Source organism: Capricornis sumatraensis, chromosome 17 (genome assembly GCF_032405125.1).
Source record: "Capricornis sumatraensis isolate serow.1 chromosome 17, serow.2, whole genome shotgun sequence".
NCBI lineage: Eukaryota > Metazoa > Chordata > Mammalia > Artiodactyla > Bovidae > Capricornis > Capricornis sumatraensis.
In genome coordinates this window covers 16,769,948-16,842,036 of record NC_091085.1, presented here as the reverse complement: position 1 = coordinate 16,842,036, position 72,089 = coordinate 16,769,948, and positions in this window count along the sequence as shown.

Genomic DNA, 72,089 nt, shown 5'->3' with positions numbered 1-72,089 from the left:
CTAGAGGTAGGGAGACATTTGGAGGTTAATTGAAAAGTCTAGGTCTTGCAGAGTTGATTAGTATCTGAATTAGGATCATGCTGAAGTGAGAGAGTTCAGAAATAAAAGCAGTGGGACTTGAAGCCTAACTCAAGGTGCTGGGAGACAAGGGGGTAGGATTCTAAACTAAACGATGTTGTTGGTAAAAAGGCAAAGTTATGCTTTTCCTCTGAGACAGAAGCTGTAGTCTCTATGAAGGTTGAAACACGAACGCTCAGCCCCATCCCACACCCACCCCCCGTGCCCCAATCCTTAAGGAACTGGACAGTAGACTTCTTGGTGAAGCTACTGTCTTAAGAATTGATGGCGTGTGACAGTAAGGAAGGAAACCTGTTTCATGAGTTTGGGGAACTGCTGTTGCTTTTTTTTTCTTCTTTGATGCTATCAGAAAAGAACCTGGAGGTTTGTTTTTCACTTCAGTTGGGCAACTGCAACAAAGGCCCACAGATGAAAGAAAGGTGGAATTCAAGAAAGGAAGAGAGAACCAAAACATCCTCTCTTCATTCCTTCTCTAAATAAAAAAGAAAAAATATTGAAGAAGAACTCAGAAGTTTACTTTAGGGCTGGAAAGATGCAAATAGGTCTATATTTATCTACAAGCTGCTTTTAGGGGGGCAACATGATGTGCTGGAGCAAACAACTGAAAAGATTTTCCACCCAGCAGACTTGGGTTCTAATGCTGGTTCTATTGTTAATTAACTCTATGATCTCGGTGTGTACAGCATTGAACTCTCCCAGGTAACAGTTACTCATTAAACTAGATTAGTGTTCAAGTTTATGTTTTTCAATTTTAAAATTCCATTAGTATAAAGACCAAGTTAAAATTATATCTGTGCTAAAGTAAGTCTGGATGTATGAAACTGTGCTAAATTTTATTGATCTGTGTCACAAAATGTCATTCACTGCTTCAATGGACACATTTTAAGTGATTTTAATGGCTGTGTTGGCCCTCCATGTAGGATATCAATGTTAAACTAGATGCTGCTGCTATGCTGTGCTCAGTTGTGTCTGACTCTTGGCAACCCCATGGACTATAGCCCACCAGGTTCCTCTGTCCATGGAATTTTCCAGGCAAGAATACTGTTAAAAATAGATAGTACAGCGATAAAGTGAGTTTTGCAAAGTTAACAAAACATAGAATACATAAGGAGTTATTTTCAAATTAGAAAAAAAAGTAATGAGGTTGTGTTTAGGCTGAGAATATGACATTTCAGTTTAAAAAAATATTGAAGGCTTCTTAATGGTGCCCAGAGGGATGGACAGTGTAGTCAGTTAAAGAATGGAATATTAATACTTTTCACGATTGGTTTCAGTGTTTGTTCAAAAGAAATAAAGAAGGAAAGAGAGAAAGAAGGAAAGACAGAAATGAAGGAGGTAGGGAAGGAGGGGGAGAGAGAGAGAGAAGCAAAAACAAGAAAGAAAGAAAATGAAATTGGTTGCTTATTGTTGCAAGAAAAATTTGTGTGGTAGAATGTAATAGAATTTCAGTCCTTAATTGTCCAGTAGCTGTGTGGCCTTGGACAAGTAATCATATCTCTGGGACCCCAGTTCCTTGTCAGTAGAATGAGAGGCTGGGGCCAGAACCTTTAAAAAGTCCCTTTCAACTCTATGGTGTTACAACATTGACGCTGTAACTCACACGGCCCAGGACTATTGGTTGGTGTTGTTCAGAAAAGAGCAAAGTGTAGTATTAGAACAAAAGTCTTCTATTTTTTCATTTTCATGCGTATATTCAGTTGCAGGAAATTGCAACAGACTGAGGTGGGGAAAAAAAGTTTTACAGTTAATAATCCAATACTCCAGCTAAGCTGGGGGGTAGCGAGAATCACTGAATCTGCTGAGGGAGGGGTCATGAGGATTCATCTGTTCTATTTTCTCTGCTGCCCAGCCCCCACAACATCAGTTCTAGGAAGACGTGCTCATCTTTATGGAAAAAGACAAGTGAAAGCCTCCATTTCAGAGATGAGTGTGGGGGAGAGATCAAAAATGCCTTGAGCCACTGAACCTGTTGACTTCAGGTATTTTCTACGATTGCTAAGTGTTTAACAAAGATTTATTATGAATAATTAGCTTTTTGTATTCATCTAGTTTGATTATGCCTTTGAAGCACAGAGGTGACTCTGCAATAGCAAGAAAAATATCTTGAAATTATCTTATTTTTTGGAGCGGGTTTGGTCAAGAACTTTGCTGTCAGAACCCTTAGGCTTCTCAAGGCACTATTTGAGATTCTGGAATTAGGACTGTCAACCATGTTTGAGATTTCCACAAATCACTTAACTCTGGACTGTCCTTAAAGGCAGAGTGACGGTAACAGGAGTTCACTCTGCTTAGTTTCCCCGGGTGCACATTACTTACTTCTTGGTGTCATGTAAACACAGCTAAAATGATAGAGTGTGATGACTCCTCTTAGAATTGTTGTATTTTTTTCTTTTACTATAGAGATTTGCAAAACCCTTTAAGCGATACAGCCGTCAGGAGAAAAGCAGTGCTTTCTTTTAGTATGAAACCTTGTGGGACCTTAAATATCAGGTTTCAGGAAAAATGGATTGTTGTTTGTATTGCAACGTTCTTGACCAAGCCTAACGGTGTTAGACTTGGTTCACTCATAACTGCTTTTTATTCTTCTTGCATCTTGCGTTGCAGTATAGAACTTTTCCTTTTCTGGCCCAGAAACATTTCAGCATCTTTGACTCTGGCACCATGACTATTCAGTATGGGCATTTCTTTGAAATCAGTGAAACAATCCATATTCCACATTTTCTGACTACTTATTTTCTTCCCGACATTTATTCCTTTACTAAAATGACTTTTCTAAACGTCACTCAAGACAAGGGGTTGCACTTAGTCCTCATCCTCGTGACCACTGTTCCAGTTGGGCTTGGCTGACCAACTCTTCCCTCTTGAAATGTTCCTTCTTTGATACGTCCAACATCATCACTCTGGTTCTTCCTAATTAATTTTTGTTGTTAATTTCCACTTTCTTTCCTCTTCAAACTTGACAATTTTCTCTTGCCTTTTTTTTTTTTCCTAGAATGTGAGCTCTTTCATATGGTCTCACCTACTATTTCTAGTCTAATAACTCGAAAACCTAAATCCCTTGCTCTGATTTGTTCTCAGTTTCACTCTTGAGTTTCCAGCCTTTTTATATGTTTATAATTTGTGTAATTAGTGCCAGGTAAAGTGGAAGTTAACTGTGTTTCCAGTGAATGAACTGCATTCAAAAGTAACTAGTAGCTCTTAGCTGTGGATGCAGAAATTCACTTTGGAGCAGCTCTTTGCTTTCTTAAGTTATATAAATATAAGGCTAATATTTAATCTAATGGTATCTCTGAGTGATAGCCAAGTTATCTAAGTTAGAGATGTCAAGAGTGCTGTTTCATAGAGAAAAATAGTCTCAGGCATCAATATGGATACAACAGAGTTGGTCAAGAAATTAGCAGATTTAGAATAAATAAGTGCCTTTAAAACCACAAAACTTCTTAAAATCGATGCAAGAAAACAAAGCCTGAAGATTCTGTTTTTGAAATTAGCAGATTTAGAATAAATAAGTGCCTTTAAAACCACAAAACTTCTTAAAATCGATGCAAGAAAACAAAGCCTGAAGATTCTGTTTTTTAAAAAATGAAATTCCTCTTTTAAAATTGTCTCAGAAAGAAATATCCAGTCCCAGCAATGCTTCAGATATTTAAAAAGAAATATTACCAATGGCCAATTGCCAGGCCATTGCAAAAAAGGATCAAGACATTGATGTCATTCATGAACACACAAGCAAAAATTCCAAACACAATATTGGTGAAGAGAATCTCAGACTCTGTTGAAAGGATGATATTTCACCAGTGTTGCTGGTGTGGCCTGTGGGAGGGTCAAATTCAATACCTTCAATGTACTCATTTCTCGTCTGAGGGCTTTTCTGAAGCTGTAGAAGACCCTCTTTCTCCATGCATGAAGGCAAAACAACCAGAGAATTAACACTTTCCAAGAATGGTCATTAACACATAATTGATAGGGGGGAGGGTTGGTTTATAAATATTCCAGGTTATCCCTCAGGTAGGATGACTCTATGACATGTGTCCACACCATTTCCCTGAGTCTCTTGGTTAGTGTAAGCTCTTGTCACCCACCACGGCAACAGGCTTGATAATCCACCCTCTGTTGGCTCCCTCTCCTTCCCCGTCTCATTTCTCCACCCTCCTTTCAGTTTCCTTCAATGTCCTAGTTAACTACTTGCAATCAAATCCTTGTCTCAGCACCTGCTTCTCTGGAAACCCAGGCTAAGACAATAACCAAGTTAGACTATGCCAATAATTAAAAGTGATTTTAACACTCAAAAACCATTCCATTTAATCCATTACTTTCACAGAATGGAGAAAAAATACCATAGAATGAAAACACATACAGTAAAATATTTTCTAAAAACTAATACTTGTTTATGGTAATTTTTTTTAATTAACAGACTGGGAATACAAGGGCATTCCTCAATCTGACAAGCAGTAATGTATAGATTCTTAAAGGAAACATGATAATGAGTCATGAAATGTTGAAATTGATTTTCTTACGATAGGAGACAAAGGTGTCTGCTATCACTACTTCTATTCAACATTGCACTAGAGGTCCTAGACAGTTAAATAAAGCCAAAAAGAAAAATCATAAGGCTTGGTAAGAAGTAACAACTGTCACTGCTACTGCTGCTAAGTCGCTTCAGTCGTGTCCAACTCTGTGCGACCCATAGACGGCAGCCCACCAGGCTCCTCTGTCCCTGGGATTCTCCAGGCAAGAATATCGGAGTGGGTTTCCATTTCCTTCTCCAGTGCATGAAAGTGACAAGTGAAAGTGAAGTCATTCAGTCGTGTCTAACTCCTCATGACCCAATGGACTGTAGCCCACCAGGCTAAAGATGTCAATCCCTCCCAAATTTGTCTGTAGATTAATGCAGGTATTAACACAATGCAATCCTTGTTCAAAAGTAAACAAACAAACAAACAAACAAAAAAACAACCCAAAGTTTGTTTTTTCTTTGTTTTTCCAGATAAATGGGTTGAGTTGATTTTCTACTTTTGTGGAAATGTAAAGAGTCAAGAATAACCAGGATAATCTGAAAAGAAGTATGTAGGACTTACACGATCAGGTATCAAGAGGTATTACAAAGCTACAGTAACTGAAATTAGTACTGATGCAAGTATAGATAAAAGGTGCAGAGTAGAATAAAGACTCCAAAGCTTACTACAACATGTGGTAATTTGATTTATATTAAATGTGCTCCTTGTAGGGTTTTGGGGAAGGGAGAGCAGGGCAGAGATGGGGAAGAAAACTGTTTTAACAAATAGTCCAAGACTGATGGATATCCAAATGGAAGAAAAGTAAATATTTATCCTTACTTACTTACTACTGATGCAAGAAAAGTAAGGATGCATAGTTCTATTCAAGGAATAGAATCTAACTTAAGACCTCCCAGACATGCTCCAGATACTTAATAGTGAAGTATTATCTGTGGCCAGTTTCCAGGCCACTATGAAATAAAGAATTAACAGGCTAACCTCACTTATGAACAAAAGGTAAAAATCCTAAAGACCATATTTGCATGAGAACACCATAATACGTCAACCATAGAAAGCATAACATCACATGCAAAAACATCCCAAATAATTTGTAGACCTAAATGAGAAAGTAACCTGATAAAGTTTTTGGAAAGCAACATAGAAAACATTTCAATGGCTAAGATATTCTTGAGTAGGCTCCCCCCACTGCACCCCCCTAGCTTTATGGTGATATAATCAGCATTAAAACACTGAGTAAGCTTAAGGGGTTGAATTGACACACTATATACTGCAATAGGATTACCACTGTAGCATTAGGTAATACCTCCATCATTTCTCATCATTACCATTTCTTCATTGTAGTAACGATACTTAAGATTTACTCTCTTAGCAACCTTCAAGTATATAAGTGTGTTAGTTGCTCAGTCGTGTCCGACTCTCTGCAATCCCACGGACTGTAGCCCCCACCAGGCTCCTGTGTCCATGGAATTCTCCAGGCAAGAATACTGGAGTGGGTTGCCATTCCATTTTCCAGGGGATATTCCCCACCCAGGGATTGAACCGGGGTCTCCTGCACTGTAGGCAGATTCTTTACTATCTGAGCTATAGGGAGGAACCCTTCAAGTATCTAATACAGTAGTATTAACTCTAATCACCATGCTGTTCATTATATCCCCTGAAGTTGTTCATCTTATAAGTTGAGGTTTGTACCCTTTGACTATCTTTCCATTTTCCCCACTCGCCAGTCTCTGGAAACCACCACACTCTGCCTGTATGAGCTTCTGTTTGTAGATAGCTGTCTAATTGTTTTTCTTTGTGAGGACACAGAGGCTAGCATCTCCTATGTTGCCATTTTGGTTGGCAAACTCTTCAGAATGGGAGAAAATATTTGCAAACAGCAACCAACAGGGATTAATCTCTAAAATATACAAAGAGCTCCTATAGCTCAATAAAAAAACAACAACAAAAGAACACAAAAAACCCAATCAAAAAATGGGCAGAAGACCTAAATAGACATTTCTCCAAAGAAGACGTATAGATGACCAACAGGCACTTAAAAAGATGCTCAACATTACTGATTATTAGAGAAATGTAAATAAAAAATACGAGGTATCACCTCACACTGGTCAGAATGGCCATCACCAAGAAAATCTACAAATAATAAATGCTGAAGAGGATGTGAGGAAAAGGGAACGCTCCTACGCTGTTGGAGGGAACGTAACTTGGTACAGCCACTATGGAGAACAGTACGGAGGTTCCTCAAGGAACTGAAAACAGAACTACCATATTATCCAGCAATCCCACTCCAGGGCACACGCCTGGAGAAAAATAGAGTCAAAAACACTACGTACACCCCAGTGTTAATAGTGCAGCACTATTAACCATAGCCAGGAATGGAAGCAACCTAAACGTCCATCAGCTGAGGAATGGATGAAGACGTGGTACATACATACAATGGAACACTACTCCGCCACAAAAGGACTAAAATAGTGTCACTTACGGAGACGTGGACAGACCTAGAGACAGTCATAACAGAGTGAAGTAAGCCAGAAAGAGAAAAACAAAGAGTGTATAATATTGCTTATATGTAGATTCCAGAAAAATTGTATGTGCTGTGCTGTGCTTAGTTGCTCAGTCGTGTCTGACGTTTTGCGACCCTACGGATTGTAGTCCACCTGGGCTCCTCTGTCCACGGGGATCCTCCAGGCAAGAATACTGGAGTGGGTTTCCATGCCCTCCTTCAGGGGATCTTCCCGACCCAGATCTCCTGCATTGCAGGTGGATTCTTTACCGGCTGAGCCACCATGGTATAGATGAACTTATTTATAAAGCAGAAATAGAGACACAGATATAGAGAACAAACTTATGGACACCAAGAGAGCAATGGAGGTAGGATGAACTGAGAGACTGCGATTGATGTATATTCACTACTATGTATAAAATTAGTAACTAATGACAACTTGCTATATAGCACAGGGAACTCTACTCAGTGCTCTCTGGTGACCTAAATGGAAAGGAAATCCAAAAAAGAGGGGATATATGTATACGTATAACTGATTCCCTTTGCTTTACAGCAGAAACTAACATAAGATTATAAAGCAAATATGTTCCAATAAATTTTTTTTAATTTATGAAAGAATAAATTTTATATCATAGACTCTCTGCGATGGCCAGAGAGTCAGGTTCAGTGGCCTTACATTTAGGAACAAGCTCCAGGCTGTAGTGCTGCACAGCTTCACTCAGTACAGGCTCTGAAGTTGGCAGGAGGTGTTAGGACTAGGGCCGCTAGCACCACTGCCGCCTCTGAAGTCTGTCTGTCTCTCTGTCGCCTCCCCAGCCACTGCCTGGCAGCATCAACACACCACCACACTCTTTCATTCACTCTGCCCTTTTTGATCTTCATGCCTTGGTGAGACTCAGGTCATGAGCCCATGACCTTGAGGGAAGCCAGGAAGATAATTTTTAGCTTCTACTTTGTTGTTACTGTTCAGTTGCTAAATCCTGTTTGCCTCTCTGCAACCCCATGAACTGCAGCATGCCAGGCTTCCCTGTCTTCACTATCTCCCGGAGTTTGCTCAAGTTAATGTCCATTGAATCAGTGATGCTATCTAACCATCTCACCCTCTGCCACCCTCTTCTTTTGCCTTCAATCTTTCCCAACATCAGGGTCTTTTCTGATGAGCTTATACTTTGGAGAGGTGAAAATTCTCCAACATGGGAAGAGTGCTCAAAAGTTTCTGGACATCTGTGGAAATGTGACAAGTGTCTACCCATCCCCTACCAGCCATCACTTTCATGCTAACTGCCTGTCTCTGTGCCTCTTATTGATATATGCAACCAAACAGCACCAGGTCTTGCCAGTGAAAGTGAAAGTTGCTCAGTTGTGTCTGACACTTTGTGACCCATGGATTATACAGTCCATGGAATGCTCCAGACCAGAATACTGGAGTGGGTAGCCTTTCCCTTCTCTAGGGCTTCTTCCCAATCCAGGGATCGAACCCAGATCTCCCACATGGCAGGTAGATTCTTTACCAGCTCAGCCACCAGGGAAGCCCAAGAATACTGGAGTGGGTACCCTATCCCTTCTCCAGCGGAGCTTCCCAACTTGGGATCAAAACCAGGTTTCCCACACTTCAGGCAGATTCTTTACCAAGTGAGCCCTCATGCAAGCATATAAATATGGTCCCTCTTCTGAGAGTCCTTGCTCTGCATGAAGCACCTGGACTACTCAGTAACTTCCTGTCTCTGACTTGCTTTAATACTAATTAGTGGGACCATCCAAGGAGACATTCATTTTGCCTTTGAAATGACATTTCTGATTTTGTTGTTGGTAATGTATTTTACTGTTTGGTCTTCTCTCTTTATTAAAATTTTAGGGATCCTTGTGGGAGGAAGATAATCTTTTCCTTTTCATGGGAATTGGCATATTGCTAGGAACACAGGAAATACAGAATAAGCACTTGCTTTTTGATTGTTCTATGGTTTGAGCTTTGAGGGATAGAGAGCATAGGCAAATTATTTTTAACAATATATTCATGTGCATTTGGCTGTCCCAATCCGGATACAAAGTGGTATACAAATCCCCATTCCTAGTTCATCAGTAGTATATTTGCTATTTCAGTTCAGTTCCGTCGCTCAGTCGTGTCCGACTCTTTGCGACCCCGTGAATCGCAGCACACCGGGCCTCCCTGTCCATCACCAACTCTTGGAGTTCACTCAGACTCATGTCCATCGAGTCAGTGATGCCATCCAGCCATCTCATCCTCTGTCGTCCCCTTCTCCTCCTGCCCCCAATCCCTCCCAGCATCAGAGTCTTTTCCAATGAGTCAACTCTTCGCATGAGGTGGCCAAAGTACTGGAGTTTCAGCTTTAGCATCATTCCTTTATTTGTTGCTATGCTTTTGAGTTTTCTTTCTCTCCCATTCAAACTTTGTCTTAGATTGTATAAAAGGTAAAATATGGGAAATAACATTGGTATTTATATAAAAGTCCAAAGGGAAATGAACCTTGGATGATACAACATTTAACGTTTTTTTTTTATGAGTTCTTTCTTATTTCTTTTTTTATATAAATTTATTTAATTGGAGGGTAATTACTTTACAATATTGTATTGGTACCAATTCAGGAATATAACCAACAAGACCTTTTTGTGGGGAGAGAATTTACATTGAGTAAGAAATCGGAAGTTGAATAGGTAGGGTATATCAAAGACTTTTCATAGTAAGAATCTATCAGTAACTCTCTCTTGGATTCCTAAAATACAGTCTTCGGAATAAGTCATCAACTGAACAACAAACCCCTGAGATGCTTGACTAATGGACACAAAAGTAACATAAAGGAAAGATGTGCTTGTGCTGACTTCTCTGTGAGGTGCCTTTCCACCAGCTGACGTGGGTGTGCCAGTGAGCGCTGGCATTTGAAAAACACACAGAGAGAAGATGAGGCAGCATGTCAAGTCCCAGATAAGCCTTCTGAAATCCATGCCATGAACCCATACTTGTACCCTTAGAATACAACTGAGGCACTCAGGAGAAATGCTAATATTAATAAAATGTATGGAAATCTTGGCAGAGTAAATATAGGACTGCAGGCTTGATGTAAGTCTGGGAAAAACAACATCATATCCCAGCTTGCAGAGAGGAAGCGAGTAGCTAGTTAAAATGATTTTGATTGACAAAGGAAATCTAAAAGCCATTGTGCTTTTTCTGTTACTTAGGCAGTATGAAGATCCCGTAGATCCAGTGAGCAGAAGTGGGAAGTGGAATCGATCAGAAGTTCAGGGTTCTCCAAGGCTCATGGCACATAAGATGTGTGTGTGTGTGTGTGTGTGTGTGCAAATACACATACATATACATACACACCACATATATGTAGTCACCCTCTGTATCTGTGGGTTTTGCCCCTGAATCTGCAGATGCTGAAACCATGACGCAGAGGCTTGACTACACTACACCATTTTATTTGAGGGACTTGAGCATCCATGGATCTTGTTATTTGCTGAGACTCTGGAACCAGCCTTGTGAATACTGAATACTGAGGAACGACTGTATGCAATAAGACTTCAGCATAATATGAGATTTTCAATAATTCTGATCTGTCTTGTCAGCATATACTAAGCACTTATTAGGTGTAAAAGAGTGATCTAAGTCAGGAGCCCCCAACCCCTGGTAGAGGTTCGTGGCCTGTTAGGAGCTGGGACACAGCAGGAGGTGAGTGGCGGGGGAGTGGGCGAGGCTTCATCTGTATTTACTGCTGCTCCCCATCACTTGCATTCCTGCCTGATCCCCGCTTGGTGTCAGATCAGCAGTGGCATGATAAACGCAATGCACTTGAAACATCCCAAAACCATCCCCCCATGCCGTCTGTGGAAAAACAGTCTCCCACAAAACTGGTCCCTAATGCCAAAACGGTTGTGGACTGCTGGTGAAAGTGATATTAAGGAAGAGGTGCTATCTCTGCTCTGAAGCTGGAAGGGAACCATGCATCACTGTGATAAAAACTCCACTGTGGCAGTGACTATTTATTGCTGTGTTCCCAGCACCTAGAACAGTGCCTGGTGCTTCAAGAAATAAGCAGTGAGTAAATGAATGTTAGTACTTGAATGAGTTCATCAGTTCCTCTTGTGAGTGGTATTCAACTTAAAATAGGCAAGTCAGACAACAAGAACCTAAATTTCACTAGTGAATGATGATTGTTATGGAAGCATGAGGCTTTGAAACTGGGCAGGCGTGAAGAATGTGTGGTCCCTAGGATGCTCACATGGATGCTCTTTGCTAACCTGGAGGATGGCAAACAGAAAGAGACTGGATAGAAGAGCTATAAAGATCCCAGAAAATAAAATTTCACATTAGTCAGTATAATTCTGGAATTCTAAATGATCATATGAAGAACACCTTTACTTGCATGAATTAGAAATATAGCTATTTACCAATAGTGGTAATGGGCAGAGTATGGTTTTAAGTGGTGGAGTTGCAAATAGCTGTGGGCCCTGCAAATAGGGCTACAGCTGCCAACCATAGAAGAGCCTTTATGAGTGTACAGTGTGGAAAGAACAGTTGGTCAGGCAAAGGTTTTTTCAGCCACACCTGTTCACTCAGATAACAATCGCCACAAATAGTGTTATCTCTAACATAAAGATAAATATGTATTTTGTATATCTATGACTATTGCACCACTTGTAAACTTGGTGAAAGTTAGATTGGCTGATTTTGTTCTGTTAAAAGAAGAATACGACCTACTATAGATACTGGGTAGAAACTGGCAAATCTAACTTATGTAGAAGGATCTTGAAGTTGAGATGATTCTTTGAGTCATTAGCATGGCTTCATTTATGAGTACAATACTAGTAGAACCTTGATATGAAATGACTCATTAATTATATTGAGTCAGTTATATCATGGGTCAAATCACATCTTCTGAAGTACAACCACTACAGACAGTAAAGTCTGAAACAATGTGATTGGCCCATTAATCATTTACTCACTCAATAATTCATTCACTAGCCCATTCAACCAACGCACATCAGGTGCTTCCTAAACCGGAGGGATTATGGGCCAGACAAAGATGAATAATTCATAGCCTTTGTCCATCATTATTCTAAGAAAACTAGTTTTATCTAGTGAGATTGGTACTCTAAAAGAATGCTTTTAGTTAATGGAGACAGCGGGGAGGAGGGGGTGGTCTGAACTAGGAGACTAGCATTGACATACGTACACTGCCGTGTGTGAAATGGTGAGTGGGAAGCTGCTGCGTGGCACAGGGAGCTTGTCTTGGAGCTCTGCGATGACCTAGAGAGGTGGGATGGGAGGGGCTGCATGTTCACTTATGCCTGGTTCATGTTGTGGCACAGCAGAAACTAACACAACATTGTAAACCAACTATACTCCGATAAAAAATATGGATACCTTTTATGAAGTATTTTCATCCTAGTTTCTTCAGAAAACATCTGTGGCATCCTCAAAACAGCTTTTAGAACACCTGTTGGATTTCTAACAAAAATAAAATAAAAGACCAGGAATTAGTGCCCCTGTTACTGTTTCGATAAAAACCTGATTCTGCATCTTCATAATAACTATGACGTTTAAAAATGTGTAGCCACAGGGTGAAAACGTTTAGAGCTGCCTGTCTCTCAACCCAGACTCAATCCAGGCTATTACCTATGATTAAAATTTAATATACTTAACTGTGATGATTTAGAATATGCCTACACCCTACAAAGGATGCTTAAGTGGAGTGTGATTTTCTGGTTAAAGTCACAGATGACATAGAGTTTGCCTGCTGTGAGATTCTCTTCTTATTTAATTATTTTTAAAAATTTGACTGAAGTGTAGTTGATTTACAATGCTGTGGTAGTTTCAGATGTATAGTAAAGTGATTCAATTATACATACATACATATATATAGATACACATTTTTTTTTTCTTTCCAGATTCTCTTCCCTTTTTGTGTTTTAGTCACTAAGTCATATCTGACTCTTTGTGATTCCATGACTGTAGCCTTCCAGGCTCCTCTGTCCTTGGGATTCTCCAGGCAAGAATACTGGAGTGGGTTGCCATTTCCTTCTCCAGGGGATCTTCCTGACCCAGGGATTGAACCCATGTCTCCTGCATTGGCAGGTGGATTCTTTACCGTTGAGCCATCTGGGAAGCCCTTTTCCCTTAAAGGTTGTTACACAATATTGAGCATAGTTCCCTGTGCTATGTAGTAGGTCCTTGTTGGTTATCTACTTTATATATATTAGTCTGCTTATGCTAATCCCAGACTCACAGTTTATCCCTCTTTCTCTCCCCTTTGGTGATCTTAAGTTTGCGTTCTCTGTCTGTGGGTATATTTCATGTTTAGTATTTATGTGCAAATCAAAACTATATGAAGGTATGGCCTCACACTGGTCACAAGGGCCATTATCAATAAGTCTACAAAAAATAAGTGCTGAAAAGGGTGGAGAAAAAACAGAACCTTCCTACACTGTTGGTGGGAATATAAATTGGTACAGTCATTATGGAGACAGAATGGCGGTTCCTTAAAAAACTAAAAATAGTGCTACCATATAATCGTGCAATCCAACTCCTGGGCATATATCTGGAGAAAACAATAATTTGAAAAGTTACATGTACCGCCAGACATGAAAGCAACCTAAATGTCTATCAACAGATGAATGTATAAAGAAGATGTGGAATATATATATATATTCAGTGGAATATTACCCATAAAAGGGTGAAATACTGTCATTTTCAGCAACATGGATGGATCTAGAGATTATGCTAACTGAAGTAAGCCAAAGACAAATATCCTGTATCACTTATATGTGGAATCTAAAAAAAGATACATAGAAATTATTTAAAACAAATAATTTTTCAAATCTAGAAGGTGGGAATGTCAGTTATCCATTGCTGCATAATGGAATCATCCCTAAACTTTGTTACAGAAAATAATAAATCATTGTACTTATTCACAGTTTTCTGGGTTAGCCAGTGACTCTTTTATTCTGAGCCAGCTTTGTTCATCTCTTTTGGCAGCTGTCCTGGGGATGAATGCTCTAGGACAGTTTCCCTGTCAGCTGGAAGGTTGGATAGCCTAGTCTTTCAGTGGGATGGCTTGCTTTTGTGTCTGAAGGTCTCTCTAGTAGACTGTGGTGGTGGAAAGTTCCCCATTAGCAAGAGAAGGCAAGGCCCTAAGAATAACCCTATTTTCAGTCTCTGCTCACATCATATTTGGGCTTTCCTGGTGGCTCTGTGGTAAAGAATCCACCTGCTAATGCAGGAGACATGGGTTCAATCCCTGGGTGGGGAAGAAGCCCTGGAGAAGGAAATGGCAAGCCACTCCAGTATTCTTGCCTGGGAAATACCTGGGACAGAGGAGCCTGGTGGGCTACAGGCCACGGGGTTGTAAAAGAGTTGGACACAACTTAGTGACTAAAGAACACATCATGTTTGCTGGTGGCCTTTTGACCAAACCAAGTAAAAATAAAAACCAAAAACCCAAACCACCCAAGAGTCAAGGAGTGGAGTAAAGATTCTCCTTCTTGTTGGGAGGAATAGAAAAGTCACGAGGTACAGGGGGTTCTTATAAAAATGTGAGAAAATCATATCTATTCATTTGTAACTTAACATAGAGGGTTCTACAGTAAAAATCTTCACTCTCCTCTGCCAGTAAATGTCAATGAATATATGTAAATGTTAAGTAATCTATAGACTGATTCATGTTCTTGAAGAAAAAGTAAGCAAATACTGATTTAGGAGCTGTTTTTTTTAAATGGAATGCCCAATTATAATTAGAGGCTAAGAAACACACTTCATCAAGAAAAACACAATAAAACATTTAAAAATTATCAATAGTTTGAGTAGAACAACCAGGGCAAGTTGATTGGGATAAAGAAAAAGCTCAATCCTAGTAATACAACATTGTAAATCAATTATATTTTAGTCTAAAAAAAATGATGAAAAGGAAAAGTTAAACTCTCCATTAGCTTTAAGGCTAAGCCTTTTCAGCCCCACTAACCAGGACACTCACCATCTTTAGTCAGTGTAATGAGAACAGGTCTCTCTTGTTTTTCCTTTTCTATGTTTATTCTCTTTGTTCCACTCTCTATGGGCTATGCCTTCATCCACACTCATTATATTATGATGAGTCCCAATCTATATCTCCACATTTGATCCTCTTTTGTGTGATGAGACCTATTTAATTGATTGACTCCTTGATTATCTCTATAAGACTATCCCCATAGGCACTGCAAACTTCTCATGTCCAAATCTTCACTCATTGCCTTCTGCTAGAACCTCTTTCTCATACTGCCACCTCTGACCTAGTGAGTGGTCACGCCAAAACTTCATTCCATGTCTGAACCAGAGCCTGGAGAATTAGCACAGGCTCTTCCTCCCCTCCCATCATTGCTGCCTTCTTGTCAATCACCAAGTCAGTGGTTTTTGCTCCTTTAATACTTCTGGATTTCACCTTGTCCAGTTCCCCTGCATCCTTCATTCAGACTCTTCAGCTTCTCTCTCGGCTTCAATCCATCTAGAGCGATTGTCTTCAAACATAAACCTTATCACGTCATTCTAAAGCTTCCATTAAACAAATCCTCATGATCTACAGGATATGAGCCACCACCTTATCCTGGCACACGAATATCTTTGTGATCTGACCCTTCTGCTCCATCCAAGGAAGGCTTTCTTGAACGAATCATGACATCTCTCACTTCTTCATCCAAACCGATCCCCTGTCCTTATCGTTCTTCCTGATCCCTTCCCTTCTCTACCCTGGTTAACTCTTACTCATTTTTAAGAATTCAAAAGCCATGTTACCTGGGAAGTATTCATAAGTGAACACTGGGCTTGAGTGGGTAACAAGTACCATCAGTCATACCTCATAATTTTTAGTAGGGGATTTACTGAGGTCATCTCTGTTGTTGATCTGTGTGATGTTAGCACTTAACCCAGTCCCTGACACACAGAAAGTTCTCAAAACTTGAGTGATTGTTGAGACCGAATGTATTGTTTAAATAAATGAGTAAGCAGATGAAAGATGTGAGAGGAGTATACTTATTACAGATAGGGTTGGCCACCTGTCCTGGCTACATCTCCATCAAATTCACACACATTGTGAAGTCATTTATGTAAGTCTCAGTGCTGGCAGCAATACACTTGGAGTTTAAGCCAAGACTCAGTTCAGGATCACGTGGGATCAGGTTGAGAATGGAAACAGCCCTGATTCTGAAAATTTAGGGATCATTTATCAATTATTTAATAATTATTAAAGATGTGCCTCAATACAGTTGTAGGGATTAATTTTCTTTCTTGTTTGCTGCAAACTGGTAATCTTTGCATTCTCTCTAAACTCCGATCATCTTTGACCCTTGATATCACTGAATATTTTCCTAGAGATTTCAAGCTAGTTTTAAAATTTGCCTAATTGAAGCAAATTTGGAATGTAAATTTAATGTAAATAATTGTTTTTCAGACCCCAATTTAAATCATTTTGCGATATCTGCTGTTTTAGATTATTCAGATCAATGCTTCTAGCATCTAAACATAGATAATGGAATTGAAGATGACTAGTAAATTGAAACTGATTCTCTGAATTTATAAGTAGTTGGGTGGTCAAGCAATTGATTTTCCTGGAGTCTCACTTTGGAATATTCTGATTTGATGGAGAAAGTGTTCTTTCTATAGATGGAGTTCTTTTGATTTGCATCTTTATGATACATCAAAAGTGGTGTTAAGAAGATATTTTATTATTGGTGTACATGTGTGTATAAAAGTGGTCTTATATTAATTTAAGAATACCTACTCAGTGAAAAAAAGAGCCAGACCATTAGCTTTTTGCCCTGGTGTCTTTCTTTGCCAGACACAATGGGCTCCTAGTCAACTTCCTTATTCTTCCAGGCATCCTATCACTCATCTTGAACCACCAACTGCTTCATTTCCCCCTTTATTTTCAGGCAATTATTTTTTCTTCTATTTAATAAGAAAGTGAAGCTATTAGACCAAACACTTTGGACCTACAGCCATGAAACTGATAAGCTTGTCAGCAACTGTACCCTTTCTTGTCTTTCTTTTTCCTCTGACAAATCAGGCAGAGGTTATCCTCTCTGACCTGACCTGGCATCTTTGTCTAGCATCCATCTTTCTACTTCCGCATCAGTACTGAAACGTACTCAAGCCTGGCCCATCTTTCAACCTCACAATCCAGCCCACTCTTTGGACCCTCTCTCTCTCTCCTGCTCCAGAGCCAAATTTCTTGAAAATGTTGTGTATATTCATTGTCTCCGTTTCCTTCCGCTTCACCCACTTCCTACAACTCATTTCCTTCTGGATTCTGACCCAGTTTTCTACATAAACTTGTCAAGTTTACCAGTATCTTTGTCTCTAAATCCAATAGGGTTGTTGAAATCTTTTATTGTCTTGAACACTCAACACTGCTAACCATTCCTGGTCAGCAGAACAGCTAGACCAAGCACATGCTTGAAGTTCTTCCCAAATCAGGGAAATATTGGAGAAATTTAGCCTCAATGAACTTACCTAAATTCTTTCATCAGAGAAATTTAGAAACCATTTTAATTTTGATATATGTGTTGAATCATGCTTTATGAGTGGATAAATATATTGCATATAATGATTTAATTTTAATATGTATATAGAAATACATTTTTAAAATTTCCTATTGGAGAGAAAATACCATAATCTTTGAGTATCTCTAAAAGCCCTGATCCAGCTCCCATGTCTTGGAACTCTCAGTTACTTTTGGGACACCACCAACTCCCAGCTTCTCATGCACATCTCTGATTGCAGTCTCTTCCTCTGCAGGGACTTGAAATGCCGGTGTTCTCTGAGGTTCTATCCTAATCCCCCTTCTCTTACTCTGCCCACATTCTCTGGATGAGCATCTATATCTAAGCTTCAGGTTTTGTTTGTGATGATGTCTCCTATATCTACATCTGGGAGTTAGACCTCTTTCCTAAATTCTTTATCATAATATTATGTATATATATAATATAATATATTACATATAATTATATATTTTATATATATATATAATAATTATATACTCAACCACCCAGTGGAAGCCACTGCTCAGATAGATATTTTGGAGATGATTTGAGTTCAGTGAGCCCTCGAATGATCTCAACTTATCTCTCTACAACTTTCTCCTCTCTCAGTGCTCATTGTTTGGGTGAATGATGCTATAGTCCAGACTGGAAACTCAGGATTCTGACCTAACTCCTCCTCCTCCTTCATTGTCACAACCGATCAGCCATCAAGTCTGAGGACTCTGCTTCCATTTACTCCTTGATTATGCCCATATCTCTCCCTAGCCACTAACAGAGTGTTCTAGGCCACCATTTTTTCCCTTCCAAATTACCACAATAATTATCTTCTTGCTTTTCCTCCAATCTATTTTTTTCCAATTTAGAACCAGGATGTTTTTTTTAAGTAACGTGACTCTGTTTCTCTCTGTTTAAAATCACTACATTTAAGGTGACTTAGAAACCCTCCCATGGGTATCTCCAGACAATTCAACATTATTCAGCTCTTAAAAGAAATGATGTATCAAGCCATGAAAAGACATGGAAAAACCACCTTATTTTTTTAGGACATTAGTAAGTGACTCAGAGGTTAAAGCATCTGCCTCCAATGCAGGAGACCTGGGTTAGATCCCTGGGTTGGGAAGATCCCCTGGAGAAGGAAATGGCAACCCACTCCAGTACTCTTGCCTGGAGAATCCCATTGACGGAGGAGCCTGGTAGGACTACAGTCCATGGGGTCGCAGAGTCGGACACAACTGAGGGACTTCAGTTTCACTTTCAGTAAGTGACTGAAGTGACTTAGCACACAAGGGAAGTCAATATGAGAATGCTGCATACTGGATGTTTCTAAACACATGACATTATAGAAAAGGTGAAGCTATGGAGACAGTAAAAAGATCAGGGTTGGCCAAGGGTTAGGATTGAACAGGCAGAACACAGAGGACTTTTAGGGCAATGAAACTATAATGGTGGATACATGTCTTTACACACTTGTTAAAATCCATAGAAGTATAATACCCAAAGTGAACCTGAATGTAAACTGTGGACTATGGGTGCTAATGTAGGTTCACAGATTGTAACAAATCTCCCTCTTTGGTGCAGGATGTTGACAGAGGGGCAGGCCATGCACGTATGAGGACAGGGGTATACAGGAACTCTGTTTGCTGCTTAATTTTGTTGTGAACTTAAACTGCTTTAAAAAACCACAACCCTCCATGGCATGACTTTTTTATACATTTTCAAAATAATCTCTTCTTCATTCTGCCCTTGGAGACTTTTCTTTTTTATACGGAACTTTGTTTCTTTGAACTAGCCATGTTCTTGTTTGTTTCTGAGTCAGCAGATCTCTTCTAACTTTCCTTCTTTTCTTGAGGTCTTCTTGTCATTCTCCATCATTTATTAAACTTTATTGTTCTTGCATTTTCACTTGTCTGTTTTCTTTGCCAGACTCCAAGTTCTGAGCCCATTTTATTCACTGTAGTGTCTCCAGTGTTGGGCATATAAAACACTAAATGAATGGGGAATATATGGCTGGAACAATTCTATCCCATTCTTACCCAGACCTACCCTGGTTTTGCTTTCAACTGTACTTAGCTCTTCGTAAGAACGCTCTCTAAAAAATAATAATCACAGGCCTAGATTGCCAGATTTAATAAGGACAATGAAAGGTACAAGGCACTCAGATAAATTTGAATTTCAGGCAAATAATGGATAGTGTTTTAACATAAGTATGTCCCCTGATATGTAATATTTTTATAACATTTAATTTAATATTTATATAACATTTGGGGACATTTGTATTAAAAGTCTATTTGTTGTCTGGAATTCAAATTTAACTGAGCTTCCTGTATTTTATCTGAAAATTCTACTCAGGTCCCAAGAACTGTTTCCTGGTAACTGGAAACATTCGTTTAAATGCAGATAATAGCTTTGGATTACTGCCTCCATGTTGAGTTCTCTTCAGTAAATTTCTGCAAAGAATTCCTCTTTTGTCTTTTCATTTTTCAGTGCTTACAGCAGAGCATTTCTATCTCTCATAGAGAAAGTTTTTGCCATTTACTAGCAGGAAAGAGTTTTGCTTTTAAGCTGTGGCCTTGTATTTTGAAATGGTATTATTATACATGTTATTCACATATCATCAGTTCAGTTCAATTGCTCAGTCATGTTCAACTCTTTGTGATCCCATGACTGCAGCATGCCAGGCTTCTCTGTCCATCACCAACTCCCAGAGCTTGCTCAAACTCATGTCCATGGAGTCAGTGATGCTGTCCAACCATCTCGTCCTCTATTGTCCCCTTCTCCTCCTGCCTTCAATCTTTCCCAGCATCAGGGTCTTTTCCAAAGAGTCAGTTCTTCACATCAGGTGCCCAGAGTTTTGGAGCTTCAGCTTCAGCATCAATCCTTCCAATGAATATTCAGGACTGATTTCCTTTAGGATAGACTGGTTTGATCTCTTTGCAGTCCAAGGGACTTTCAAGAGTTTTTTTCCAACACCACAGCTCAAAAGCATCAATTCTTCGACACTCAGCTTTCTTTATAGTTCAACTCTCACATCCATACATGACTACATGAGTGGATGGACCTTTGTTGGCAAATTAATGTCTCTGGTTTTTAATATGCTGTTCATAATTCACATACCATAATTCACTCATTTAAAGAATACCATTTAGTATATTCATAGAGCTGTGCAACTGTCTCCATAATCTAATTTTAAAGAGTGCTTCTTATCTTTGGCTAAGTCCTACTGCATGGGGGATCTTAGTTCCCTGACCATGGATAGAACCCATAACCCCTGTATTAGGAACATGGAGTCTGAACCACCAGGGAAATCCCTGCCATAATCTAATCTTAGAATATTTTCATCACTTCCCAAAAGAAACCTTGTACTTAATAGCAATCATTCCCTTTTGGTCACCTATTCCCAGGCTTAGGCAATAACTACTATGCTTTCTCTCCTTTCAGATTTGGAAATTTTATTTAAATGGGATCATGCCATACGTGGCCTTTTGTGACTGACTTCTTTCCCTTAGTAAAATGCATTCAAGTTTCATCCATGTTATAGCATGTGTCTTATTTCACTCCTTTGTACCACCAAATATTGTTCCATTGTGTGGGTATATCACAATTTATTTATCCTCCGATCAGTTAATGGGCAGTTGGGTTATTTTTACTGTCTTTTGTAAGAATAACATTCTAAAATTGACGTCTGTCAATTTTTTGTTTATTGTCTATAGTCAAGTTTTAGGGAAAAAGCACAGGAAGTATTTTGCTTGTCTTCACAGTTATAGTATTTTACTCTGCTTTTGAAATTTCAGTGGCTTTCTTGGTCTATTTTGTTTTTCATTGACTCTTTTCTTTTACATGGGAATTGGTTAAGTTAATTTAAGAGGTATACTAGATCTGGTGATAAGCAACTGCTAGTTCTGTCACACTGTTCTGAGATGTTACAGCAATTAAACTTGAGAATTTGTTGCGCAACAGGTCTGTCCCGTGTGATATTTTCCATGACTACAGAGAATATTATAGACTATGGCATCTGGAATTGATCATGGGCTTTGACAGGCACAGATGTGTGAAACTGCGGCGTGAGGCTGGAATTTTTATGTTATGTATTGCTTTTATGAAATATATTTTCTCATGTGACCTGTGGATGGCTATACCCAGGATGGTAAGTCAAAATATAAAACCAAAACATATTGAGACAATAAGAATGCTTGAGTCTTCACAGACATAAAAACATTAAAGACAAATAATTTCTTGGTGAAGGTGAGTACATAAGAGTCATTGTGGATCATTGTGCTCTACGAGAATATTAATTCTGCCATGGGGAGTCTTATGGCTTTGCTTACATTAGCTCAAAATGATGGAAGACTAAGAAAATTGTTATTTTTTTTCTTGGCCATGCCATGTGGCATGCAGGATATTAGCTCTCCAATCAGGGATTGAACCTGCGTCCCCTGGAGTGGAAGCAGAGTCGTAACAGCTGGACCATTGGGCAAGTCACAGAGGTTTGTAAAATTAAATACAAACCTCCTGTGCTCATGGCATCAGCGCATAGCTTCCTTTCTTTTTTACTTCCTCTTTCCCTCTCTCCCTTCCTTTTTTTCCTTTTCTTTCCTCTTTCTTAATGATTTCCCAAAAATCACTTGGGTGGAATGAATATTTGGAAATTGCTAAAGGAACCATAATACTTTGCATGTTTTTACATAAATATTGATGAATACAAAGTAGTGATTTTCAAACTACTTAATACACAGCTTCCAATAGATTAAGGCATTGTTCTAGCTTTATGAAGAGTTGACACTCTAGCAGTCTTTTTTTCCCCCACATTTCATCATTTTGAGACAATGATCAAGGTATGCACTTTAAAAAATTAAAGTGAAAATATATTTATCATATTTTGAGATTTGCTCACCTCCCTTGAAATAATTATATGCATTTCTTAGATCATCACAAAACACTTCTTTTTATACATATACCTTGTTCATACTTGTCTTTTCAAATATTCTTAAAGTTGGTGCTCAGAGACTAAACATCCAAGGAGCATGATAGGTCACTATGGTCCACTAAACTGAACATTTGCTCTTTGACTTTCAATTAGGACTCACTACAGTCATCATCTGGAATTCTATATGCTAACATTTTAATGAGTTGAAGATTCCATCTTTAATGTACCACTAAGAAAGAAGAAAAAGGTTAATTAATTGAAATAAATTATAAGGTATATCCTGATTTCAGAGATATAACGATGAGGGGAAATATTCATTCTAGAATTAAAGACAAGTAGTAGCTCTACTGGGCTTCCCAGGTGGCTCAGTGGTAAAGAATCTACCTGTCAATGCAGAAGATGCAAGGGATGTGGGTTTCATACCTGGGTCAGGAAGATCCCCTGGAGAAAGAAACGGCAACCCAATCCAGTACTCCTGTCTGAGAAATGCCATGGACAGAGGAGCCTGGTGGACTAGTCCATGGGGTCGCAAAGATCTGGACGTGACTGAGCTCACACAGTAGCACTATTGGAAGCATACAAATACACTCAGAAGACACACTAAAATATAACAGGTAGTGGTCAATTTCATTTAGTTGGAAAATAATTGATCACTAATATATGTTTAGTTCTGGGCTCAGTAACTGGGCTGGACAATTTACTGTCTAGAGTTTCTGTTTGGTAACTATCTTCTAGATGCACCACATTATACCAGCTGAAATAGGTGGAGTAGGCAGCTGCCGAGGAAGTGCGGGTTAAAGTTTCCTGGAAAAGTCTTTATCCTTACTTATCCTCATTTTCTTCCTGCTGCCAGGAAACCTCCTGTAAGCATTTTCTTCCACTGGCCTTATGTCCTTTCAACATGTGGCTATTTCTGGAAGGATGCATTGACTATTTTAATCATTAACTCTCCAGTATGGAATCATTTGAATCATTGATTACATTTTCCCAATGGAATGGCACACTATCATAACTTATGAGGAATCCAAGCTTCAGAGAGTTCAAGTAACTTCCCAGGACTGCACAACACAGAGCTGGTTTAACTGGGTTTTCATCTCTGTGCTATTTATTGAGTCTGACTGCCTTTCAAGAACACCTCAAATATACACAAATTAAGTCTCCAATCCAGCTGAGATTTTGAAAAGTAAGAGGATAAAGAGATAACGGGGAGGTGAGGTAGTGCCTGAGAAGATCAGTCTGGAGTGTGGATGGAGTGGGGGGTGTTGTTTGGGCAATGAGAAGACAAAGTTTTCTGAAAGGGAAAGCAGAAAGATGCCAGAAATAAACCTGTCAGTTCACAACTCTTGCCCTGTGCTTTTACCAGAAATTACTGATTCCTAGAACTGAGCTTGTTGACCTCATGTATTTGTTAGATTTACTTCAAATCAATATTTTACTGAGATTCCTCAGAAGACTTTAGGACTCACTTAGGAACCCTGGCTTTTTTTTTTTTTTGTCTTGAACCTAGGGCTGAAATTACTGCATTTTAATCCAATAATGAATGCAAATTTTTTCTGACCAGTATTTGACTTTGGAGGTTCCTTTTATTCACTTTTTATGGTTAGGATGGGAAAACAACTGGGAAATTCTAGTTTGCAAGCATTCGAACACACCCATATCTGCATGGCTGAATCTTAACAGTGGTCATAAAGCTCATGGAGAGATAAGAAATACTAATATTATTTTTTCTGGATATCATAGATAATATTTGTTGTCTCTTTGTCCCTCAATAACATTGAAGAGTAAGCTTTCACTTTTTATAGGAACACAGGACGACATACTTCATTTTGCAGTAGATTCTTGATATGCATAAATGATACTATTGCAAACCCTCAGGCTTAATCTTCAGATTAAATTAACCAGAGTTCCTGGTTGGAAGACATAAGTGGAAAATAAAAGAGCTGTGTTGAAATGTATTCATTCATTTCACAAATATTTACAGAGCTCCTACCGTGTATCACTGTATATATACTTTTTAAGGATATGGATATTTAACAGTCCACTAACCAGATATATCTTCTGTCTTTATTCTAGGAGAAGAATAGTCAAGTGGGGTAAGAACAGTTAAGTCCTTGTGGTTTATTGCAGATACAGTAGTCTTTATATCTGCTCTTCCCTTTGCTATGAAAACTTCTCATGCAGAGTTTTACTAACTCCTACTTACTCTTTATGACTCCACTTAAATAGCCCTTCCTCTAGAAGCTTCCTTGAGCCCTCAAGTTCAACATATCTGCCCTTCTCATGTACTCTCATGAAACCTTGCATTATTTTTAGCTCTTAAGTTACACTATTTCATTTGTACGTATTCTCCACCAGATGATAAACTTGGATTATATTAAGAACTAGGGATTTTTTGTTCATCGTTATAACCCCAGAAACTTGCATGGTGTTTGGCGCAAGATGGGAACACAGATTTTCTCAGTGAATAATCAGTTTAATGAAATGTCTCACTCTAGCACATCAGTCACGTATAGAGTAGAATTCAAAATCATCTTTCCTTAGATTATTAGATGATTATTTTGGAAGAATCCACAAAGGATGTGAGATCCGTTTACCAAGAGCTGAATGCTTTGAGTTCCTAGTCAGTGTTTCTATGCAGTAAGATTGTTGATAAGATTTTAAAAGGTCCTTGCAGTCTGAGTGTGTGTGTGTGCATGTGTTTGTGTGTGTGTAGATGTTAACTCTGATTTATTACATCTTTCTACATGAAACTCCAAAGTATATTTCATATCTCAATACTGAAAATATATAAGAGCTTCAAGGAATAATATGGCATAAAGTTAGTTAATAATCATAGTCATAGCAACATCATTTTAGTTCAGTTCCTCAGTAGTGTCCAACTCTTTGCAACCCCATGGATGGCAGCATGTCAGGCTTCCCTGTCCATCACCAACCCCTGGAGCTTACTGAAACTCACTGTCCCTCTGTTGGTGATGCCATCCAACCACATCATCCTCTGTCATTCCCTTTTCCTCTTGCGTTCAATCTTTCCCAGCATCAGGGTCTTTTCCAATGAGTCAGTTCTTTCCGTCAGGTGGTCAAACTAATGGAGTTTCAGTTTCAGCATCAGTCCTTCCAATGAATATTCAGGACTCATTTTCTTTAGGGTTGACTGGTTTGATCTCCTTGCAGTCCAAGAGATTCTCAAGAGTCTTCTCCAACACCGCCGTTCAAAAGCATCAGTTCTTTGGCACTCCGCTTTCTTTATAGTCCAACTCTCACATCCATACATGGATACTAGAAAAGCCACAGCTTTGACTAGACAGACCTGTGTTGGCAAAGTAATGTCTCTGTTTTTTAATATGTTGTTTAGGTTGGTCATAGCTTTTCTTGCAAGGAGAAAACATCTTTTAATTTCATGACTGCAGTCACCATCTGCAGTGATTTTGAAACCCCCCAAAATAAAATCTGTCACTGTTCCCATTATTTCTCCATCTATTTGCCATGAAGTGATGGGACTGGATGCTATGATCTTAATTTTCTGAATGTTGAGCTTTCAGCCAACTTTTTCACTCTCCTCTTTCACTTTCATCAAGAGACTCTTCAGTTCTTCTTCACTTTCTGCCGTAAGGGTGGTGTCATCTGCCTATCTGAGGTTATTGATATTTCTTCCAGGAATTTTGGTTCCACCTTGGGCTTCATCCAGCCTGGCATTTCACATGATGTACTCTGCATATAAGTTAAATAAGTGGGGTGACAGTATACAGCCTTGATGTACTCCATTCCCAGTTTGGAACCAGTCTGTTCTTCCATGTCCAGTTCTAACTGTTGGTTCTTGACCTGCATACAGATTTCTTAGGAAGCAGGTAAGGTGGTCTGGTATTCCCATCTCTTTCAGAATTTTCCATATTTTGTTGTGATCCACACAGTTAAAGGCTTTGGCAAAGCCAGTAAAGCAGAAGAAGATGTTTTTCTGGAATGCTCTTCCTTTCTCAATGATCCAACAGGTGTTGGCAATTTGATCTCTGGTTCCTGTGCCTTTTCTAATCCAGCTTGAACATCTGGAAGTTCACGGTTCAGGTATGTTGAAGCTTGGCTGGGAGAATTTTGACCATTACTTTGCTAGCGTGTGAGATAAGTGCCATTGTGCAGTTTTAGCATTCTTTGGCTTTGCCATTCTTTGGGATTGAAATGAATACTGACGTTTTCCAGTCCTGTGGCCACCGCTGAGTTTTCCAAATTTGCTGACATTTAGAATGCAGCACTTTCACAGCATCAACTTTTAGGATCTGAAATAGCTCAACTGGAATTCCATCACCTCCACTAGCTTTGTTCATAGTGATGGCCCATTTGACTTCACATTCCAGGATGTCTGGCTCTAGGTGGATGATCACACCATGGTGGTTATCTGGGTCATGAAGATCTGTTTTGTACAGTATTCCTGCCACCTCTTCTTAATATCTTTTGCTTCTGTTAGATCCATACCATTTCTGCCCTTTATTGTGCCCATCTTTGCATGGAATGTTCCCTTGGTATCTCTAATTTTTTTGAAGAGATCTCTAGTCTTTCCCATTCTATTTTTTTCCTCTATTTCTTTGAATTGATCACTGAGGAAGGCTTTCTTATCTCTCCTTGCTATTCTTTGAAACCCTGCATTCAAATGGGTATAACTTTCCTTTCTCCTTTGCCTTTTGCTTCTCTTCTTTTCTCCTTTGCCTTTTGCTTCTCTTCTTTTCTCAGCTCCTCAGACAACCATTTTGCCTTTTTGCATTTCTTTTTCTTCTCTTGATCAGTGCCTCTTGTACAATGTCATGAACTTCCATCCATAGTTCTTCAGCTGCTCTATCAGATCTAATCCCTTGAATCTATTTGTCATTTCCACTGTATAAGTGTAAGGGATTTGATGTAGGTCATACCTGAATGGTCTAGTCATTTTCCCTACTTTCTTCAATTTAAATCCGAATTTTGCAATACGGATTTCACGATCTGAGCCACAGTCAGCTCCCAGTCTTATTTTTGCTGACTGTATATAGCTTCTCCACCTTGGGCTGCAAAGAATATAATCAGCCTGATTTTGGTATTGACCATCTGGTGATGTCCATGTGTAGATGTCTTCTCTTGCATTGTTGGAAGAGGGTGTTTGCTATGACTAGTGCATTCTCTTGGCAAAACTTTGTTAGCCTTTCACTTTTTACTCCAAGGTCAAATTTGCCTGTTACTCCAGGTATCTCTTGACTTCTTACTTTTGCATTCCATTCCTCTATAATGAAAAGGATATATTTTTTGGGTGTTAGTTCTAGAAGGTCTTGTAGGTCTTCAAAAAATCATTCAACTTCAGCTTCTTTGGCATTAGTGTTTGGGGCAGAGACTTGGATTACTCTGATATTGAATGGTTTGCCTTGGAAACAAACAGAGGTCATTCTGTCATTTTTGAGATTGCATCCAAGTACTGCATTTCAGACTCTTTTTTTGACCATGATGGCTACTCCATTTCTTCTAAGGGATCCTTGCCCACAGTAGTAGATATAATGGTCATCTGAGTTAAATTCACCCATTCCAGTCCATCTTAGTTCACTGATTCCCAAAATACTGATGTTCTCTCTTGCCATCTCCTGTTTGACCACTTCCAATTTGCCTTGATTCATGGACTTAACATTCCAGGTTTCTATGCAATATTGCTCTTTACAGTATTGGACTTCACTTCCATCACCAGTCACATCTGCAACTGGGTGTTGTTTTTGCTTTGGCTCTGTCTCTTCATTCTTTCTGGAGTTATTTCTCCCCTGATCTCCAGTAGCATATTGGGCACCTCCCTACCTGGGGAGTTCATCTTTCAGTGTGCTGTCTTTTTGCCTTTTCATACTGTTCATGGGGTTCTCAAGGCAAGAATACTGAAGTGGCTTCCCATTCCCTTCTCCAGTGGACCACATTTTGTCAGAACTCTCTACCATGACCCATTTATCTTGGGTGATCCTACACGGCATGGCTCATATTTTCATTGAGTTAAACAAGTCTGTGGTCCGTGTGGTCAGTTTGGTTAGTTTTCTGTGATTGTGGTTTTCATTCTGTTGGCCCACTGATGGAAGCTTCCTGATGGGAGAGACTGACTGAGGGGGAAACTGGGTCTTGTTCTGATGGGTGGGGCCAGAACTGCCCGACCATCAGAATTGCCCGACCCTGAAGCAGTTTAGTTCAGTAGCTCACTCTTGTCTGACTCTTTGTGACCCCATGGCTGCAGCAGGCTAGGCCTCCCTGTCCATCACCAACTCCTAGAGTTTACTCAAACTCATCTTCACTGGGTCGGTGATGCCATTCAACCATTTCATCCTCTGTCATCTCCTTCTCCTCTAGCCTTCAATCTTTCCTAGCATCAGGGTCTTTTCAAATGAGTCAGTTCTTCACATCAGGTGGCCAAAGTATTGGAGTTTCAGCTTCAGCATCAGTCCTTCTAATTAACACTCAGGATTGATTTCCTTTAGGATGGACTGGTTGGATCTCCTTGCAGTCCAAGGGACTCTCAAAAGTCTTCTCCAACACCACAGTTCAAAAGCATCAATTCTTTGGTGCTCAGCTTTCTTTATAGTCCAGCTCTCACATCCACACATGGCTACTGGAAAAACCATAGCTTTGACTAGATGGATCTTTGTTGGCAAAGTAATGTCTCTGCTTTTTAATATGCTGTCTAGGTTGGTCATAACTTTTCTCCCAAGGAGCAAGTGTATTTAATTTCATGCTCAGTAAATCTTTGACCCAATTTTCTGTTGATGGGCAGGGCTGCATTCCCTCCCTGTTGTTTGATCTGAGGCCAAACTATGGTGGAGGTAATGAAGATAATGTTCTTCAAAATGCCCCACGCATGCACTGCTGCAGTGAGTGCCCAACCCTGAAGCAGGCCCCCACTGACCCACGCCTCTGGTGGAGACTCCTGGTCACCTTTGGCAAGTCTGGGTCAGTTACTTTTGGCGTCACTGCTCCTTTCTCCTGAGTCCTGGTGTACACAAGGTTTTGTTTGTGCCTTCCAAGAGTCTGTTTCCCCAGTCCTATGTAAGTTCTAGCAGCTCTATGGTGGGGTTAATTGTGACCTCCTCCAAGATGGCTTATGCCATACCCAGCTCTGCTGTATGCATCATAGCAACATACACTTATTATATGCCTGGCAATGTTATAAGCACTTTGAAGCATTAGTTGCTCAGTTATGTCTGACTCTTTGCAACCCCATGGACTTTATAGCCTGTGTCCATGGGATTTCCCAGACAAAGGAGTGGGTAGCCATTCCCTTCTCCAGGGGATCTTCCCAACCCAGGGATCGAACCCAGGTCTCCCACATTTCAGGCAGATTCTTTACTGACTTATCCATCACATACTTGATTTGTATATCCACATCCCTGTGAATAAACTGAGTCCAGGGAGGTTACATAACTTGACTACTTAGTGAGTGAATAGTCGACGAGGATGTAAACTCCTAAGTGTGGCTCTAGAGTTCACACTGTAGGTTGGACTCCTTCAATTTGAAAATAAAAATCTATTGATCTGATTAAAAAAAAAACCCAAACAGAACATAATAAAAGAATAAAATTAAGCTAAAGGAGTGCTACTTGAATTGGACCAAGCAATTCTTTTGATGTGTTAAAATTTGATATATTAAAAACTACCACCGACATCTTTTTCTTTTTTTTTGTCAAGGGAATTAATTGCTTATTAGACAGATGGAAGAGTTCAGTTGAGGGGGAAAGCGCTAAAGTTTGTAGCCTGTGTGAGAGAAAGGGCAAGCTTGGCACACAGTGATATGCCAAAAATACTTGCAAAAATATGTCAGAAAGATAGTAGGCAGGTGACTAGCATCCCAAAGTCCACATGACTGGGGCCAAGATGGGGAATAAAGAGAAGGCAATGAACAGGGAGATGACAGGTGAACAAAAACCTTTTATCTTTTAAAAGATGTCTTGTGCAATGAAATAGAAGCGATGACTCACAGTGCTGTAATTAGATAGGTAGCAGGTTGTAAATCACAGACTATTGGTAGAGTAAAACATTTAAGTGACTTAGCCAACTAATATCCAATAGTATTCTTGAGAACAATAATTTTTATTGATGACCAGCCATTTGATGAACACTCTATAGCATCAAAGTTGATTTATAAATAACTTGTATGTGTTGAAGGTTTCTTTCCTATATTCCAGGGCTAGATCAGCTAGTGGGATAAATGGAGGGATATTTGTAAATGCCTCTGGAGCACCTTAGAAACAAAGATGCATGATGAATGAAAACCTGACATAGGCCATGTGGTTTTTAATGTAAGGATGATATCTGTTACTGAGAAGTTCTAGAACAAACATTTCTTCTGCCGAAGTATGATATATGCTTTTCTAAAAAACTTTACGTTTGGCAAAACCACCTCTAAAACATAGCAAAGGTTAACGGAAAGATAGAATTGGAGGAGGTCATTCCAAACCTGTACATGTTTCTAACTGGCATGATATGAAAAATAACAGTCCTAATTACTAACAATAATTCAGTTAAAAGGACAATTCAATACTGTTTAAAAATAATACTACATTAAATTTTAAATTCCACCTCTGGGAGGGAACAGATAAAGGTAGCTGGATAGAAGTGAATGTAAGAGAGGGTTAAAGCATCTGAATTATGGAAATAAGGGAAGAGAGATATGTTGCAGGTTGAGGAATAATTTAAGACTTGGTACAAAATGCATGAAAGGAGGAATATCTCCCACCAAGGACTTCAAGATAGTGCTTGTTTCACTGGGCATAGTACTGGGTCTGCGCACCCTGCTGCAGTGAGCTGTGTTATTGTCTTGTATTCGGATGCTTTTACTTGATGACGCAAAATGTTAACGAGCTGGGGAAATTCATGTATAAGCCAAGGCGACTTCTGTGTAGAAGTTGCTACATTGTAGAGAATCAATTAATTGTAACTTCATTTCTATTATCTATCAATCATTCATCCATCCATCCATTCATCTACCTACACAGACACCAATCCACACAGCCAACTATCCAGCTCTTCACCCAGCCATCTGTCTATCTACCTCCCTATCTGCTTACCTAGTAAGGATGAGGGATTGAGGATGTTCTTGGGATGTTTTCCTCTCAGTACCTGGAAAACTGAATCCCCCTCCTCTCTCTGCATCCTAGAAAACTTCCATTTGGGTATTTTACTGCTTGAATCTATTCCTAACGTCTGTGACTCTGCCTCTATTGTTGAATTTGAAGGTTAGAAATCAGGTCAACACTTTGTATTCTAATGTATTTGAACTGGATTTTTTTAATTGAAAAAATCAAAGCATCTCCAAATACTCCTGCTTACAATAAAATTAGTGCCTAAAGTTAAAAAAAAAAACCTTCATAATACAGAAAATCTGAAATATACATTTATCCTATGAAATTAAAGTAAACACAGCCAGTCTTCTCCTTTGTATTGAACTAAATTGCTGTTAATGCTTTTTCAGTTCCATTTCTGTACCGAATGACTGGGTTATATGAATTTTTATTGCATGCTGCTTCCTTTGCATAGGGAAAGATCATTTTGAGTGAAGAATTACTTCTCTCAATATAGGTTAATTATTTCTGAGAAGTTGGCAGATTAAAAAAAATTACAGGAATATTATCACTTGTGTTTAGCTTTTTGTGTATTTAACATGTGTAGCTGAAATAATTAAAATGAAAAGAATGCTCTTTTATCTAATGAATTAATGGAACAGGCATCCAGAAGTTGTACTGAAAAAGTTCAGCTGAAGCTGCTTAAATCTTCTTCCATAAATCAACTGAGTTGGTTCAGTAATCTCATATCCAATAAGGTAATAATGTCTTCCTTTGCCTCGCTTTTATCTTTTGCATTCAAGTTACATGCACACCCTCGTTTGATATACAACTTTACTTTTAAGTTTATATGAAAGATGCAACATAATTTTATTCTAAATATGAACTTGACAATATGGATTCAAATTTGATTCACTGATGTGCAACCTTGCGTGTGATATCTGAAACCAGAAATTGTCAAATGGTATATCAAAAAGGTAAATTAGCATTTGCTCAGCGCAACCTGACATGACAGATGGGTAGGAGGAGGGCTGTTATCCCTGAGAAGAAACTAAATATATTATAATTTGGATGTATACACAAACTGGATAGAGCTTTTCAGAAAAGAATTTTCTAGGCGAAATCTACTTTCCACACTCAAAATAATTAGCTAAGCCCCCTCCATCACTTGCTTCTTTCTTTGCTTCTATGAATCGCTTTGCAAAGCATCCATGCATGAAAATTACTTTATAGAATTTGTGTTTGTTAAGCACATACTAATTTCAAGACACTGCACCGGGCTCTGTAGAATACATTGGTAGAACATTTCCGTGATAATAATTATATTAGTAGTAGTAATACTAAAAATAATCATATTGATAATGCTCATGGTTGTTGAGGGCTTATGTGCCAGGAAGCTTTGTAAGAGCTTTTCATATATTCTGACTTTCACATACAGATACACCGGCAAACACAGTGATATACACAGAAACATAGAGATACACACACCACCCAGCAAGTAAAAATAAATGATGACTGAGTGATGTGGGTAATTGTTTGTACAGAACAAGCGTGTTTAGTTGTGTCAGACTCTTTGTGACCCCTATGCACTGTAGACTGCCTCCAGAGTAACCCCAAAAGAGTCATATGAAGAAGGGGAGGCTGAGCTTGGACCTGAAATGAGTCAGAGTTGAGTAGACAGCATGGGGAAGAAAAGGCTTTTGGGGGCAAGGGGTTGGGGAGGAGCTCTGTGAGTGAAAACTCAGAAGTAGAAAACTGCAGTCTGGATACAGGAACAGAATTTGCGTCAGGAAGGAAGTAATTAGTGGTAGAGAAGGCGGGGTTAATGTCATGAGTGTGAACCTGAGGGGCTCAGATTTGATACTAGGTAAGTCATGGGGATCCATTAAGGTTTTTGGTTAAGGGTGGGGGGGTGATTTGAAAGGAATAATTTCAAAAGATTTTCAGGTGAAACTACTGAGACAGTGTTGTTTAGGAATAGACATAAAGCAGTAATGACAGGAGAAGAATTTCATTTGCTATCAGAGGCAAGGAAAGAGGAGTGAATGATGGCTCTGATCTTGGTGGTCTAGATGTTGGTCAGAAAGAAGGCCTGGTTACAGAGGCAGGTGATGATTCAGGCTGCAGAGATGTTAGATGGAGGCAGCCGTGAGATGTCTATGAACACAGCATTATAGAACATGATGAGAAATTTAGGGGAGAAGTTTTGTTTGAAGGATCATCAGCCTAGGGCTGAGAGCTGCATGGGAGGGATGGACAAATCCTGTTCTCAAGAAAGAGAGAGTGAAAAGTACAGAAGGCTAAGGAGAAAACCTGACCGATGGTGGAGGCAGAAGCAAAACTAGAGAATGGGATGAGGAATGGTCACAGAGTCAGGGCGGAAACAAAGACAGCAGACAAGCTGTGGGGAGGCAGGGAGGAGAGGAAGGAAGATCCTTCTTCTCAAGAAGGAAGGCATATTCAATCATACCTGATGTTGCTTCAAATGCGCAGAGAAAAGGGGCAGAGTAAAGATGAGAGAACTGTAATAACAAAGTCACTTTGACATCTGAGAATATAGCTTTACCAAACTGGAAGATTAAGTCCTTATTTTAGAACATCTATATCTGTGTCTATATTTAAAAATTTTAATTTTATGTTGGAGCATGGTTGACTAACAATGTCGTGTTAGTTTCAGATGTACAGTAAAGTGATTCGGTTACACATGTGCATGCATACGAAGTTCCTTCAGCTGTGTCTGACCCTTTGCGACCCTATGGAGCCTGCCAGGCTCCTCTGTCTGTGGGACTCTCCAGACAAGAATACTGGAGTGGGTTGCCAATGCTCTCCTCCAGGGGATCTTCCTGACCCAGGGATCAAACTCATGTCTCCTGCATTGGAAGGCGGAATCTTTACCACTGAGCCACCAGGAAAGTCCTCTAAGTAGGCTAGGGACCTGGAAAAAAAGATATATGTCTTCAGGCCATCAACAGTGATATAAGCAGAAGATGAAGGAGCAGGACAGGGCACTCTTGGGGGTTCTTTATATTATCAAATTAGAGAAACAAAATGCTGTGAGAGGTCGAGGTTATTTAATAATCTGCTACCTAAGGGAGCCAGAGAGTGTATGGAAGCTGGTGGTCAAACCATGTATTCAGCTTTTGAGGAAAGCCTTCCAGTTCCAGAGGCTTTTAGTTTTTGTTTGTTTATGTTCTTGAAACTCTTAATAGGAAATATGGCTTGTTTATGACTCTTGGATGTTAACAAATTTAAAAGCACAAAGGTTTTTTTATATACACTAATAATTACATTCAAAGGGATTAAAATTAATTAAATTAAATTTTGATTAAAATTAAAAGTACCAGCATTGCCCAGGGGGGGAAAAAGTGCTCTTAGGAGATAGAGGTTTCATTTCTGTGATATTGGTGATGAACTTACAGTCCTGTCTAATACAGTACTCCCTGGCTCAGCATTAAAGAATCTGCCTGCTAATGCAGGAGTCATGGGTTTAAACCCACAGGAAGGGTCAGGAAGATCTCTTGGAGAAGGAAATGGCAACCCACTCCAGAGGAGCCTAGAGGGCTACAGTCCATAGGGTCGCAGAGTCAGACATGACTTAGTGACTGAAAAAATTCTCTATGGCATTAGAGAGTAGCCGAATGTGGTTATTTACTTTTTATTTTTTATTTTTTTAAGGTTTTTTTTTTTAATTTTATTTTTACTTAATTTTACTTTACAATACTGTATTGGTTTTGCCATACATTGACATGAATCCGCCATGTGTGTATATGAGCTCCCAATCCTGAATCCCCCTCCCACCTCCCACCCCATATCATCTCTCTGGATCATCCCCGTGCACCAGCCCCAAGCATCCTATATCTTGTATTTACTTTTAAATTCAGTAATTTGATTTATATTCAAACACTTACAAGTTCAGTTCCTCAGTCATACTAGCCAAATTCTAAGCTTTTAGTGGACAGTGCAGAGAAAGAACATTCCTATCACCACAGTAAGTTCTGTTAGGTAAGAGTGTTAGATAAGATACAAAACCATCTAAAGCTAGCCTGGTATCATAACCAGATGTGGAGAGCCATATATAGATAATATTTCATTTTAGAGGATACAACAATATTTAAGACTGTGTTTGTGCTTATTAAATCTTGTTGCAATGGGATTTATTTGCTACACAATCTTGGGTTAAATTTTCTTCTATAGTATAAGTAGCTTTTGCAAATAGCTACAAGCTATTTTCCAAATAACTGTGAATGGAAGTAAGGGTTAAAAGAAACAGCAAAAAGAGATGTTAGGAGAAGCTTAGAGCATGAATTTCTTGTGACAGGGCAGGTATTACTATGTCTGTGTTTATTCCTCCATCTGACTTCTTTCTGTCCCATACCTAGTTCCTTTCAATTCCTAATAGTACTAAGACACTCTTGGGAGTCCCTTGGATAGCAGGAGATCAAGTTGGTCAGTTCTAAAGGAAATCAACCCTGGATATTCATAGGAAGGACTGATACTGAAACTGAAGCTCCAGTACTTTGGCCACCTGATATGAAAAGCTGATTCCCTGGAAAAGACCCTGATGCTGAGAAGGACTGAAGGCAGGAAGAGAAGGTGGCAACGGAAGATGAGATGGTTGAATGGCATCATTGACTCAATGGACATGAGTTTGAGCAAACTCTAGGTGATAGTGAAGAACAGGGAAGCCTGGCATGCTGCAGTTCATGGAGTCCCAAAGAGTTGGACACAATCAAGCGAATGAACAACAACCAATTCTGAATACTCTGTAAAATGGGTTGCAGCTGAATCTGCCTGTAGGAACCCTGGGCTTGGTCCAGCACATTTTACAGAATAGCTTAGCGGTATAATGGAATTAGGAAGGGGGAGGAGTTACACATAGGGCAGGAAGAAGTGGGGATTCGAGATGTAAGAACAAACTTTCTTTAGTTTTTTTTTTTTAATTTACAATATTTTATATCCATTCCAGTAATCTTGCCTGGAAAATCCCATGGACAGAGGAGCCTGGTGGGCTACAGTCCCTTGGGTGGCAAGGACTTGGACACAACTCCATGACCAAACAATAAAACAAATATGTTAAAATAATAAGTAAAAATTAACAAAATATAAAGAAATGTATATATATGAAAAATAAGCCAGTGTATACAATTAGAAATTAGTATACAAACCAAACTTTGCTTGAATTATGGATCACAATTTTATAATTTTTACTCAGTTATTCTTTAGTCTTACTTTGATAGTGCTTCTACTAAAATAATTGTAATGAAATTTAATCTAGTTATTTGTTTATTTTTACCACCCATTTTGAAGTAGAGCATTTTCTGTTGGGTAGCAAAGGGTGAAGGAGCTCACCGGGGAAGGGGAAGATGAGAAGTGAAAGTGTTAGTCACTTCGTCATGTCTGACTCTTTGCAACCCCATGGACTGAAGCCCACCAGGCTCCTCTGTCCATGAAACTCACCAGGCAAGAAAACTGGAGTGGGTAGCCATTCCCTTCTCCAGGGTATCTTCCTAATCCAGTGACTGAACCTGGGTCTCCTGAACTGCAGGAAGATTCTTTACTGTCTGAGCCCCAGGGAAGCCTGAGTGGAAGGGAACTGAGACACCAAGTCATGAAGAGCACGTGTGAATTCTGCACTTCATGGCGGCTGAGACTGCAGGGGATGATGCTAGAGGCACAGGCACTTGGTGAGTTACAAATCACAGCATAAATAGCATTTACTGAAGAGAAGGCTATACGGTTTCAGGGATGAGGCGTGGACATTTCACTAAGTCATTGCATCTGTTTAAAAGTGTAGGCTTCTGGTCACAGCTCTCCTGAAAGCCGAGCCTGAAATGAAGCATTGGTGCCTGGCAGGTCATTCATGAGGGGATTCCAGGAAGTTGGAAAGAGGGAGGAAGGAGCACCAGATAGGGAAGAGGAGGATGACAGGAGGGGATACGACTGATCGCTCACAGTCACTGCTGTGAGCAAGGGGACTGTGTTCTGCTGCAGCCACCCCAGTTCTCCTTCCGGAGGACAGGATGCTGTGTGCTAAGCGCCCCTCCTCTCAGAGGTCCAACTCCTCGACCTTCCTGGACTGGGCTGCACTTTCAGCTGCCCCGGCAGTGTTCCCAGGACCTGGGACAGAACGCAGAGCAATCAGACGCACACTCTGAAGGTGAGATGCTGTCAGTGCCTTGAGTCTGAGACACACGCCATCTGGGGTTGAGAGCAGAGGGGGACCCTAGGCTCGTGACACAGGGCACACAGGCATCGGCTGCAGCTACTGTTTTCTTCGAATTATCACTACGTGTCAAACCCCGTGCTTAAACAAAGTACACACATTTTCTCATTTCGCAATACAGCCCCGCATAAAGTGGGTGTTACGTGCCTGCATTTTATAAAAGAAGGTGTGGAAGATTCATGTACTCAGGCTCAGTTGCCCAGTCAGGTTAGACTCTTTGCAATCCCGTGGACTGTAGCCCACCAGGCTCCTCTGTCCAAGGGATTTCCCAGGCAAGAACACTGGAGTGGGTTGCCATTTCCTTCTCCAGGGAATCTTCCTGAAACTGGGATTGAGCCCACGCTTCCTGCAGTGGCAGGCAGAGTCTCTACCACTGAGCCACCAGGGAAGCCCCAGGAGTCAGACTACTGCCTCTTATTCTAAGCACATGTTCAACTTTTAAAGAAATTGCCAAACTGTTTGAGAAACTGGCTTTACAGTTTTTCATTCTCAATGTTAATTTCTCCATATTCTCACCAAAACTTATTATGTAAAGCAAAATTTTTTTAGCCATCCTGCTCCTGCTGCTGCTAAGTCGCTTCAGTCATATCTGACTCTGTGAGACCCCATAGACGGCAGCCCACCAGGCTCCTCTGTCCCTGGGATTCTCCAGGCAAGAATACTGGAGTAGGTTGCCATTTCCTTCTCCTTAGCCATCCTACTAGGCATTTAATTGAATATCACTGTGACTTCAACGCATTTCCCTAGTGACAAATGATGTTGAACATCTTTTCATATATTTCCTTGTAATCTGTATATCTTCTCTGGTGAAGTATCTGTTCCAGTCTTTTGCCCATTTACGTTCATTGGGTTGTTTACTTTCTTAATATTGAATTTTAAGAGATCTTTTAATATTATATACGCACAAATTTTAAAAATCAGATGGGTGTCCTGAGAATATTTTCTCCTAATATATGGCTAAGTCTTTTCATTCTGTTAATAATGTCTTTTGAAGATTAGTTCTTAATTTTTATGGAGTCCAACTGTCTTTTTTTCTTTTATGGTTTATGTTTTATTGTTATACCTAAGAAATCTTTGGCTAACCTCAGATCACAAAGATTTTCTCATTTTCTTCTAAAACTTTCATGATTTTATATATTTCATGTAGGTCCATGACTTATTTTGAGTTAATTTTTCTATAGGGTACAAGGTATAGATGAAGACACTTCAAAAATGGATAGCTAGTTGTTCCAGCCCATTTATTGAAAATATGATTCTTTCATCATTGAATAGATTTTACACTTTTATCAAAGATCAACTCACCTTATATGTGTGGGTCTGTTTTTTGACTTTCTTTTGAGATCCATTGATCTCCATTTCTTTGTTTCTCCAATACCACAGTGTCTTGACTACTCTAGCTTTATAAAAACTCTGGAAATAAATTAGTGTTATTTCTCTTCTTTTTAAACATTTATTTTTGCTATTTTATTGCTATTTCATTGCATGTTTTCAAAAAAATTAGAATAATTTTGATTATTTCCTTAAGACAATTCTGCTGGAAACTATAGGTCATTTTGAGGGAAAACTGACATCTTAATGATACTCATTTTATTACTAAACAGTCATCACATCGAGGAACTAAACATCAGCAGTATATTGGAAAGAAGATATGTTTATTAAAGTGTGACTGCTAAATAATTAGGAAATTGTGAACATTTCTGTTTTCCAAGTTTACATATAATATAAATATCAACAAAATAACATGACCTTGTATTGTTGGCTAGGAGAATCAAGAACTATGTGTTCATAAGAAGAGAACAGTGATATCTGCATCTTGCTATAGATTCCCTTCCTAGTGGACTGAAAGATCCATATGTCCTGAGTATAAAGTATATACCATACATATTTAGGGGAGCCAGTACATTGTAAAAAAATCATTACTTAAAATATTTTTTTAAGTGAAATACTCTCTACTCATAAAGGCAAAAACTGGTGCTCTTCTAGGAAATAAATCTAGTTATTATTTTTTTAAGTGCAAAATAGACAAATATAGAGATGATCTTTCATGCAGGTCGCTGGCATTGAATATTTCAGTATTTCTAGAGTATTATTGTTTTCCAGTGGCAATTCCATTTGCTGGAATTTTCTATGCATACTTTTTCATTGACAAAGCAAAACACTCTCAGATACAGGGTGGAATTCCTCCACATTGGTAACTTAGAATTTTGTTACCTTTACCTTTGGCCATCAGGCTCCTTCCTGTTGTTCTTGCCCTAAATTCAACTTTCAAAACGCTGCTCCTTGCCAGCTCAGTGTTTTAACCTTCCTCAGCCCATTGGCGGCTTCTTGGCAGAATGTCAAACCCGTCCAGGCAGGACGTCAGGCCAGTCCAGATTAAACTAGCTTGATCGAAGAAACACGCCAGTGCAAAACAGCAAGATCCTCGTTAATTTTAATTAACAGCTCCAAACAGAGTTGCATAACAAGGTCATTTTCCCTAAATGAATTATTAGATATAATAGAAGAAGTCAACTTCTCCAAGCAGTATTTTTAAACCCCAGGAGTTGGCAAATCTGTCCCAGAAAATATCTGTCTTTCCAAGGCAGTCCTCTCTCATAAACTTGAGGTAGACATTCCCAAAGTCATAATCTTACCTGTTTTTCTCCTCTTTCCCTACGAGTCAAATGACTACAAAGTTCAAAGCCTTTTAGAGGATGCTATGCAGTAATACTTCCTCACCTAGGAGAAAACAATGATTGGAAGAGCCTGAACAGTTTGGAACCATAAGGAGAACAATTTTCCCTTGTAAACTGAGAATATCTAGTGTCTTCCAGAGTATATGAAACAATGTGTTATCGAGATGTTCATTTGCTTATTTGTTTTATTGACTCTTTTTCTTATTAAAAATTAATTGGGCACATTTTTCATAAATTAGGGTCTCTGGTTTCTTTCAGTTATTTTGTCTTTCGCTTACTTGTGTGTGATGTCTTAATCTTGCCCCAAAGCAATACTGTGTCTATGAAAAGCTTTAATTAATTATGGAATAGGCTTCCCTGGTGACTCAGACAGTAAAGAATCTGCCTGCAATAGGGGAGACTTTAGTTCGATCCCTGGGTCAGGAAGATCCCCTGGAGGAAGGCATGGCAACCCACCCCTGTATTTTTGCCTAGAGAATTCCATGGACAGAGAAGCCTGGCAGGCTACAGTATATGGGGTTGCAAAGAGTTGGACATGACTGAGTGACTAACGTTTTCACAGAGAATAGTATTTTTGTAGGCATTTGGGATAGCGCTTTTATTGAAACGCTGTCTAAACACCCATATAAAATTATCAGTAACAAAATGCTAAAAATTTTAACTGAGGCATAGTAAATTGACAGTTTTAAAAACTTTTCTATTAACTATAAGAAAATATTTATAAACCTTCATCATTTGTCTGAAAAAATGTAAATATGCATTAACACTCTTGGCTTCTTTATAATCTGATATCTTAGTGAAGAGATGAAAGTAATATGAAAGAGATGAGAGCTTATCTAGGAAACTCAGATTTGGAGTTACTGTAACAACTCTTGTGAAAAATCAAAACATTGCCAAAAGCAGCTGAAACTGCTGACCTCGCAGCCTGAATCTGAAAGAGGCATGCACTAAGAGCTGCAGGGGCTGAGCTAAACATATGGTATCAGATTACGATTAATCTGGGGAAACAGACCATCAGCAAATTGAGAAAAGAATCTCTTATTTCAGTGACTTATCAAGATTTTGCGTTTTCATCCCCACTTTTCCTTTCTCATTTGTCTTCTGGTGTTTGCCTTATCGTCATGTAGGAATACATGGTTTTCATAATGAATGGATTCTCCATTCAAATGTTTATACACATGTTCCCACCAACAACCTGTCAGATTTCAAACTGACACTGACATATATGTGTATTTTTCTCTATCTGTAGATACAGATACAGCTGTACATCAATAATATTTAATATATAAAATATATATTTATATCATAATATATTGCATATACATGTTCAGTTGTAATATACATTACATATATATATATATATAGAGAGAAAGTAGGCAATCTTTTTCTTTTTAATTTATTTTTAACTTATTAAATAATTTGCTCAAGGTGAATTATAGTAGTATACAGACTGTAAGGAGATGATATATAGGTTCAGTACAGTTTGGTGATCACAGCTGTTTCACTGTATAAGTTGCTTGAATAAAGCAGTTAATTGTTTTGTTTCTGACCTTTTGACTTCACCAGATGCAACTTTTGAGCTTTTGAGACACATGGATATGTAAAAATGTAAGGATTTTGTTTCTCTGATTCTGTTATAAGATGATTAAGGAGAAAAGAGGCTACATTATATTAAGAATAAGATATTCCAATGGTTAATTAATGATTAAAAAGAACCAAACTAAACCAAACTAACAAATAAATCTGTCTCAAAACATTCAAAAAGTTAATTCAATCAAAGTGAGTTCAATCAGTAGTTCTACAGAATGTTTCCTTTACATGTGGTATAAAAATATGTATGTGTGTTTTCATTCCCCAACCATCCAAGCATCCAGTATTTACCTGTCGTATATCCCTTATCTTATTATGTTGAAACAGACCATTTTGTGTTGTTTCCCCCATCTGACTCTTGAGAATAGGATGTCCCCTCTGGCTTCTGGCGATTAGCTCAGTCCTCAGAGCACCGCAGGAAGACCTTGCAGAACTGGCTGGTGAGCAAAGGGCAAGCAGAATGAAGAGAGCCGTTGAAAGTGGCTGAGAAAGAACATGTTTCTATCACAAGCCACAACCCTTGAGTGATTTGGGGAATGCCAGTGACTGCTCTTGCAGGAGGGCTTTTATACCAACTGCAATGCAGTTCTTTGATATAATTGTCTATGGCTCTAATCTCCCTCCAAATTCTTCTAGACTTAAGTATCATTGAATATATATGCACATTTTATGTAAGTGTAATTCCCCTTTACTTTTCATTTATTTCTTCTGTCTTTAAAAATACAAAAGCTTTAAGGAGAGACCCTTATAAATTTTATCAGTCTTCTATTTGACTATATGCCACTACTAAGTGAGTATAAATCTTCTGAAGGTTGAGTAAACAGAAAGACCACCAGACTTGTGAAAATTCATTGAAGTCCAGAGAGAAAAAGAGAAAAAGAAAGAGAGGGCAAGGGAGGGGTAAGAGAGGAGAGAGAATATGAATATGGATGTGGGCATCATTATGGAAAAAGAAAATCTGACATCCTATGATTGGAAGTACTGCGTGCACATAGAAGACAATTGTTTAATTAATAGAAAATAAATATATTCAGTCATGATTCAGAAACTAAAATCAGAAAACTATGAGGAACATACATGACCCATCCAAGAGATGAACCTATAAAAAAGAACTTTCTACATAGAGAAAACTAGAAAGAGTGGATCAAAAGCAATAATCAAAGGAAAACTCCATTATGGCAAAAGGATAATCTCATCCTCAAAAGCTAGAACGTGCATTGAAATAGGTTATAGACCAACTTTGTGAAAACAAACCACAGCTACATATATTTTTATGAAATCTTTAGAAACCCAGAATCACATAAAAATCAGGAAAAACACATAGAGAAGAAAAATGTTAATGTAGATTTCTCCAATTCCCCTACAAAGGACATTGATTCTCTTTTAATTCCTTTGCTATTAAATGTTAGAATATGAAACAATAGAGGTCAAAGGGCAAGATCATGGAGAGGCTGGGGCCAGACTGTCTGGTTTAGAATCCTAGCTTTGCTGAATATTAGTTATTTGAGTTTGAGCCAAGTCCTTATCTTCTTTGTGCCTCATTTTCATCAATAATACAAAAGATAATAAATGCATGCTCTTAGGGTCATTGTTGTAATGGCACCCCACTCCAGTACTCTTGCCTGGAAAATCCCATGGACAGAGGAGCCTGGTAGGCTGCAGTCCATGGGGTTGCGAAGAGTCTGATATGACTGAGCGACTTCACTTTCACTTTTCACTTTCATACATTGGAGAAGGAAATGGCAACCCACTCCAGTGTTCTTGCCTGGAGAGTCCCAGAGACGGGGGAGCCTAGTGGGCTGCTATCTATGGGGCTGCACAGAGTCAGACACTACTGAAGCGACTTAGAAGCAGCAGCAGCAGCAGCAGCAGCAGCAAGGTCGTTGTTAGGATTAAGTGAATTAGTATATTTAAAGTAGAACAGGGCCTGAGTCATAGTAAGCAAATCATGTGTTCTTTTTCTTTTTCTTTCCTCCCCACCCTCCTTCGCTTCTCTGAACACTCTTCTCCTCCTCCTTGGTCGCTGTTTTTATTAGAGAGCTTTGAAAGAATTTTATACCCAGTCAAGTTATCAATATGTGAAGGCAACAGAAAGTCATTTTTTGATACACATGGATTAAAATATAGTGTCCAGGCAACTTCAAAAAAATAATCCAAAAACTTGAGTCAAGATGATGCAAACTGTGTCAAAGATCAGAAGGGAAATAGTGTCTGCAAATGGGCAGGAGTCTAAATTATTAGTAAAAATTACTAGACTAAATTATTAGCCGAATAATTTTTAAAGTACCACATGGATTACACAATTTGGTTTCCATTTAAAACACACAGTTTCTATTGTATAAGACATTAAAAAAAGAAAAATACAGGAATCTTAACTTAAATGATGACCTATAAATCGCTGAGGATTTGAAAGCAAAGGCACAAAGTATTTACTTCTTCAGTGGTAGTTAACAAATAACTACTTTGCCCCTAAGTCTTATGGTTGAAAAGTGAAAGTGTTAGTCATTCAGTCATGTCCAGCTATTTGCCACCCTGTGGACTGTAGCCCACCAGGCTCCTCTACCCATGGAATTCTCCAGGCAAGAATACTGTAGTGGGTAGCCATTCCTTTCTTCAGGGGATCTTCCCAACCCAAGGATTGAACCCAGGTCACCTGCATTGCAGGTAGATTTTTTACCATTGAGCCACCATTTTTATGACTATCTCTGGAAACCTGAAGGTAATATGTAAGGAATAAGCATAGATTTTCTTCTTTCCAAAATAAGGATTGTAAATAGCAGCAACGCCCCGCCGCCCCCCACCAAATTCCCCAAACCAAACTCAAACTATTCAGCAAAAGTAAATAGGGAAAAATCAGGAAGCAAATGTTTTAAGAACAAAATGAAAATACATTTTTATAGAAACATGACCAAGTATTAGTAAGATTATTAAATTTATGCTAGTTAAGTATCTTCATGAAAGAGAAAGTCCACTGATATGCTACTTATAATTTGCTCACCTAAAACATACATTTGGAAATCCAAGCCAAAAGAAGTATATAGAAGTATACTTCTAAATACAGAAGTATATAGAAAAATGTCTAATAATAAGTGACTAAATGTTAACAGTGGTTATATCTGGATGATATTACAGATAATTATTCATGTTCCTTTTTATATATTTTCAAAAGTGTTTAGATAAGAAAGAGCAAGGAGAGAATTGCTAAACAAATGTGTAGAAGAGAATGCTTTGAAAAGTACCTTTTATGAATTATTCTTATATTTTTAATAGTAAGTAAATAATGTTTATTGAAACTACATTTCTCTATTATCTTCCCTCCACAAGGCCTATAAGACACTGAACATGACTGAAAAAATAGCAGCCAAATAATCACATTTCTCTCTTAAACTCTTAAATTTTAGTATTTATATAAAACTCTATATATTAATATTAGGAAACATTTTCACAATTATTACCTTATTTAACTTTCACAATATTTCTCTGAAAAAGGTGATACTACAGTCCTCAATCTATAGGAGAAGGAAGATGAAAACTACCTAAGGATATACAGATAAAATCCTGAGCTCTTTCTTGTATTCCACCTGTATTGTTTTTGCAGGTATTTGAAGTCCTCTTGAGTTTTTATTAGAATCTCGTATCACATGTTATTACTCTTGTGTATATATATCTAGGAAAGATAGAGTAACATATTAAAAAACTCAATGACTAACACAAAGTTGTGATCCCCAAGAAAAATTCATATTCATTTTGTTTTATTTTACTTTGGGCTACCAGGTTTGAGGCACATAGAATCAACCTACGGTTGTACATTTACACCTATTATCTTTTTCTTTTTAAGGCAATTTCTTTTTACAATAGTTTTAGATTCACAGCAAAATTGAGAAGTAGGTATGACATCTATTGTCTTAACATGTCTCTATAAGCTGTAAGTCACACTGGACTGTTTGCCCTTTTGTGACTGAATTTAACATTCAATTTGTTTGAGACTTTAGGCTCCATGTAAAACTCAGCCGGGTATTAATGGAAGAGTCGCTGGGTATTGAAAGTGAGTGTATTCAGCATTTTGTCTGGGCTAGAAGTCAATCAGACTGCAATCATTCATTAAGACTCCTGCAAGCAACAGCCACTGTGCTCTGCCAACATTCATCAAGTTAAGGGCCAGGAAATGTGAGTGCCAGGGCAGATCTCAGAGAGACAGCACGAAAGTCAGCTCGTCTCAATTACAACACGGCAATGGCCATCTTCCTCAGATCTACACACTCACAAGGAAATCTGAGAGGCGATTCAGACCTTTTCCACTGGGTTCATTCTCAGCAGGCATATCCTATAAGAAACAAACCTGGGTACTTATTTTCTTGTTCTTGATTTTCCCAAGAATGATTGGAACACAGGGCCAATGCCTTGCTGACTTAAGAAATCAAAGAAGCAAGAATGAAGATGAGTCTTGAATACTGGAGTCATATTGAGAGGGGATACTGAAGTGACAACATTCAACAGCTTTTTAGGAAAACAGTTAAAACCTTAGCTCTGCATCTTGCTAACTCTGTACTCCTAGACAAGTTCTTTATTTTTTCTACTTTTAAGAATACTTATCTGTAAGCTATCTACTCCATGGGGTTGTCATAAGAAATACACAGAAAAATGTAAAGTACTGGGGAATAGGGCACACAGTAGGTGGTAGCTATTATGGCAAGGGTAAAATACATTGAGGTTTAGATCCCTTTCATCTGAAATCTGGATGTGGCTAGCTGAATTTTTTAAGAGTCAGAGAGAGAGCTAAACTTTGAAAGCAAATGATGGTGATTAGAGGGAAGTAAGCACGAGAGACTCCTTAGAGACTCTTCAATTCTCCTGGGTCTCATTAGGAAACAAGAGTGATATATGCATCTCACCTAAGCCTAAAGAAATGTTTGAAGCTCATCTGTCAGCATGGTGATATCCCGAACAACTACTGAAAACAAATGGAGCCTTTATAAGTCCGAGATGTTTTGACAATGGAGGAAATGACTAGAAGCAGTCTTAACTTTTTGGAATGCTCTCTCATCTCCATGGTTTCTGTGGCGTGCACATAAATGCCTAATGTGTTATGAGGTGGATGGATTGTATGAACTCAACTGCTTATTTCCTTTTCCCCACAATTACATGTAAATCTGATGTAGTTACTTGTAGATGAAAATGATATAATGTTGACGTGAAATCTATTATTCACACGGCCACATGCTTCATACCTGAATTTACAATGTATCAGTACATGGCCTGTGTCATTCCTGGAACAGTCACGTAGCGGTGAGAATTCGAGTTGAACGCATGGCCTGTTTCTACCTCTGCGTGTGAGGAAAGCCCGCCGTACAAGTCACAGTTGGAGTTTCCTCTTTCACTCAGAAGCCTATGGCATGCAAGCCTGTAATTCTGGAATGCATGACTCCATGAGTGAGGAATTGGAGTCTTGCTTCAAGGACTGGGCTCAGTGTTACTGTACGGCACATGGCCACAGCGTTGCTGGGAAACAAGGGCTTGTTTTCCCGCTGCTGGGATCCCCATTTCTGCTTCCCTAGACGCGTGTTACATAGTTGATCTGTGTGGCGTGTTCTAATTCTGTTTGAGGAGAGCGGCTGCCAGTAACCCAAGCATGGCAAGAGGGATTTTGATTATATAGTATATGCCTCTTTTGTTACAAGGTTGAAGAATAATACACATCTTCCATTATAAAGATGTGCCATCTGGTTGCTATTGAACCAGTCTTGCTTTACTGCCACCTGTTCAAAAGTCTCCAACTGCTGGCCCCTGTCCCATTCTTCAGCGGGTGTCCTAAGTTTCATCTCTGAGGAGTCAGTGTAAAAGTAGCTGAGAGGATAAGGATATGACGTATGTGCCACCAAGGATGGTTTTACTGGAAACGTATTTCAAGTTAACCTGACAGAGGAAATTGCTTACTAATTCAACGTGCATGTGACAACTTCGTTTAGGTCACTGGTCATTTCAGCCCCAAATACACAAATCTAGACCTGCTCACATACACTGTCCTGTGGGGAATTAGAGCTATTTTCACATGATGAGCTTAGCAGAGGTTGTGGTTGGAGGGGAAAAAAAAAAAAATCTTAGCACGTTATACTACCTAAGAAAAGCACTATCACATAAACAGATATTTAAAAATTGTCTTTTCCTGCTGTTTTGAAAGTACTAGAAGTGTTTTGTTCTACCCTCAGATCGCCATGCTCAGTATAGCGGCACTGTAGGGGGGCCTTTCGGCTTCTTTTACTCACTTCTACGCTTTCACAATCTTCCTTTTAGTGGTTGAAATTTTTTTATCAATACCTTTTAACATGCCAGGTGCAATAAAATTGTTTATGGATTATACATGAAGAATATAACAAATTTAAAATTATAAGGGCTGACAAATATTTGACAGCTGGCTTGGGAGTAGATGGAGTTTAAATAAATGTTTTTAGTTGAAGTATAGTTGATTACTATATTGTGTTATTTTTGAGTCTATAGCTTCAGACTCCTTTCCATTATAGGTATTACAAGATATTGAGAAGAAGGAAATGGCAACCCACCCCAGTATTCTTGCCTGGGAAATCCCATGGACAGGGGAGCCTAGTGGGCTACAGTCCATGAGGTCACAGAAGAGTCTGACATGACTGAAGAGGCTTAGCACAAGATACTGAATATAGCTCCCTGTGTTACATAGTAAATTCTTGTTTATTTGTAGTAGTGTGTGTCTGTTAATACCATACTCCTAATTTATCCCTCCCCTCTTTGGCCTTGTGGTAACTGTAAGTTTGTTTTCTATGTCTCTCTTTCTCTTTTGTAAATAAGTTGATTTGTATTTTTTTTTTAATTTCACATATACATGGTATCGTATCAGTAATAATATTTGTCTTTGACTTACTTCGGTTAGTATGATAATTTCTAAGTCCATTCATGTTGCTGAAAATGGCATTATTTCATTTTTTATGGCTGAGTAATAGTTCAGTGTGTGTGTGTGTGTGTGTGTGGCTTCTTCATCCATTTATCTGTTGATGGAAAGTTAGGTTGCTTCTAAGCCTTGGCTATTGTGAATAGTGTGGCTATGAACACTGAGGTGCGTGTATCTTTTCAAATTAGAGTTTTTGTCTTTTCTGGATATATGCCCAGGAGTGGAATGGCTGTATCATATAGTAACTCTATTTTCAGTTTTTTAGGAACCCCCTTTTTCCATAGTGGCTGCATCATTTTACACTCCCACCAGCAGTGTGGGAGGGCTCCTTTTCTTTATACTCTCTCCAGCATTTATTATTTGTAAACTTTTTGATGATAGTCATCCTGACTGGTGTGAGATGATACCACAATTTAGATTTGATTTGCATTTCTGTAATAATTTGCGTCTCCTCAGGTGCATGTTGGCTATCTGTATATCTTCTTTGGAGAAATGTCTATTTAGGCCTTCTACCTGGTTTTTTATTTATTTTTTTGTTTGATATTGAGTTGTATGAGTGGTCTGTATATTTTGGAAATTCAGCCTTTGTCTGTTGCATCGCTTGCAAATATTTTCTCCATGTCTGTAGGTTGTCTTTTTGTTCTGCTTACGCTTTCCTTCACTGTGGGAAAGCTTATATGTTTAAGTCCTATTTGTTTAGTTTTGCTTTTATCTATTTTACCTTGGGAAACTAAGAAAATATTACTATAATATATGTCTGAGAGTGTTTTGCCTACGTTCTCTTCTAGGATTTTTATGGTGTCATGTCTTATATTTAAGTATTTAAGCTATTTTGAGTTTATTTTTATGTATGGTATGAAGATGTGTTCTAACTTCATTGATTTACATTGATTCTTCTGCTTTCCCAAAGACCACTGTTGAAGAGATGATCTTTTCTCCATTGTACATTATTTCTTCCTTTGTTGATGATTAATTGACTTTAGGTGTGTGGATTTGTTTCTGGGCTGGCTAATCTCTTTTGTTGATTTCTATGTCTGTTTTTGTGCTAATACCATGCTATTTTGATTACTGTAGCTTTGTAGTGTTGTCTGAAGTCTCGGAGCATTAGGGCTTCCAGCTTTGTTCTTTTCCCTCAGAACTGCTTTGACAATTCTGGGCCTTTAGTAGTTCCATGCAAATTTTAGGATTATCTGTTCTAGTTCTGTGAAAAATGCCACGAGGTACTTGATAAGGATTGCATTAAATCTGTAGTTTGATTTGTGTAGAATGGCCATTTCTGCAATATTAATTCTTCCAATTCAAGAGCATGGAGTATCTTTCTGTTCCTCTGAACCATCTTCTGTTTCCTTTATCAGTGCTTTATAGTTTCCAGCATATAAATTTTCAATTCCCTGGTTTGGAGGAGGAAACGGCAATCCACTCCAGTATTCTTGCCTGGAGAATTCCATGGACAGAGGAGCCTGGTAGGCTACTGTCAATGTGGTCACAAAGAGTCGGACATGGCCCACTAACACTCCCTGGTTTGGTTTATTCCTAGGTATTTTTTGGACGCAATTTAATTGGGATTTTTTTTTTTAACTTTCTGATATTTCTGTGTTAGTGGAAAGAAAAGCAACTGATTTCTGTATATTGATCTTGTATCCTGTTATCTTGCTGAATTCATTTATTAGTTCTATATTTTTTGTGTGTGTTCTCTAGGGTTTTCTATATAGAATATCTTGTCTTCTACATACAATGACAATTTTACCTCTTCCCTCAGATTTGGATAGAGTGGGTGGAGTATTGACTTGCAGTGTTTGATGATTTCCAGGGTGTAAATACTCCCTCTGTAGCCGATTTCAAGTTACCATGCCGATGTCACTGAACACAATTGGGAAGAAATGGGTACAAATGAATCTCTGTATGAGCTGGCTTCAACACACCATGGCTGCTAGATGTTAATAGGATTTCAGAAAGAAATTATTCATAGTTTTAAAAAATTGGGGAATACTGGGTGAAGTTAAACATATGTGGGAAATTTTAAAACATTCAAAACATTAATCTGCATTTTGAAATCCTAGGACATTTTTTCAGAGAAGGCAATGGCACCCCACTCCAGTACTATTGCCTGGAAAATCCCATGGATGGAGAAGCCTGGTAGGCTGCAGTCCATGGAGTCGCTGGGAGTCAGACACAACTGAGCGACTTCACTTTCACTTTTCACTTTCATGCATTGGAGAAGGAAATGGCAACCCACTCCAGTGTTCTTGCCTGGAGAATCCCAGGGACGGGGGAGCCTGGTGGGCTGCTGTCTCTGGGGTCGCACAGAGTCAGACACGACTGAAGTGACTTAGCAGCAGCAGTAGCAGCAGCAGGACATCTTTTATAATTCATTTGACACCTATTGACATGAGTGGGACACTAGTGTGCTAGGAAACACAATTTAGGAAAATGTATAAGCTAAAGCTTTCTCTGTTTTTAGTATTTTAAACTTTGTAGTTCTTTTAAGTTACAAAAGCAATATCAACTCAAATGAATAAATCAGCAATAAAAATATGACATTATATTCTCTCTTTTAATTCCATTTCCCTGAATTACTAAGTGATAAGGGCTTGATGGAATTCTAGTTGAGCTATTTCAAATACTAAAAGATGATGCTGTGAAAGTGCTGCACTCTATACGCCAGTAAATTTGGAAAACTCAGTGGTGGCCACAGGACTGGAAAAGGTCAATTTTCATTCCAGTCCTAAAGAAAGGGAATGCCAAAGAATGCTCAAACTACCACACAATTGCACTCATCTCACATGCTAGTAAAGTAATGCTCAAAATTCTCCAAGCCAGGCTTCAACAGTATGTGAACTGTGAACTTCCAGATGTTCAAGCTGGTTTTAGAAAAGGCAGAGGAACCAGAGATCAAATTGCCAACATCTGCTGGATCATTGAAAAAGCAAGAGAGTTCCAAAAATCATCTATTTCTGCTTTATTGACTATGCCAAAGCCTTTGACTATGTGGATCACACTAAACTGTGGAAAATTCTGAAAGAGATGGGAATACCAGACCACCCGACCTGCCTCTTGAGAAACCTGTATGCAGGTCAGGAAGCAACAGTTAGAACTGGACTTGGAACAACAGATGTTCCAAATAGGAAAAGGAGTACGTTAAGGCTGTATATTGTTACCCTGCTTATTTAACTTCTATGCAGAGTACATCATGAGAAAGGCTGGGCTGAAGGAAGCACAAGCTGGAATCAAGATTGCCGGGAGAAATATCAATCACCTCAGATATGCAGATGACACCACCCTTATGGCAGAAAGTGAAGAGGAGCTAAAAAGCCTCTTGATGAAAGTGAAAGAGGAGAGTGAAAAAGTTGGCTTAAAGCTCAACATTCAGAAAACGAAGATCATGGCATCTGGTCCCATCACTTCATGGGAAATAGATGGGGAAACAGTGGAAACAGTGTCAGACTTTACTTTTTTGGGCTCCAAAATCACTGCAGATGGTGACTGCAGCCATGAAATTAAAAGACGCTTACTCCTTGGAAGAAAAGCTATGACCAACCTAGACAGCATATTCAAAAGCAGAGACATTACTTTGCCAACAAAGGTCCGTCTAGTCAAGGCTATGGTTTTCTCAGTAGTTACGTATGGATGTGAGAGTTGGATTATAAAGAAAGCTGAGTGCCGAAGAATTGATGCTTTTGAACTGTGGTGTTGGAGAAGACTCTTGAGAGTCCTTTGGACTGCAAGGAGATCCAACCAGTCCATCCTAAAGGAAATCAGTCCTGAATGTTCATTTGAAGGACTGATGTTGAAGCTGAAATTCTAATACTTTGGCCACCTGATGTGAAGAACTGACTCATTTGGAAAGACCCTGATGCTGGGAAAGATTGAAGGCAGGAGGAGAAGTGGATGATAGAAGATGATATGGTTGGATGGCATCACGGACTCGATGGACATGAGTTTGAGTAAACTCTGGGAGTTGGTGATGGACAGGTGGCCTGGCATGCTGTGGTTCATAGGGTTGCAAAGAGTTGGACACAACTGAGTGACTGAACTGAACTGAACTGAAGGGCTTAATGTTTGTCATTTTATCCTTTTATCATATAAACTTATACAAATTAGGTCAACATATGTAATAGAAGTTCCCCATTACTTTTATTTAAATTGAGATATAATTGACATGTAACATTAGTTTCAGGTCATAATTCCATTCTTGTATATATCATACAATGATCACCTGAATAAATTAACATCTGTCACTACTCGTGGTTACAATTTATCTTTTAATGAGAACTTTTAAGATCCACTCTCTTAGCAACCTTTAAATATGCATTGTCTTAAAAAAAAACACATTATTCTGCCACTTAAAAATATTTTAGCTTTCTTATTGTAAATAAAACATAATATTAGCAAACTTCAGAGAACAAGCGAGGGACTTAGTACAGTGGTTCTCAAATTTTAGCATGCATCCTTAAACCTGGAGCGACTGTCAAAGCACAGACTGCTTGGTCCCATATTGAGAATTTCTGATCCAGTCTTCAATCTTAGTCTCTGAGGATTCTGTGCAAAAGTAGCTGAGAGAAGATAAAGGAATGACATATGTGCCAGCAAGGATGGTGTTTATTGGAAACATATTTCAAACTAGAGGAAGTTGGGCTGAGGTCTGAAAATCTGCATTTCTAACAAGTTCCCAGGTGATGCTGACGCTATCTGGGATCACAGGTGGAGAACCTTAAGTTTAGTGAATTATTTATAAGATCAACACCTTATAACCACAATTCACGTGGAAAATAGAACTTTCCTGTCATAGCCCATTCTAACCAGAGTTCCTATCTCCCTTCTGGTAACCACTATTCTGACTCTGAGGGTAATCACTTCCTTGTGTTGCTCCATGTTTTTTCCCTTATGAATATATTTTTTGAACAAATTGGGATCATCTGTACACACTGTTTGTACATGTCACAACATAGTGTATTCCCATGTCAGCAAATGCTAATCTGTATTATTTTTCACAGTAATGAATTTTATTTTTATGGAGGAGGTTTAAGTTCATATAAAAATTGAGTGGAAAGTACATAAGAATTGCCTTATAACTCCTGCCTCTGCCCCCCTTCCCAAGACCCTCAACTCAGTCACTATCAATATTTCTCACCAGAATGGTACATTTGTTACCAAAGATGAACCTATATTGACACATCATTATCAAATATAGTCCATAGTTTCCACTGGGGTTTGCTCTTGATGTTGTACCTTCTATGGCTTTGGACAAATTTATAAAGACATGTATCAGTTTAGTTCAGTCCCTCGGTTGTGTCCCACTCTTTGTGACCCCATGAATCGCAGCACACCAGGCCTCCCTGTCCATCACCAACTCCCGGAGTTCACTCAGACTTGTGTCCATTGAGTCAGTGATGCCATCCAGCCATCTCATCCTCGGTCGTCCCCTTCTCCTCCTGCCCCCAATCCCTCCCAGCATCAGAGTCTTTTCCAATGAATCAACTCTGCGCATGAGGTGGCCAAAGTACTGGAGTTTCAGCTTCAGCATCATTCCTTCCAAAGAAATCCCAGGGCTAATCTCCTTTAGAATGGACTGGTTGGATCTTCTTGCAGTCCAAGGGACTCTCAAGAGTCTTCTCCAACACCACAGTTCAAAAACATCAATTCTTTGGTGCTCAGCCTTCTTCACAGTCCAACTCTCACATCCATACATGACCACAGGAAAAACCATAGCCTTAACCAGACAGACCTTTGTTGGCAAAGTAATGTCTCTGCTTTTGAATATGCTATGTAGGTTGGTCATAACTTTTCTTCCAAGGAGTAAGCATCTTTTAATTTCATGGCTGCAGTCACCATCTGCAGTGGTTTTGGAGCCCCCAAAAATACAGTCTGACACTGTTTCCACTGTTTCCCCATCTACTTCCCATGAACTGATGGGGCCAGATGCCATGATCTTCGTTTTCTGAATGTTGAGCTTTAAGCCAACATTTTCACTCTCCACTATACCCCATTGTAATTTCATGCAGAATAATTTCACTTCCCTAAAAATCCTCTTTGCTCTGCCTACTCTTGCTGGCTTTCCTTTTACCCCTTGGCAATGACCATTTCTTAATAGTTTATCTTTTTTGGAATATCATATAGCTGGAATTATGCAGGATGTGGCCTCTTCAGATTGGCTTCTTTCACTTAGTAATGTCTTTAAAACGTAAAATTTCTACATGTCTTTCCCTGCCTGGAGAGCTCATTTATTTTTCAGTGCTGAATAATATTCTATTGTATGGATGTACCACAACATATTCATCTATTTACCTACTGAAGAACATTTGGTTACTTCTAAGTTTCAGCAATTATGAATAAAGCTGCCATAAACACATGTGGGAATTACTTTTGTGTGTGTGGTGTGTGCAGACATAAATTTTCACTTTATTTGGCTAGCCACCAAGGAGTGCAATTGCTGAATACTTTGGTAAGATTATGTTTAGTCTTGTAAGAAACTGCCAAAATAACTTTCACAGTGGCTACACCATTTTGCATTCCAACCAATAATAAGTGAAAATTCCTATTGCTCCACATCGTCACCAGCATTTGACATCTACTGTCAATGTTTTGGGTTTTGGTCATTCTAATAGGTGTGTAATGGAGTCTCTGTGATTTAGTTTGCGTTTCCCTGATGACACAGAATATTGAACACCTTTTAGATGCTTATTTGATATCAGTGTCTCTTCTTTGGTCAGGTGTCTGCCAAGATATTTTGCTCATTTTTAATCAGGTTGTTCTCTTATTGTTGAATTTTAAGAGTGCTCTCTATATTTTGGATAACAGCCATTTACAAACACTTTTTTTTTTTCCAGTTTGTGTCTTGTCTTTTCATTCTCTTGACAGTCTTCTACAGGGCAGAAACTGTTAGTTTGTCTAGAGTCCAGTTTATCAATTATTTATTTCACAGATCACATTTTGGTCTTGTCCCTAAAAAGGCATTGCCCTACACAAGGTCATCTAGGTTTTCCTGTTTTTTTTTTTTTTCTGGAAGTTTTATACTTCTGCATTTTACATGTAGGTCTATGATCCATTTTTCATTCATTTTTGTGAGTAGGTGCCAAGTCTATATTTAGATTTGCCTTTTTTTTTTTGCATGAGGATGTCTAGTTAGTCCGGCATCATTTGTTGAAAAGACACTATGTTTGCTTCATTACATTGCCTTTGCTCCTTTGTGGAAGAGCAGTTGACTATATTTATGTAGGTCTATTTATAGGCTTGCTATTCTGTTTCATTGATCTTTTTTGCAAATACCACACTGTCTTGATTAATATAGCTTGAAGTCAGGTAGTGTCAGTCTTCTGTCTTTGTTTTATCCTTTCAATATTGAGTTGAGTATCCTATTTCTCCTCTCAATATAAACTTTAGAATTAGTTTGTTAGTATCCAGGAAATAACTTCCTCAATTTTATTTGGAATTGTATTAAATCTAGAAGGCAAACTGAGAATATCTGACATCTTGACAATATTTAATCTTCCTATCTATGAACATGGAATATCTCATTTATTTAGTTGCTCTTTACTATCTTTTATCAGAATTTTGTAGTTTTCCTGCTATGGATCTGAAACATATTTTGTTAGAATTATACTTAAGTGTTTCATTTTGTGGGATGCTAATTTAAATGGCACTGTGTTTTTAATTCCAGGTTTTAATGACTTGTTCATTGCTGGTATACAGAAGAGTGACTGTCCTTTGTGTATTAACTTTGTAGCCTGTGAAAATACTATACTCATCTAATTGGTTCCAGATGTTTTCTGTCCATTTTTACAGCTGTTCTATATAGATGATTATGTCATCTGTGAACAAAGATGGTTTTATTTCTTCCTTTCTCACTTTTGTGTTTCCTCCTTCCCAATCTTTGTGTTTGGGAGGGAGGAGATGCTGTGTATATGGTAGATATACACATACATACACACACACACAGGCTTCCCAGCTGGCTCAGTGGCAAAGAATCCGCCTGCTAACGCAGGAGACACAGAAGATGCGTGTTTGATTACTGGGTCAGGAAGATTTCCTGGAGGAGGAAATGGCACCCCACTCCAGTATTCTTGCCTGAAAATGGAAAGAGAAGCCTGGTGGGCTACAGAGCATGGGGTCTCAAAGTTTTACATGACTGAGTGACTAAACGACATCAAATAAGTAAATATATACACACACACATATTTTCTTTTCTTATTGTACTAGATTAGCCATGAATTATGGGATGATATTGAAAAGCAGTAGTCGAAGGGGAAAAACTTGCCCTTTTTCTAACCTTAGTGCAAAAGCTTCAAGTTTCTCACCATTTAATTGTAGTTTTTTTCATAGATATTCTTTATCAAGTTGAGGAATTCCTTCTATTCCTGGATTTCTGAGAGATTTTATCATGAATAAGTATAAGATTTAATCATATGCTTTTCCTCCAGCTGTTGATATGATTATATGATTTTTTTTTCTTTACTTGGTTGATGTGGTTATTTAATTTATTTTTAGATGTTGAACCCAGTCTTTCCTTGCTGGGATAAATCTCACTTTACCTAATGTCTATAATTTTATCCCAGTTTATCATGGAGGATAATTCTTTTAACACATTGTTGGGTTTGATTTGCTAGCATTTTGTTAAAGGATTTTTGCACGTATGTGCAAAAGACATATCCCGTGAGATATATTACTCTCTGGTTTTCTTGTCTTGAATGTCTTCATTTGGTTTTGGTGTTTAGACTAATTCTGACCTCATAGAATGAGTTAGTAACTATTCCCTATGCTTCAATCAGCAAGTTAACTTTCTGGCGTGCGCTCTTTTCCTAACTTGTAGCTGGTCAACTTATCGGGGTGTGCTTACATAGCCTTTCTTCAGTGTATTCATGGAGACTCTTCGTGACCCCATGAATTGTAGCTGCCAGGCTTCTCTGTCCATGGGATTTCCCAGGCAAGAATACTGGAGTGCGTTGCCATTTCCTTCTCCAAGGGATCTTCCCGACCCAGGGATGGAAACACGTTTCCTGCTGAGGCACCAGGAAAGCCCTACAGAGGGACAGAGAAATAGAGACTTACATCCTGTTCTTATAAGGCTATTAATCCTATCAGATTAGGACCCTCAACCTTATATCTTTAACCTTAATTAATTCCTCACATCTCCATTTGCACATGTAGTCACATTGGGTGTTTGGGCCTCATTGTATGAATTTCACAGGGACACAGTTTAGTCCAGGGTACATTCACTGATTCCTTCTCCAATGCTCTTACTTTCTTTATGGAGATCCAAGTGAATGAATTATATCATTTTTATTCTCTATGAAGATTTTAACTTTTTTGTGCAAGGCAGATCTATTGGCAACAAATTTTCTCAATATTTGTCTGAGAAAGTCTTTATTTCTCTTTCACTTTTAAAGGATAATTTCACAGGAAAGATCATTTCACATAAGGCAAATGTCTAGGTTTTTGGTTATTTCCTCTCAAAACTTGAAATATTTCATTTCACCCTCATTGTGCTTGCATGGTTTCTGAGGAGAGCCAAGTCTAAACTCTTACCTTTTCTCCTTTATAAGTTGTGCTTTCCTCTGACTTTCTCCAAAACTTTTCCCTTTATCATTGATTTTCTGTGGTTTAAATATGCTATGCCTCAAGGAATCTTTCTCTGCATGTATCCTGCCTGTAGTTCTCTGAGCATCTTGACTATGTGGGTTGGCATCTGACAGTAATTTAGGACAATTCTGAGTCCTTATTATCTCGAGCACTGTTTCTGTTCCTCTCTCCCTTTCTTCTCCAGTATTCCCAACATACATGTCCCACAGGTTGTAGTTGTCCTAGTTTTGAGGTTTCCTCTTCTGTCTTGTTTTTTTCAGTCTTTTTTCTCTTTGCTTTTCAGTTTCAAAAGTTTATATTATCATATCTTCAAGCTCAGAGATTTTTTTCCTTAACCATGCTCAGTCTACTAATGAAAGCACTTATAAAAGACGTTCTCCATTTATGTTACTCTTTTTAAATTCTAGCATTTCTTTTTGGGATCTTCTGTAGGATTTCCATCCCTCTGCTTGCATTATCTGTTATTGCAAGCTGTGTAATTTCCTAATGAAAACCCTTAGCATATTCATCATAGTTAAAAATATATATATCGGTCTGAAGATTTCAACATTCCTGCCATATCTGACTCTGGCACTTGTTCAGTCTCTTAAACTGTACTATTTGCCTTTTAGTAACTTGCAATTGTTTCTTGAAAGTTTGTCATGATGTACTGAGTAAAAAGAACTGTGACAAATAGCCTTTACTGATATAGTACTAAGGTGTTGGGGAGAGAATCCTGTTTTATTATTTGTAATTTATATGATTTATATAATTTAAAATCTTATGATTTATAATCATAAATCTTATGATTAGGTCTCAGTCTTTTGGTGAGTCTGTGTCACTGAATGCAAATTTCACTGGAGCTTCTCAGTTGCTTTTCCTCCCTTAGGTGGGACAGGATGACTAGAGGAGGCTAACATTGAGTTCGGTAAACTTCCAGCAGGTTATGCTTGGATGAAATAGTTTCTCCTGAGGGCAGGCCTTGTTAAGAAGAAAAGAATGCTCTGGCATATTTCAAAATTGTTACTGTTATCCTCTTCATGCTGGAAGCACAGTGGGGGATTTTCTCTGATATTCCAAGGACCTTGTAGAGCTCCTGAGAGCAACATTAATGAAAGTGTGGAAGACTCCATGGCTGGTTTCCCTGGAGTTTTCTATTCTCTGCATTGTCTACACTGAAATTCCAACAGTATGTCGTTTATAGCTCAGGTTTTCTTGCTCCAGCACTGGTCTCTCTGGACTTCTCTGCTCCTGAGTTTCTGCTCTAGTGGGTTGTGAGTCTCTGTATCTGCTCATCTGTCTCTCCAAATTTGGGGACAGCAGTTTGCCCTGTGACCCCACTTTTCAGTGGCTCTGAGGAGAGTTGTTGATGTTTCAATTTGCTCAGCTTTTTATTTGTTTTTAGGATGGAGTGGTTGCTTTTTTTCTTTTTAAATTTGGCTACATTGGGTCTTAGTTGTGGCCCATGGGATCTTCCTCGCATCATGTAGGATCTTTCACTGCAGTCTGTGGGCTCAGGAATTGCGGTGTACAGACTCTCTAATTGTGGCATGCAGGTTCTATAACACACAGAAGTTGTGGTGTGTGGGCTTAGTTGCCCCAAGGCAAGTGGGATCTTAGTTCCTCAACTGGGTATCAAACCTGTGTCCCCTGGATTGCAAGGCAGATTCTTAAGGACTGGACTGCCAGGGAAGTCTCTGAAATGGTTACTGTAAAATAAGCTCATTATATGCTGAACTGGAAACTGGAATTCTGCTTCATGTTTTTATCACCCAAATATGAATCCATAGGGACTAATTGAGCAAGCTTGCTTAAAAAAAAATTATTTGTCTTTTAAATCCACAGAAAGCATTTGTAGAAGAATCCCAGATATTTCACCTGTTCAGTTCAGTTCAGTCGCTTAGTCGTGTCTGACTCTTTGAGACCCCGTGAATTGCAGCACAGCAGGCCTCCCTGTCCATCACCAACTCCTGGAGTTCACTCAAACTCATGTCCATCAAGTCGGTGATGCCATCCAGCCATCTCATCCTCTGTTGTCCCCTTCTACTCCTGCCCCCAATCCCTCCCAGCATCAGGGTCTTTTCCAATGAGTCAACTCTTCGCATCAGGTGGCCAAAGTATTGGAGTTTCAGCTTTAGCATCAGTCCTTCCAATGAACACCCAGGACTGATCTCCTTTAGAGTTTTCTTAATCTGGATCTTCTTGATTTCATAATGTTGGTGCAGTTTAACATAGTCATCTGCCTCTAGCTGAAAAATAGCACAGTGATTTTTCCTGCAAACTGGCAGCTGGATCCACAGCTTTGATCAGACCCACATCTAATAACCTTGGCAAGACTATTAGTGGCTGTGAATTTTTAAGCAGGAGGCATATAAATTCTGGGTTTTGTTCTATATTTTATAACTCTTATTGTGGTGTAATTTATATACAATAAATTCACCAATTTAAAATGTAATATTTGATCGGTTTTGATAAATATGTACAGTCAAGAAACTGTCACAATGATGGCACTGAACATTTCTATCACTCCAAAAGTTCCCTATATCTCTTTCCCTATAGCAGTCAACCTCCTCTGCCCATTCACTCTCTCCTGAAAAGCATTCATCCTCATTACTATAGTTTTGCCTTTTACATAATTTCAAATAAACAGACTACTACACTATTAGCCTTCTGTGTCTATATTCTTTCACATTACATGATATGTAGAGATTTACTTCTCTGTGTAGATAAGTAGTTTATTCTTTTATTATTATACTGTAGTGTAGTGTTTCATTGTATGGATTTACCACAATTTGTTAATCTGTTTACCAGTAGATGAATATTTGAGTTTTTTTTTTCCAGTTTGGGGCTATAATGAATAAAACTGTGCTGAATGTATCCGTGCCCCAAATAACAGTTTATGCAAGCAGCAGCCCAGCTCTTCTCCTCTGAGTATGGAGTCCCAACCTGAATCTACTGCTTTTGGTTCACTGTTTAGAGCCTTTGAGCAGCTGTTTTTTGTCTTCTGTCCAGAATTTGTGATTGTCTTCTGGACTGTTATGAATTTAATTTGCTATTTCTTAAAGTGTTTGTTCTCAGAATGGTGATAGTCCTATTTTACTATTTAATTTTTATTTACAATTGTATTTGTCTAATTACATGGTATTTCATGAAAAGGCAACTCCCACATTTACTATTTAATTGCCCGTGGGTATAGTTTATATTGGAAAAGTAGGATAAATGTTTAATTTTGCCTTTTTATTTATCCAGTTTTCACATGAATTAGCTTTCATTTCTCTGGTGGCTCAGACAGTAAAGAATCTACCTATAATACAGGATACTCAGGTTTGATTCCTGAGTTGGAAAGATACCCTGGAGAAGGAAATGGCAACCTCAATCCAGTATTCCTGCCTGGAGAATCCCATGAACAGAGGAGCCTGGTGGGCTACAGTCCATGGGGTCACAAATAGTTGGACGCCACTGAGCAACGAACACTTTCACTTCCACACTTTCTTTCCCAGAAGATAACTAATTAATTTTTTTAAATGTATAATTATGATCAATAACTAATAATCCTGCAAAATAAGAAGCACCAGGCTGGTGAATTCTACCAAAGATTAAGAAAGAAATTTTACCAATTCTCTACAGTCTCAGATGATTGAAGCAGAGAGTATACTTCCAAATATTGTATGAGGCCAGCATTATCCTAACACAAAAATCAGACAAAGACATTACAATAAAACTATAGACAAATGTCTCTCATGAACATACTCATAAAAATTCTCAACAAAATATTAGCAAGTCAAATGTGACAATGTATAAACAGAACTATACCCCACAACACAGTAAGATTTATCTCAGGGTTCCAAGGCTGTCTCAGAACTTGAAAATCAATTTGTGTAATCCATCACATCATCTGGGTATGGATGAAAAAATAATCACATGATTATATCAACATGCAGAAAATGCATTTGACAAAATCTTAACAGCTGTGAAAAGAAGAGAGGCAAAAAGCAAAGGAGGAAAGGAAAGATATAAGCATCTGAATGCAGAGTTCCAGAGAATAGCAAGAAGAGATAAGAAAGACTTCTTCAGCCATCAATGCAAAGAAAGAGAGGAAAAGAACAGAATGGGAAAGACTAGAGATCTCTTCAAGAACATTAGAGATACCAAGGGAACATTTCATGCAAAGATGGGCTCGATAAAGGACAGAAATAGTATGGACCTAACAGAAGCAGAAGATATTAAGAAGAGGTGACAAGAATACACAGAAGAACTGTACAAAAAAGATCTTCACGACCCAGATAATCATGATGATGTGATCACTAATCTAGAGCCAGACATCCTGGAATGTGAAGTCAAGTGGGCCTTGGAAAGCATCACTACGAACAGAGCTAGTGGAGGTGATGGAATTCCAGTGGAGCTATTTCAAATCCTGAAAGATGATGCTGTGAAAGTGCTGCACTCAATATGCCAGTGAATTTGGAAAACTCAGCAGTGGCCACAGGACTGGAAAATGTCAGTTTTTATTCCAGTCACAAAGAAAGGCAATGCCAAAGAATGCTCAAACTACCACACAATTACACTCATCTCACATGCTAGTAAAGTAATGCTCAAAATTCTCCAAGCCAGGCTTCAGCAATACGTGAACCATGAACTTCCTGATGTCCAAGCTGGTTTTAGAAAAGGCAGAGGAACCAGAGATCAAATTGCCAACATCCGCTCGATCATGGAAAAAGCAAGAGAGTTCCGGAAAAACATCTATTTCTGCTTTATTGACTATGCCAAAGCCTTTGACTGTGTGGATCACACTAAACTGTGGAAAATTCTGAAAGAGATGGGAATACCAGACCACCTGACCTGCCTCTTGAGAAACCTGTATGCAGGTCAGGAAGCAGCAGTTAGAATTGGACATGGAACAACAGACTTGTTCCAAATAGGAAAAGGAGTACGTCAAGGCTGTATATTGTCACCCTGCTTATTTAACTTCTATGCAGAGTACATCATGAGAAACACTGGACTGGAAGAATCACAAGCTGGAATCAAGACTGCCGGGAAAAATATCAGTAACCTCAGATATCCAGATGACACCACCCTCATGGCAGAAAGTAACGAGGGACTAAAAAGCCTCTTGATGAAAGTGAAAGAGGAGAGTGAAAAAGTTGACTTAAAGCTCAACATTCAGAAAATGAAGATCATGGTATCCGGTCCCATCACTTCATGGGAAATAGATGGGGAAACAGTGGAAACAGTGTCAGACTTTATTTTTTGGGGCTCCAAAATCACTGCAGATGGTGATTGCAGCCATGAAATTAAAAGATGCTTACTCCTTGGAAGAAAAGTTATGACCAACCTAAATAATATATTCAAAAGCAGAGACATTACTTTGCCGACTAAGGTCCGTCTAGTCAAGGCTCTGGTTTTTCCAGTGGTCGTGTATGGATGTGAGAGTTGGACTGTGAAGAAGGCTGAGCGCTGAAGAATTGATGCTTTTGAACTGTGGTGTTGGAGAAGACTCTTGAGAGTCCCTTGGACTGCAAGGAGATCCAACCAGTCCATTCTGAAGGAGATCAACCCTGGGATTTCTTTGGAGGGAATGATGATAAAGCTGAAACTCCAGTACTTTGGCCACCTCATGCGAAGAGTTCACTCATTGGAAAAGACTCAGATGCTGGGAGGGATTGGGGGGAGGAGAATGGGACGACCGAGGATGAGATGGCTGGATGGCATCACTGACTCGATGGACATGAGTCTGAATGAACTCCTGGAGTTGGTGATGGACAGGGAGGCCTGGCGAGCTGCGATTCATGGGGTCGCAAAGAGTTGGACATGACTGAGTGACTGAACTGAACTGAACAATTATTCATGATAAAAGCAACAAACTAAGGAGAATTTTCTTAACTTGATAAAGAATATCTACAAAAACCTTACAGCTAATGGTGAGAAACCTGAAGCTTTCTCACTAAGATCTGAAACAAGACAAGGATGTTCTCACTTACTATTAGTTTTCAACATGAAACTGCAACTGCTAGCTTATGCCATAAGATAAGTAAAGTATCATTATGAAATCATGCATTTAAATATATTTGTTGAGTTTAGTTGTTTGTAATTCTCCTTCATACTAAAGTACAAAATTTCTCTTTGGATAGTGAACTCTTCTTTGAATTGGCTCCTGAATTTTCTGATATAACCCTGTTTTAAATACTTTTATACCATCTACTTTGTTGAGGTGTTGTATGCCTATTTTGTTCATTTCCTTTTCCTGACCAGAATGACTAGATTGATAATTGTTTCTAGACCTTTTCAGTGGACAATTAGGGCACACACATACACACACTATATCTCTCTCTTTAAAAAGCCTCATATATTTTCAATGCTTTCTCCAATTAAAAACAGAATGACAGACTTTTTATTTAATCTGGTCTATATTACACTACTGTGTCATTTCTTACAGTCTGAAAATCCTGGAAGGTCATAGGAAATATCCCATAATTAGTCATTTATTTTTCTTTCTATATATGTGAATATTAAATAATAATATCATCACTAATTATGATTATTGAAAATAGTTTAAGATTATAAAAAATTAAAAATGCAATCCCATTCTTTCTTTCTAGTTACAATACATCTATATTTTAGATTTTATAATGTTTATTTTAATCTTTATTTAGAGTTAGTTCTGTACATATTTATATATTTACTTCTTGACACCAATCTTTACATAAATATCTCTGTAAATTTTGGTTGCTTTAAGCTATTTTTCTAGTAAATTACTTAAGAAGAACTCAGAGGAAACAATAAATATTCCCTGAAGACTTGCCTGTTGATAACAACTATGTTCTATTTTTAGAGATCTGTTTTACTGGATAGAAAATACTTTGTTCACGTTTTCTTTCCTTAATACATTAAATATGTTACTTTGTTTTTTTTTTTCTAGTGTAAAGATATAATGTCAAGAAGTTTGATGGCAGTAGACAGTATATCTTTATATGTCTTTTAAGTCATATTTTTTTTTCTCCTGAGCATCAAAGTCTTTTTATTTTCCTTTATTTTCTAATAATTTCACCAGAATGTCCTTGTGTTTGTTTTTCTGATTCTATATACTTAAGTACACTTTATGCTCTATCAATATACAGTTTTAAACAAACATTTAGTATTATTTTAGGAAAATTTTCATAAACTTAGTTTTGTAATGTTGATTTCCTTTGTTAGGAAACCTAATGTAATATTGTATCTTTTTCCCCCCAATCTTTAATTATGTCACTGTCTGAATTCCTTTTATTTCTTATCTTGCATCCTTATAATTAAATAAATTCTTCTTTTAACCATTTTTAAGCAAAATTTCTTGAGTTTATTCACCCTGGTTTTCCTTCTAGAGAGTCTTGATTTCTAAAATGACTTATCTCTTACTTCTAATTCTTGAATTTTTTGTCTCAGATTTTTTATAATTTTGAGTTATAATGTTTTTCATATTTTGTATTTTTCTTAATATATTCTAGCTTGTTTTGAAATAATAGTTTATAATTTTTTCTTTCTTTTGTATACAACTTTTTGGTATATTTTTATTATCTGTAGAGATGTCATTCTGGTTCTTATTCTTTTTTCTGTAGTAACTTTGGTGGGGATTTGATTTGAATAGCTTTACATTGATCATTTTAATATAATTTTAGTCCCTCTGAACTTTTAGGAGCTCGACTCATATGGTCTATGCCTGCGTAAAATGTACTTTTCTCTTTGTTTTTGTGTGGTGTAAAAATGTGGCATATTGCTAAGATTTTCTGGCTTTATTTACTCTGTCCAATTTTGCCTCTTCTCTTTTCTTTGTCACTCTATCCCAGTCCTGCTCAGTTTTCATTTTGCTTCCATCAGTTTTTCCTCTTACATGGTCCTGTTCTACAAAAGATTCCAACCAATTCAGTTTCAAGAATTCATAGTGGCCGGACACGACTGAAGCGACTTAGCAGCAGCAGCAGACTTCTCCAAGGAGAAGGCGATGGCACCCCACTCCAGTACTCTTGTCTGGAAAATCCCATGGATGGAGGAGCCTGGTGGGCTGCAGTCGATGAGGTCGCTGAGGGTCGGACACGACTAAGCGACTTCACCTTCACTTTTCACTTTCATGCATTGGAGAAGGAAATGGCAACCCACTCCAGTGTTCTTGCCTGGAGAATCCCAGGGACGGGGGACCCTGGTGGGCTGCCGTCTACGGGGTCACACAGAGTCGGACATGACTGAAGTGACTTAGCAGCAGCAGCAGACTTCTCCAGACTCATTAAATCTCACTGTGGTTCTTTGCACTTAAATGCCAGTACAGGGTGCAAAATGCTTCTGAGATGCAGTTACTGTTCTCAAATTGGTCTGCCAAAATTCAAGATGACTATTTCGTATTATTCTATTCTTAGGTCAGTCAGATGTACTCTGCTTTCTCTCATAGCAATGTCAACAACATTTTGACCTTGTTGCTATTGGTGGTTTGTCTCTGTTTGTGTTTGGGGGTGTATGGTTTTACCTTGTTACTAGTATTTGTTGTAAATATTATTTTTGCTCTCCAATTTCTTTGACTTTTCATGTAAGAATTTAGAAAGATATAAAAGCTGTACTACAGATCTAACAGCTGTACTATTGCCATCATCTTGCCAGAATTCACATGTTTTCCTCTCAAAATATAAGGCTATTTTCCATGTTAATGCATATAGACCTAGTATATTCTTTTTATAAGTTAAATAATGCTGTTTTAAATGCAATTTATTCAGCAATTTCCTTTTATAATAAGCTTTGTCATATATATTGAAAATATTTTCTCCCAGTCTATTTTGACAGAAAGTCTTAAATTTTATGTACTCAAATCTGTTGATACTTCTTTTGTGGTTTCTGGGCTTCTCAATGCTCTTAAGTTATCTGCTGTTCTCAGATTTATACAAGTACCTCTTAAATATTCTACTGACATACTTTTTTGGTGATATTTAGTTTTTAAACTGTGTGATTTATTTTTTGTGTGGTATCAAATATGGTATATTTTTATTTTTCCAGACGGATAGTAATTGAATAGTGTATTTTATGCAATATATTATAAAATCATATTTATTATGTTTAAAATTCATCTATACTTGGATAAGTTTCTAACCCAATATTCTCCTCTTTGACTATTCCTATGCCAATATATTCTATTAAGATTATGGTAAGTTGATAGTAATGCATTGTATTTAGTAAGATGAGAATCCTTTGTTTAATTCTCAATTTTAAGTGATTATCAATTTTTGATAATCACCTTTGTGAATGAAAAAGAAAATATAATTTTTTACTTTACTAAAACTCCTTTATTATAATTTAACTGCAAATGCATTAAAAAATACATATATATATAAATTTTGGGAACACTGACATTTGTATGACTTTATCTTTGCATCCAATATATGCTACTCCTCCAAAGTTATTCAGGTCTCAATTTTGTAAATATTGTTTTTGCTCTCTAGATTTTACAGTTTTTCTTTGAAGTTTATGGAATATCTTAAATGTTTTTTATGGGCTTGGTCACACAAAATTTTACTTTAAAAAACTAGAGATTTTTCACAACATGTTCCCCAAATATGATCAAATAAAGATAGAAAGCAACAATAAAATATTGTCTAGGAGTTTTCATACACTGCTAGTGAAGATAAAAGGTGACATTACTCTTCAGTCACTAAGTCATGTCTAATTCTTTGTGGCCCTATGGACTACAGCATGCCAAGATTCCTTGTCTTTCACTGTCTCCCAGAGTTTGCTCAAATTCACATCCATTAAGTCAGTGATGCTATCTAACCATCTCATCCTCTGCTGCCCTCTTCTCCTTTGGCTTTAATCTTTCCCAGCATCAGGGTCTTTTCCAAGGAGTTGACTCTTCATGTCAAGTAGCCAAAGTATCAACTTTGAAAATTGAAAGACTAAAGCTGAACACTGAATACCCAGCGAAGTTGCCACTAAGTAGAGGCCCTGTGTACAGATGTATAACAAAACGTAACAGCGAACACTGTGGCATATTATTCATAACATTCTCAAATTGGAAACATCCCTAACATCCTTCAGCTGTAGACTTAGACATAACATCTGACATCTTCAAACAATAGAATACTACATAGCAGTGAGAAAGAACAAACCATTCATGGATAAGCATAGATGAACATCGTAAAGACGACGTTAAATAAAAGAAATCAGATAAGAAAGAGTACATACCATTTAATGTCATTTATATAAAATTAAAAGTGAGAAAAACATTTATGGAACTTGGGATAATGGTACCCTTTGGGACATAGCAACTGGGAGGGACTATGATGACTACTGAAGAAATGATGTTTTCTGTTGATCCCTTTATGAAACGTTGTGAAGCTCTACATTTATGATTTTTGCACCCTGTCGTACATGTTACACTCTAATAACAAATTCACTTAAGGATGTGTCCAAGATATGTTAACTGTACTTATTTCCTGAAAAAGTAATAAAAAATCCACTCCCAAATCCACACAACCAAACACATATCAATTTCAGTACACAAATATATATTTTTCCTCAGATGCAACAGACAGTTTTGTTGTTGTTCATCCAGTACTTTTTTTTTTACTGCATTTTTAATCTAAAGAAGTTTTGACAAATGGCTCTAGTAGAATTACAACGTTGAGAAAAGATGAATTTTAATACAGAGGAAGGAAGTGTCTGGTCCTGCCTGCTTCTTTAAAAGCTGTCAGGCTGCCCCTGTACCATAGCAGCAGCGTCTCCAAGAGCAGGATGCACTCTTGTGCTCTTTAAGGTTTGAAACCTTAAGTGCCTGCTCTAGTCCATCTCATTGTGCTTACAAACTTCCTGTAATCTGAATGCTTCTGATCCTGAGATTTTTCTCACATTTGGGGCTCCAAACATCTCTTGTATCTCATAACATTTTTTGATCAAATTTATACCCTACTAATCTTGTGGCCCAAGGCCCCCTGAATAAAGAGATGCTTCCCTCTCATCATCTACATCTTCATGTAGCCTCTCTCATCATTCTTCATAGCCTTTTGATTATTCTTGGCCCTGAAAAACGTTCTAGACTGAGATGTTGTTCAGTCACTAGGTTGTGTCCAGCTCTTTGTGACTCCATGGGCTGCAGCATGCCAGGCTTCCCTGTCCTTCACTATCTCCCAGAGTTTGCTCAAACTCATGTCCATTGGGTTGGTGATGTCATCCAACCATCTCATCCTCTGTCTCCCTCTTCTTCTCTTGCCCTCAATCTTTCCCAGCATCATGGTCTTTTCCAATGAGTTGGTTCTTCACATCAGGTGGCCAAAGCATTGGAGCTTAAGCGTCAGTTCTTCCAGTGAATATTCAGGGTTGATTTCCTTTAGGATTGACTGGTTTGATCTCCTTGAAGTCCAAGAGTCTCTCAAGAGTCTTCTCCAGCACCACATTTCGAAAACATCAATTCTTCAGTGCTTAGCCTCCTTTATGGTCTAACTCTCACATCTATATGTGACTACTGGAAATTCCACAGCTTTGACTAGATGGATATTTGTTGGCAAATTGATGACTGAGGGTATAGATTGAAAACAAACAAACAAACAAAAAAACCCCTCATTTTAAAATTCAGACTTAAAACTACCAAAATAGTAGAAAGAATTCCTGCATCTTCTTCTTCCAGATTTCCCAATTTGACATTTTACCCCATTTGCTTCATCATTCTCTCTTTCTGACTTCTCATTATTTGTGGTATTTTTGTTCCATATAGTCATCACAGACACTGAATTAGCAAGTACTGAGCTACCATGGGAAAAACAGTATTAAGCTCCCCTGAGCCTGGGGTCGCAAAGAGTCGGACATCACTGAGCGACTGAGCTGAACTGAACTGAGCCTCTGCTTACAACATTCGTCAACTGATCTTTACCAAACCTTGTTTAATGTGTATCTATTATGACAGTTTTAAAAACATATATTAATGTCATTGATTCATTAACATTTAATTCATAGGCAATTGCACTGTCACACATGCCTGAATTGGGGGTCATTCGTTTTTTCCACAAAGCACATCACAGCTGGTTTACACTTAGAAACACCACACAACACTTCAGCTCTATTATAGGGGCCTTTTAAACAACAAAATCACCAACAAAATGCACAAAAAATGCAAGCCCTGGCACTAAACTGAATGAAAATGACACTTATTTGCAATCTGAGAGCTACAAGAAGGCAGAGCATCACTCGGTCAACACCCACTGGAAAGTGTGCGTTGGATGACTCAAATTTTTCACACTCTGTTCACGTCTATGAATGACTGCAAAAGCACTGCAAGTGCTGATTTTGTGGCTACAAATAACTTTAGTGAGTAAAGAAATTTTCAAGTAATAATGAATGATAATGAAAGTCACTTAGTCGTGTCTGACTCTTTGTGACCCCATGGACTGTACAGTTTATGGAATTCTCCAGGCCAGAATACTGGAGTGGGTAGTCTTTCCCTTTTCCAGGGGATCCTCCCAAACCAGGGACTGAACTCAGGTTTCCCTCATTGCAGGCGGATTCTTTACCAACTGAGCCTCAAGGGAAGCCCAAATTTGCAAGTAGGAAGCCCATAAATAATGAGGATCAACTATATATATACACACACACATACATACATGGATATATGATGTATAGGTACATGCACACACACATATTTCTTAAACATTTAGAAGTTGTACATATGATACTCCTTTAGTCCTAAATATTTTAGTGTATATTTACTAAACACAAGGGTGTTGTGTTATATAACCATATTACAATGATCACCACCAAGAAATCAACCTTGATAAAGTGCTGTTATTGCAGCTACAGATTTCATTTATGTTTCGCCGATTATTTCACTAATGTCCATTCTATTTCAGGATGCAATCCAGAGTTACATGTTGCATTTAGCTGTTATATGTCTCTTTAGTTTCCTTTAATGTGTAAGAGTTCCTTGGTCTTTATTTACCTTTTATTGATGCTGCCTTTTTGGTAGTATCAGGGGTTGGAAGTAACAAGGAGAAAGTTGTGAAAGATGTAAATAAAGGGGAATGAGAGAATATTCATTATTAAACATTGTTGGAGTCTCATGATGATATCACAGAGGGAGTGTAGCAATGGTAAATAATAGCTAATGTTTTGCTGCCTATTAGTTTAATCTTATTCTTTCTGAATTGATTCTTTATACAAATGAGGGCACTGAGGTCAGAGAAGTTAAGCATTTATAGAAGGTCACATAAGTAGCAGTGGCAGGATTAGAACTCAAATCAGTTTAATAAGGCATGAGAAATGCTGGACTGGAAGAAACACAAGCTGGAATCAAGATTGCTGGGAAAAATATCAATAACCTCAGATATCCAGATGACACCACCCTTATGGCAGAAAGTGAAGAGGAACTAAAAAGCCTCTTGATGAAAGTGAAAGAGGAGAGTGAAAAAGTTGGCTTAAAGCTCAACATTCAGAAAACGAAGATTATGGCATCCGGTCCCATCACTTCATGGGAAATAGATGGGGAAACAGTGGAAACAGTGTCAGACTTTATTTTCTTGGGCTCCAAAATCACTGCAGATGGTGACTGCAGCCA